General features: G+C 43.4%; 1 protein-coding gene across 1 annotated transcript; it reads left to right on the forward strand.

The window, feature by feature from the left end:
• The first annotated feature begins 6759 nt into the window (after positions 1-6759).
• Positions 6760-50373, forward strand: LOC120936351. Its single transcript, XM_040348612.1, has 3 exons — positions 6760-7543; positions 37719-37765; positions 49300-50373. Exons 1-3 carry the CDS (start codon positions 7097-7099, stop codon positions 49439-49441), a joined length of 636 nt encoding a protein of 211 aa, XP_040204546.1. The 5' UTR covers positions 6760-7096; the 3' UTR covers positions 49442-50373.
• The last annotated feature ends 13520 nt before the right edge of the window (positions 50374-63893 follow it).

The raw sequence follows: 63893 nt of genomic DNA on the forward strand, positions 1-63893 counted from the left end.
TGCCATGGGTGATCGCTTCCTAGATACTGAAAGCCCCCCAGCCCACATATGTTTCCAGGGTCTTTCTCCTCCATCATAGATTAAAACTTATTAAGAGCGATATCTTCGTCTTCGTATGCCAAGGTGCCAGCAGAAGTGATCAATAATGCAACCAGTTGGCGTTCCGCAAATACCTTTATCTTCAATAATAGGTGTGATTTCCACACTCATCATTAAAAAAATAGCGATGCAGAGTACAAAATCGCCAGACCTCCAAGAATCTGATTTGGTCATTTATTATGACCATATAATGTCACAATAATGTTTCAGGGGCTTGCAGGGTTCCTTTTTTCAGGGCCACTCGGTGGAAAATCACATGCAAACATACCCTCCAACTTTCTGGCAATGGGAAAGAGAGACACCTTTGGGCTGAGCTTTGCATAGTAGAGCATCATGATTTACAGGGCTTTTGGGGTGCTATTAGTGATGCTCTAATAGGAGAAAGGCACATAAAAACAATATACACACCATACATAAAAAGGATCAGCACAGGAAAAAACAGCAACTGGTTTGCAGAAGTATGGTCAGTAACTTCCAGATACAAAAGACACATCTAATACAGGCCAGTTGTACATTGTTAGAACAGTGCGAATACTTTAATGCCACGTACACACGACCGTTATACATGTCATGCAAAAAGACAACGTTTTTCTTAACATGATTTGTCATGATTCCTCTCAAGCCTGCCTTGCATACAGACGTTTGTGAAAAAAATGCTTGAGCAAAGCGCGGTGACGTACAACACGTACAACGGCACTATAAAGGGGAAGTTTTATTTGAATGGCGCCACCCTTTGGGCAGCTTTTGCAAATTTTGTGTTACTGCGTGTTAGTAAAAGTTTGGTGAGAGACGATTTGCGCTTTAGAGTGTTCGTGCTTTTCAGTCTGTTACAGCAAATGTGCTATTTCCATTACGAATGCTAGTTTTACCAGAACAAGCACTCCCGTCTCATATCTTGCTTCTGAGCATGTGCGTTTTTTTCCCCCTCGTAAAAGCGTACACATGACCGTTTTTCATGATGTGAAAAAATAGAGCAGGTTCTAAAAAAATTTTGCCCATTTTTCTCGTCGAGAAAAATGCTCTGGAGCATACACATGACCGTTTTTCACGACCAATTTAAAAAATTGCATTTTTCTCGTCATGAAAGACGGTCGTGTGTACACGGCATAACACTTAAAATACGAATAATGTAAAAATGTTCAAATGCATACAAATAAGTAAATTCTTTTACTAAAAATTTCTCAACTTAATAAAGCAGAGCTGTGTCCTATATTTGAATCATACCAATCTAACTTCAGTTAGGAGGCTGATGATAATACTGCTGGAATAAATATCTCAACACAAAAGACGACCACCTACACTGCGCCTGTTCTATGTGACCAGCTGAAGGAAGGAGAGTAAAGGTTATAAAAACCATAAAAGGAGAGAATTAATGGAACCCATTGTTGCACAAAGACAAAGATATTAAAAGAATCATTGTTAGGCGCTGTAGGCCAGCGTTGTGTAGTTAAAGCTCTGACGTAACTGTTTCCATTGCAAAGCACTACTCACTGGATACAGTACAGCTGGCCCCATTTATGAAAGCTATTTCAGATGAAAAAAGGTCAATGCCATGGCAGTTAGTATTATTTTAGCTATTATTTTTCTAGTCTGGGATATATTTATAAAGCAGTGGATGTGACATTCACCAAACATTCACTGGTGGTGAATCAAACACTGTCAACAACTGTCATTTAAACCACACACACCTGCAGTGAATGTCTGTCTTTAGAAGTACGCCCAAGTATTCAGTTATTATGGACAACATAATGGGCTATCGCAATGGATACACATTTAGTGTATAGGAAAATTCAAGATATATTTTTATTTTCAAGGTGTACAGATATGCTTGTGCTGTGTATTCTGAGGTAGCCTTCTGCCTCCTGTATGGAGGCTGAAAATGCTAATATGTGCTTCAAGGTTGCAACCAACTTCAGCAAGAGGGGGATGACATACCAGTTCCATGCTGGTAATACGGACAGTGAAGCCTCGTACACATGACCGGTTTTCCTGGCAGGAAAATTGCCAGGAGAGCATTTGGCCGGGAATCCCGGCCATGTGTATGCTCCCTAGCAGTTTTCCCGACAGGAAAATGGAGAACCCTGCTCTCTATTTTCTCATCAGGTTTCCCGGCAGAGTGTTTTCTGCCCAGAAAAACGGTCGTCTGTATGCTTACCTGTCCCAGGTAATCCCGCGCATTCTCAATAAGAGTTTGACGCATGCACGGTAGCATACAAGTTTAGTGTGGGGTGTAGCAAGATGGCGGCGGCATCGAATGTGACGAGTGCCGGCTCGTCATAGTCGATGACGTCACTGCGTTCTTTCAATTCAAAAGAACGGCGGTTCTTTTGAATGGCCGTCTGTATGCACGGCTTTGCAAGACAAGCTTGCCAGGAATCCCGTCAGGAAAACCAACGTTTTTTTCCTGACAGGGTTTCCGGCTGTGCGTACAGGGCATAAGTCTAAAACATTCATCATAGCCTGACATAGTTTAGAACTAGCATATATCCAACTTTTGTAGAAGTCAGCCTTGCTTTAAATCACTGGACATGATGGGGCACTGTAATGCCTCGTACACACGGCCTGACTTTCTGAAAATCCGGCCATGTGTAGCCTCCATCTGACTTTTTTTGTCGGACATCTGACAGACCATAGATAGAGAACCTGTTCTCTATCTTTCCGACGGACTCACGGCGGACTTTTGCATGGTGAAAAGTCCGACCGTGTGTACAAGGCATAAGAGTACAGAATGCACTAGTTGCTTTGCACTTTTGCAATAAATGGCTAGTTCTTTTTAGTAAAACAAAGATATAGCTCTACTGCAGTCACATAAAAAGTTATTCAAAACACTTTTGAAAGACCTATTCTTATTTTATTGCAACTTAATGCTACCCTGGTGACTGTGACTGCAATTTGGTAATTTGTGAGTTGGTGAATTTGCTAGGCATTAACATGTTGTATACCTGCAAATGTAGTATGAGTTGCAACTACAGTTTGCTAGTTTTTTTTTGGAAGCTATGCAGGAGCTCCGTTTTCAGGTCACGCGACTCTCAGCAACTGTGCAATGTGATTACCATGATCATTAGCAGAATCTTCGTTCTTTCTGTCTGAAAGCTCTAGCAGTGTTGATGCCCCAGGACATTGCCCCTGTGACTTTAAGTACGGAACCAGAAAACACAGGGACATGTTTTCGTAAGCAGAAAGGTAATTCATAATACTTGAATCATGAAGCACAGAACAAACTTTTGATATTATATAAAACCTGTATAATAACTAGAAAATGCATTTCCTGCAGAAAATGCATGGGAATGCTGAATAGCTGAATTGCTAAGCCCACACCAAAGCCATTCACCATAACCACTACACTATCTTTAGGACACACAAGCAGTGTTCCTTCAGTACTTAAAAAAGCCTCTCTTTGATCATTAAAGGTAAAAAGTGTTTCCCTAAATAGCTTCCTTTACCTTAGTGCAGTCCTCTTCACTTACCTCATCCTTCGATTTTGCTTTTAAATGTCCTCATTTCTTCTGAGAAATCCTCACTTCCTGTTCTTCTGTCTGTAACTACACACAGTAATGCAAGGCTTTCTTCCTGGTATGGAGAATGCCTCTTGAGGGGGGAGGGGGCGAGCAGGAGTGTCAGGACACCCACTAACACACAGCTCCTTTAGTAGAGAGTGTCCCGACTTGCCTGCTCGCCCCCTCCCCCCTCAAGAGGCTTTCTCCACACCAAGGAGAAAGCCTTGCATTACTGTGTGGAGTTACAGACAGAAGAACAGGAAGTGAGGGTTTCTCAGAAGAAATAAGGACATTTAAAAGCAAAATGGAAGGATGAGGTAAGTGAAGGAGGACTGCACTAAGGTAAAGGAAGCTATTTAGGAAAAACAAATACCTTTACAACCCCTTTAATCCCCACACCTAATGATTTTGAGAACCCTTCAAACAAGCCTTAATAAATCCACAACAGTACATGCTATTGAAACAGCAACTTCACCGTTAGAGACACACAGCCTTTGTGAACGTATCGGTATAAAATGTATGTTGATAAACTTAAGAATGTGGGCATGTCAGCAATTTAAATAAGTTCTCTGTGCGTTTCGCTGGGAAATCTGAAGAATTTTTTACATGACAGTCAATGGAAGAACATGCAGAACTCTTGTTGTTTGGAAGCTCAACCAGCCAAAAGTAAAAGGCGTATCACAAAACTATGCTCCCTCCCCCCAGTACTCTCCAGTCCCCCCCCCCAGTTTTCTCTGGTGCCTGCCCATGCTCCCTGCTCCCCCTGTGCTCCCCCAGCAATATCCAGTTCCCCCCAGTGCTATCCAGTTCCCCCCCTGATCTCCCCCTGTGATCTTTGCCGCAAACATGCTCCCCAACCCCCACTTACTCCAAACCCTGGTACTCTCCAGCCCCCAGTGCTCTTTATCCCCCCACCCCCCAGCCCCCCATCTCTTGTATCTTGTCTGCAATCTCTGTCATCTCCTGTAGTATGTCTGCAGTCCCTTACCATCTCCTGTATTATGTCTGCAATCTCTTACCATCTCCTGTAGTATATCTATAGTCTGTGACCGCCTCATGTATCATATCTGCAGTCTCTGACCATCTCCTGTAGTATATTTGCAATCTCTGACCAGCTCATGTATCATGTCTGCAATCTCTGATCATCTCTGGTATCATGTCTGCAGTCTTTTCCCACCTCTGAATCATGTCCTCAGTCTCTAACCATCTTCTGCATAATGTCCTCAGTCACTGACCATCTCCTGCATCATTACCTCAGTCTCTTACCATCTCCTGTATCCTGTCTGCATTGTGAAAATGGATGATGATGACTCTGTGTGGGGATGACAGTTACATTGTGGAGAGCCTCTTCAACCTCTACATTGTGGAGATCCCTCTCCTCATTGTATCCCCATCCCCACCAAGCATCATCCATCCCTCTCCACAATGTATCCTCATCCCCGTCCAGCATCATCCACCCTTATCCAGGATTCTGGGCAGGGATGGGGATACATTGAATCCCCATCCCTGCCCAGTATCATCTATTCCTCTCTACAATGTATCCCCATCACTGCCCAAAATCCTGGAGAGGGGTGGATGATGCTGGGCAGGGATGGGGATACAATGTGGATAGGGATGGATGATGCGGGCGGGGATGGAGATACAATGTGGAGAGGGATGGAGATAATGCTGGGTGGGGATGGGGATACATTTTGGAGAGGGATGGATGATGCTGGGTGGGGATACATTGTGAAGAGGGATGGATTATGCTGGGCAGGGATGGGGATACATTGTGGAGAGGGGTGGATGATGCTGGGCGGGGATGAGTATATATTGTGGAGAGGGATAGAAGATGCTGGGCGGGGATGGGGATACATTGTGAAAGGGAATGCGAATAATTCTGGGGCGTTAATGGGTATACATTTATTTTTGAGGTGGGGGGGGATCTTGGATGAGTTTTTCTCAGGACTTGACACCTGTCCGTACCTGTGCACAGGTTAAGGACCCTGGTGGTGCAAATCTGCTCCCGTTGATATGGAAGACAAATAGCTGCTGAAGGAATGCCGGCAACATCTCCCTCGCTGCAAGAGGCTATCTCACGACAGGCTGCTAGAGAGACCTTTATTACTCTAGGTAACCACTTGTATCTTCACACTGTAATAACTCCTTTACCGATATCTTCATACCCTGATGTGTTTAATGATGCTAGGTGCAACTATATGTGCCGGTTGCTTGCATTATACCCCTTGTGTAACTTTAGACACGGCGAAGTTTCAAAAGTTTTACTTGATTAAAATAACATAACAACATAGACAGACAACAGTCCTAAATAAAGTGCAGACATTTCCCTAACATCCTTAGTCCCTAACTCAGGCTTGTGGCTGCCCCAGCATACATGCAGAGACAAGAGTCCCTTCTTGGCAGAGTCCATGACGGTAGTATCCAGGATTGACATCTTCAGGATGGACTGCAAGTCCCAGCAGTCTTCCTTGACAATGAGATCTCCAACATCTGCATATTACTGGCAATTCAGACTCTGGTAACAGCAGAGAACGGTTCCAACCAAAATTAATCTGCCGGAACTGAACTAACAGAACAGCAACAAGAACACCCTAGGATCCAGACCACCATTCCCGGGAAACACAATTGTCCCAGCTGGGTTAGTGTTAATCACTACCTGCCTACAAGCATTACGCTACAGCCAATAGTTCTTGCTGTTTTTCTATGCTTGTATGCAAGAGCATTTGTAAACATACAAGAAGCAAAGATCTCTACCACCCTAGCTGAAGCTGGTCATACTTAGAAGGATAAACCCATTTGGATATCACACTTCTTCACCTAATGATCCTCACTTTAACCTTTCTCTTTGTGACTTTGGTATGAAAATTCAAGAAGTAGGAATATTGAAATTATAACACATTTGCTCAAACTGTTTTATCACATGGAAATCTTGTCTGTGTATTGACAGCTTACCATGTGGCTTCCATAACATTTAATGTGTATATTTTTAAGAGTTTATGGATATTTTACATGTTGGTTATTATTTTAACTTCTGCATTTTTTCAGGTTACACCTAATTTCCTCCTTCTTTTAAAACTGGGATTCCTAGGTTTCACATTTTCCATGCTGTATTATTTTAGGATCCTTTCCCTGCTCCGCCTATTGGGCTAACACTCTTCTTTCTAAGTTAACTTTTTACTGCAGCTTCTGGCTTCAGTGCAAAGTGCCTCTCTTTCAGACTGACTTAATATTTAACTCTGACGGGTTGTGACTAAGAAGCTTGGAAGCCTGGAGCAGCAAGAGAAAGAGGTGATGGGACTGTATAAGCAAAGTGAGAAATGCTAATTTTAGGCATTTTATCTACATAGATTCATTAAGAGATGATGAAGATGATGGAACTATTTCACTCTTCCTCTGGTTTTTACAGAGTTACAAAAAATGGAAGGGAGGTGACAGACTGCAAGAAATAAAGTCACAGATCCTGTATTGTTAAAACAGGACAAAAACGTCCATTTGTTATTATGGGCAGTGGCAGTAGTAAGAGCAAGAGGAGAGCAATCAAGATCTGTAGCAATCAGTTGCTAGAACCGCCAGTTGCACCGATAGGTAGCAAGAAAACAGTCACCTGTGATCAAAAGAAGGAGGACAATAACAAAGAAACATCCGCGGAAGGGAGCAACACTACTTTAACTGAGAAAGACAGATTCATATCAATTGACCCAGATCTGAAGCTAATAGAAGATATCTTAACAGAGTCTGAAGATTGTTTTTTTTGGCCAGCATCTTCCTTTGCAAGGCAGATGGTGACACGTTCTCAAAATGCGAACACCAGCCACGGGTCACTGTTCCAAATCCCGCAGAATCAAAGTGCGGATAATAAGAATTTACAGATAATAAAAAAAACAATGTCCGTGTGTGAAGAGTCTCAGAACAAATATCAAACAGCGAGGGACAGCTGTAACACAACAGTAAGTAAAATGTGCAATGGGCTCCCTTTTGCTGGTGGGAGATCAGTTGCAACAGGGAAACCTGTTAAAGGGTCTTGCATGCAACCCCCCCCCCCCCCCCCAAAGGACGGCGCTTTATATTATTACATTATTTAAGTGTATGCAAAAGCATTTTTTTTTTTTAAGTTTGGATAAAGTGTGGAAGGATTAGAACCTCTATCATGTTTTTTGCTGTCTGTGGCCTGGAATTCACCCTTCTACTTGTCCTGGTGACTATTGATGAGTTTGGATTTGGTCCGAATAAGGAAGTTAACTGTTATTGCTGGGCTAATGAGCCATGGCCTTGAGATTCCCCACCCTGCATCTGCATATTTACAACAGGGTAGGAATGCTCATTACATTATTGATCTAATACAGCCACGTGGTCATACTGGGTCAATGACAGCTAACCTCAAGGTTCAGATAAACTTGGGTTTGGACTGATCTTAAAGCGGATCTCCCACGCCAGATAAGTTTTTTTCTGAATGGCTATTTAAAACTTAAATTACCTAAATTTCGGCAACTGACGTGTCCTGTCTCCGACGGCCGCTCCGCTGCTTTACAGTGTGAAATAACAACTTATATTCCCCCTTCCGGTTTAGGCACCATTTAAACTGTGGGCATAAGCCCACGGCCCGGCACTTCCGTTTCCGGTGGATGCTGATGTCCCAGCATCCACCGATCGATCTCGCGCATGCGCGCGAGTAACGGGGACCAGCGGCTTTGGCGTAAAGGAGATTTTTGTAAAGCCCGCCCTCCAGCCTTTGTTTACATCGCGCGTCACTTCCTCTTCCTCGAAATCGCGCGATATCTCGTCTAACATGGGAAGAATACGGTCTGAAGGGAGCTATGACACGAGCTCCCAGAAGACACTGCACGGGACAGGAAACAAAGAGAAACCCGAGCAAAAACCCGAGGAAGGCAGACTGGAAGCCCATCAAGTTTAATGGTACTGTAAATCTTATTTTAATTGTAAATATCGGTTTCAGCATTCTTTAGGAGCAGTATTATTTATGCGATCCTGTTTAATTTTGGGTGGAGATCCGCTTTAAGCCCAAGCTCATCACTCCTGGTGACCATTGTCACCAAGACATTTGACAATGTCAAATATATAGGAGTTTTCATCAGAGCAAAAGGTGAGAGAAAATCTAATTTTATGGTGCCAACTGTCTCAGAGAATTCCCCTCACTTTGGAGAGTGATTTCTTCTCATTTGCATCTTTAAGACAGGGAGAGAAGGTAAATCTCCCAAGTGAGTCACAAAAAGCAATTTAATAGTGCGTTAAAACCCCTTTCTACACTACCCAAAACGTTAAAAATGATCAAAGTATGAGCTATGCATACACTTTACATTTGTATTGTAAACATAATTAAGGACAACCCTGTAGTTATAAAGCCTGACTCCACTCAAAACTTTTATTTCTGTTTTGGTTTGCGAATCACTGCTAGCTTTTGCTTTTATTGGCTACTGTAGTGGCAAGATTTGTCCCACTTTCTCCCATAAAGCCATAACAATGGTGTCACTTTTTTGCAGCTCCCTATTTATTTCAGTATTCTGCATAACCATTGTGACGCCATTAATTGGCTTTGTAATGGCTGCAGCCATTGGATTATTATTATTCAGGAATTATATAGCACTAAGAGTTTGCGCAGCGTTTTACAAGGTGAGGGCAAACAGTATACCTGTAGTTACAATACAATTCAATACAGGATGAATCAGTGGGCCCTGCTTGTTAGAGCTTACAATCTAGGAGAGGAAGGTCAAGTGATACAAAAATTAATAACTGTGGGGGATGAGCTGATGGAAAAAATAAAAGTACAGTAAGTGGGGGGGGGCAGGTTTGTCTTCTATGAAGAGATGAGTTTTCAGGGATCACCTAAAAGTGGACAGAGTAGGAGATAGTTTGAAAGGTTGGGGTAGGGAATTCCATAGGATGAGAGAGGCTTGGGAGAAATCATATAGGCAATCGTGGGAGGAGGTCACAGGAGAACTAGAGAGAAGGAGGTTTTGGGAGGAATATAGACAGTGGGCCGGATTCAGATACCTGAGCGTATCTGTCCGGCCGGCGTAACGTATCTCCGATACGTTACGCCGATCTAACTTTGGGCGCGAGTTCCTTATTCAGAAATAACTTGCGCCCTTAGTTATGGCGGCGTAACGTATGTGTTGCGGCGTAAGGCCGCGTAATTCAAATGGGGATGTAGGGGGCGTGTTTTATTTAAATTTGGATTGACCCCGCGTATTTGACGTTTTTTTTGAACGGCGCATGCGTAAATTACGTCCAGCCGTATTCGCGAACGACTTACGCAAACGACATAAAAATTTCAAAACTCGGCGCGGGAACGACGGCCATACTTAACATAGGATACGCCGCATATACCCCTCATATAGCAGGGGTAAATTTACGCCGGAAAAAGCCGAACGCAAACGACGTAAAAAAAAAGCGCCGGGCGGTCGTTCGTTTCTAAATCGACGTAAATACTAATTTGCATATTCCTCGCGTAAACAAACAGAAGCGCCACCTAGCGGCCAGCGTGAAATTGCAGCCTAAGATACGACGGTGTAAGACACTTACACCTGTCGGATCTTAGGGATATCTATGCGTAACTGATTCTATGAATCAGGCGCATAGATACGATCGAGCGCACTCAGAGATACGACGGCGTATCAGGAGATACGCCGTTGTATCTCTTTCTGAATCTGGCCCAATGATTTGGTTGTTTTTTTGAGACTAGGTTAGTGATGTAGCTGGGGATAGAGTTGTGGATGGCTTTGTAAAATAATAATATAGTAAAAATACCCAAGCGATGCTATGTAACAAGACCTAATTGTGATTATATGGAGCAACTATTCAATAGTGATCTGAAACCAATAGTAATCATGTAGTAAAAATAATAGTGCACTAATCCTTACAAATGGTGAATTAAAATACTCCAAAACACATATGGTATTTGTGTGAATAGATGGTACCACATATAAAAAAAAGACACCAAATGTGCAAAAAAACATTTAGGAATAATATTGAAAAAATATTTTGAAAGTTATACATAAAGGCCTGGATTCTCGTAGCACTTACGCCGACATATCTACAGATACGCCGCGTAAGTGTCAATGTGCGCCGTCGTATCTGTGTGCTGTGCCCATAGAACTAGATACGCCTGAAAATAGGCTTCCTACAACCGACGTAAGTTTCCTACGCCGTCGTATCCTGGGCGCATATTTACGCTGGCCGCAAGGGGCGCACCCATTGATTTACGATTCGAATATGCAAATGAGTGAGATACGCCGATTAACGAACGTACTTGCGCCCGGTGGATTAATATACGCGGTTTACGTAAGTCGTACGTCTGGCGTAAAGTTAAGCCTCATAAAGCAGGTGTAAGTCATGTTAAGGTATGGACCAGGGAACAGCCGTCGTATGTTACGTCGTTTACGTAGTAGTACGTGAATAGGGCTGGGTGTAGGTTACGTTCACGTCGTAGGCAGTGATTCGACGTATCTTAGGGAGTATTTCCGACGTGATTCTGAGCATGCGCACTGGGATGCGTCCACGGGACGGCGCATGCGCCGTTCGTTCAGCCCATCATTTGCATGGGGTCACGGTTCATTTAAATGGATCACGCCCACTTCCACCTACTTTGAATTAGGCCGGCTTACGCCAAAGAATTTACGTTACGCTGGCGCAATGTTGGGAGCACGTGCTTTGTGAATACTGTGCTCGCCGCTCTGTGCGACGTCGGTGTAGCGTATATTCGATACGCTACGCCGGCATAACTATGCGCCGAGTTACAAAGAGTCCACATGCAATCCAAAAGTATTATACACATTCTTCTGTGATAAAACATAAATTAGTTTACTCCAGTATCCGCGCCACGCATTAATATTATACGTGTGTGATTTGAAAAGAAGGTTATCACCGCCACCTCTAAGTGCAATGCCTGTTCACCTCATCAATAGACCCCCTTGGGTCAAATCACACTTTAGTGATGTAAGTAAGAGATCAGCCACATTGGAACAGACCATCCGCTGTGAGTTACTGTATCCTGTATAACACTCTCTGTACACCTAGGAACCCACTCCTTAGGGCTCTTTCACATGGGCGGCCCGTTCGCCTAAGTTCACCTTTTCACAAAAAATGAAAATGTGAACTAACATCATACATCTTATAGACCCCAGATGTCTCCATAAAAAAGGACATATAATAAATTGCTGGTGACACCTCGTGGTCCACTGCCACTCTGAGTTACGTTTTGGTTGTTAAAAGTTACTATGTAAGAAAGTCAAAATTAAGTCATGTTTAACCACTTACCCCCCGGACCATATTGCTGCCCAAAGACCAGAGTACTTTTTGCGATTCGGGACTGCGTCGCTTTAACAGACAATTGCGCGGTCGCGCGACGTGGCTCCCAAACAAAATTGGCGCCCTTTTTTTCCCACAAATAGAGCTTTCTTTTGGTGGTATTTGATCACCTCTGCGGTTTTTAGTTTTTGCGCTATAAACAAAAATAGAGCGACAATTTTGAAAAAAATGAATATTTTTTACATTTTGCTATAATAAATATCCCCCAAAAATATATAAAAAAAACTTTTTTTTCCTCAGTTTAGGCCGATACGTATTTTTCTTCATATTTTTCGTAAAAAAAAATCGCAATAAGCGTTTATTGATTGGTTTGCGCAAAAGTTATAGCGTTTACAAAATAGGGGGTATTTTTATGTCATTTTTATTATATTTTTTTTACTAGTAATGGCGGCGATCAGCGATTTTTTTTTTCGGTACTGCAACATTATGGCGGACACTTCGGACACTTTTGACACATTTTTGGGACCATTGGCATTTTTATAGCGATCAGTGCTATAAAAATGCATTGGATTACTATAAAAATGCCACTGGCAGTGAAGGGGTTAACACTAGGGGGCGGGGAAGGGGTTAAGTATGCCTGGGTGTGTTCTTACTGTGGGGGGGGGGTGACCTCACTAGGGGAAACACTGATCCTCGGTTCATACATTGTATTTCCCCTGCTGACAGGACCGGGAGCTGTGTGTTTACACACACAGCTCCCGGTCCCCGCTCTGTACCGAGCGATCGCGTGTGCCCGGCGGCGATCGCGCCCGCCGGGCACACGCACGGGAGTCGGGGGCGAGCGGGGGGCGCACGCGCGCGCCCCTAGTGGCGGCTGGGAGAGAGGACGTCATACTACGTGCTCTCGCCCAGCCGAGCCAACTTGCCGACGTATAACGGCGGTGGCCGGTCGGCAAGTGGTTAAAGGAGTTGTAAAGTCATTCAATGCATTAAGATACAAAGCCTTCTGTGTGTAGCAGCCTCCCCAGCACCCCCTAATACTTACCTGAGCACCATCTCTGTCCAGCGACATCCACGAGTCCCTTGGCCGTCTGAGACTCTCCCTCTTGATTGGCTGAGACACAGCAGCGACACCATTGGCTCCAGTGGCTGTTGAGGTCAGTTAGCCAATCAGGAGAGAGAGGAGGCAGGGCCAAACAGCAGCTCCATGTCTGAATAGACACACAGAGCTGCAGCTCAGCTCAGGTGCCCCATAGTAAGCTGCTTGCTGTGGTGGTACTCGACAGGAGGGAGGTACTAGGAGTATCAAAGAGGGATCCGAGAAGAGGAGGACTCGGGCTGCTTTGTGCAAATCCACTGCAATAGAACAGGTGATGTTTGTTTTTGTTTTTTTAAACAAGACTTTATAATCACTTTAATAAACAATGTCAATTTAAATGCAGCTAAAAGCCTGGAACCATCGGTTAAAAAAAAGCCAACTTGCTTTAAATTTAACCGATGGATTCCTAACCGATAGGTCAAAACCGATCGTTGGTAGGCACGACCATCGGTTAAAAATCCACGCATTCTCAGAATCAAGTCGACGCATGCTTGGAAGCATTGAACTTCATTTTTTACAGCACGTCGTTGTGTTTTACGTCACCGCGTTCTGACACAATCGGTTATTTAACCGATGGTGTGTGGGCGCGACGGACCATCAGTCAGCTTCATCGGTTAACCTATGACAACGGTTTTTCAGACCGTTCTCATCGGATGGACTGATCGTGTGTACGAGGCTTTTACACTTTAGGTGCCAAAGAATGCAGTCTACATTCCGGAGTTTGTCTCTAGAGAAGGCAGCAGACTGGTGTTAAATGTATTTGCATGTTGACTTACAGCATCACCTTGTGGTGACAAAAGACACCAATGCTTTCCAGCAAATCTGCGTTGGGCAGAAAAATGTGGTGCCTGTTATACACCATTAATAAACCAAGACTATTAGCTTTTTTATCAGTAATCTTCAAACTATTAGGTCACCCGAAGAGAGGAAATAATGCAAAGTTGTGGCTTTATTTATTTTTAGTTTGTATGTCATTCAATACAACATGACATAACAGAACACTTTAACCACTTGCTTACTGGGCACATATACCCCCTTCCTGCCCAGGCGAAATTTCAGCTTTCAGCACTGTCACGCTTTGAATGACAATTGCGTGGTCGTGCGACGTGGCTCCCAAACAAAATTGATGTCTTTTTTTTCCCCACAAATAGAGCTTTCTTTTGGTGGTATTTTATTATCTCTGTGGTTTTTATTTTTTGCGCTATAAACAAAAATAGAGCAACAATTTTGAAAAAAACACAATATTTTTTACTTTTTTCTAAAATAAATATCCCATTTAAAAAAAATATATATAACTATTTTTTTTCTCAGTTTAGGCTGATATGTATTCCTCTACATATTTTTGGTAAAAAAAAATCGCAATAAGCGTATAGTGATTGGTTTGCGCAAACGTTATAGCGCCTACAAAATAGGGGATAGAATTATGAAAAAAAATAATGTTATTATTTTTTTTTACTAGTAATGGCCGTGATCTGCGATTTTTGTCAGGACTGCGATATTACGGCGGACACATCGGACACTTTTGACACATCTTTGAGACCATTCACATTTATACAGCGAACAGTACTATAAATATGCACTGATTACTGTATACATGTGACTGTCAGGGAAGGGGTTAACACTTGGGCGATCAATGGGTTAAATGTGTTCCCTGCTAGGTGAGTCTTACTGTGGGGGGAGGGGACAGATTGGGGGAGGTGACCGATTGTTGTCCCTATGTACAAGGGACACACCATCGCTCTCATCTCCCTGACAGGATGTGGATCTCTGTGTTTACACACAGAGATCCACGTCCCTGGCTCTGTGACTGCCGATCGCGGGTTATTCGCGCACATCGCGGCCGCTAGGCATGCGCATCGGCACCTGAGTGACACGGCGGGCACGCACGCGCTGCCGGTGGTGGGTATGTGCCCCCCAGCGGCAGGAGACCAGAGGCTGTATATTGAAGGCCTCCCGCCATTGTAGAGACACCTTGTGGCCGTCAATAATCGATGGCTGGATGGGAAGTGGTAAAAGAAGGCTTAGAAAGAGCAACACAGCAATGGTGAGTATCAATAGGGGAGGGGGGTGATCTTATGAAAGTGGGCAATGCTGGATTCTCTTAGGCTGGTAATACATGATACAATTTTCTTGTACAATTTTCCTTTGCAGTTAACAAAACCATATAACATGAGGTCAAACCGAAATACTTAATAATTGGACAGCCGCTTGCACTATATAGTTGAAGGTAATTCTAAAGGCCTGCCCACGGATTTTCTTAAGTCGCTTTTTGGGGTCCCGCTCTTTCCCATCCTGGCCCTCACTTCATGAGACTTCTTCCAGTAAATGCATCTTTGCCGCCCTCAGACACAACTCTTCTTTCTCATTACAGAAAAAAGCCTTTGCGCATATCTGCCTAAACTCCCCAGGAACTTGTGGCACCATTTCTGCGGTCTATTTTTCCTTGAGCCCCGACGGCTCGTCCACTTCCTTCCCATTTGTTACTAGATGAGAGTTCTATATGGCAGCCCCCATAGATCTTGAGAACTGGAGTAAGGCATGGTCAAGAGCAGCTAAATGCTCCTCTAAAGCCCTGTACACACGATCGGTTTGTCTGATGAAAACCAACCGATGGACCATTTTCATCGGACAAACCGATCGTGTGTGGGCCCCATCGGTTTGTTTTCCATCGGTGAAAAAAAATAGAACATGTTTTAAAATGTTCCTATGGATGAAAAAACGATAGAAAAAAAACGTTCGTCTGTGTGGAACTCCATCGGAGAAAAATCCACGCATGCTCAGAATCAAGTCGACGCATGAACTTCATTTTCCTCAGCACGTCGTAGTGTTTTACGTCACTGCGTTGGACACGGTCGGATTTTTGACTGATAGTGTGTTGGCAAGACTGATGAAAGTCAGCTTAATCGGATATCCAACGAAAAAATCCATCGGATTAGATTCCATCAGATATCCGATCGTGTGTGTACAGGGCATAACACTGTTATCCGGGAGGCAGCCTACAAAGTCTTCCTCCACTGGTACTGGGTTTCGACCTGTATTGCCCACTCAAACCCGTCATAAAGTAATATATATTTCCGGAGATGTGGCCTGCGTGGGCATGAGATTCACCTATGGTGGTCCTGCCCCTGATTGGTGTGGTTCTGGTCAAGGGTCTTTGGCCTCTTGACAACACATTTCCATGTGCCCTTCCACAAGGACGCTAGACATGCGCTCCTCCACTGGCCAATACCGGTCCTCTTTTTCCATCAACAGAAATTGGCCACATACCTTTTTATTGCCATCAAATGCGCTATAGCCAGAGCCTGTAAGAAATCCTCCAGTTCGCAAAAGTGAAGGGCATTCTGACTACCCTAATGATTCATGAGAAGTTGACCAGTATCCTTCATGACTCTCACTCCAAATTCTTCAAATTGTGGTGATGATATGCTCTCCTGATCCTGTTCCTGAGTACCCCGGGACCTCTCTCCTCCTAGTCTTGCTTTGCACCTTATGTCTTCTTTCTCTCTCAACCCTTTCTCTTTTTTTGTCCCCCCCCCCTTTTTTTCTCCTCCTTCTCCCCCCACACACAATCAGACTACAGTCCCTCTACCTCCAGTGGATGGGTCTCCCATTCCCTTCCCACACACCCAGTCCTAGGCCCATGAGCACAGACCTTCATGGTCGCCTCCAACACAGTTTGCCGGAGATAGTTGGTTTACAGCTTTGTACACTTTAAAACCATCTGGAGATCACTTTGTTATATTTGTTACTTTTGCCCTCTGCATGGGACTTCTTTGTTTTGAATGCACATTCTGTCATGTTCTCCTCTTTTTCAAAAAAATATTGTAGCAGAAGGTAAATCTAAAGGTAATTGAACAAGAAAATTGTATCATGCATGGCCATCTTTAGACTGCCGATGAAACCTTCATGGTATTACAGCTCCAATATTGTCTGCAGAAAAACAGTAGTGATTGGACAAAGTTTTTTAACCCATCTGATCAGTCATGTAAGTTTTTGTCAGGATCAGGAGATAGTTATTTCAGGTCTGTGGATCCTCTAAGGCCCCGTACACACGACCGAGTTTCTCGGCAGAATTCAGCCAGAAACTCGATCGGAGCCGTATTCTGCCGAGAAACCCGGTCGTGTGTACACTTTTGGCCGGGGAAACCGACGAGGATCTCGTCGGGCCAAATGGAGAACATGTTCTCTATTTCCTCGTTAGTCAATGAGGAAACTTGGCTCGCCGAGATCCTCGGCGGCTTCACAAGGAACTCGACGAGCAAAACGATGTGTTTTGCCCGTCAAGTTTCTCGGACGTGTGTACGGGGCCTAAGACTACTTTCAAAATAGTGCCTGCAAAGAGCCTGTAAAGCGCCTCTCCTGTCACTCCAGTGTGAAAGCCTGAGGTGCACTGGCAGGATGCAAAAAAAAAGTCCTGCAAGCAGCATCATCTTCTTTGAGGAGCTTTAGGAGCGGTGTATACATCGCTCCTAAAGTGCCCCTGCCCATGTATATACATGGGCAGCGCTGGCAAAAAAGCGACGCTTTTAACCCTTTTTCGCCCGCTATCGGGGGTTAAAAGCACCTCACTAGCGGCTGAAAAGCGCTGCAAAAACAATGGTCGAGCTGCTAAAAATAGCATCGCTTTACACCCGACACCCCCAATGCCCCAGTGTGAAAGTGCCCTAACAGTGGAGCACACAAAGTGACAGATTGCTTACATTTGTTAAAAAGCTGAGGGCTTGTTTAATTTCCTTTTCCATAGAAACGACAAAACAAACAGTATAGGATATTTTAATACACATTAATCCCAGTTCTTGGCAGACAGAATTACTTTCACAAATCGTTCCAAACAGAGCAAACAAGTTTTACTTTTGCTATTCTCGTTGATCAGTGATGCAGCTGGACAAATTTCTCATTGACTTCAGAGACTTGGATCATACCATGGAAACAAAATGTATGTTAGAATCAGTGCTGAACAGACATGCAAATAACTATACTTTTTGCAAAAGGTGTACCCATGGTTGCTATTGATTTTATTGTTTGTTGCATATGGGAAGTGGGGATTGAACTGCCTATTAAAGCAGACGTTCCATTAAAGCCTTCCATTCATCAAGAATGCCCAATTATGCCCAGCCACCCTTATTGCCCACCTCCTCCTCTTATAGAAGCTGGTGCTACAGCTTCTATGAATTCAATGTGATCTATGATTGGAGGACAGGCGGTTGATTGAAAGGTCCATTCCCTCCATTCAAAGATCATGTTTCATTCATAGAAACTGTAGTACAGATACAGTATGAATACATTACCATGGGTAATGAAGGTTTCTCTAGCTGCCTGTCGTAAGTGTGTACATATGGCAGGTGGGATAGCCTCTTGCAGGAGGAGTTGTTGTCAGCTCTCTCTCTGTGAGCAGGTCCATATATCATAGCAATGGGAGCAGATCAGCACTGCAGAGGTCCTCAGCCTGTGCAAAGGCCTGTGCAAAGGCGAGGAAGAGAAAGGGTTAAGCGAGTGCACACATGGAGTCTGCACTAGGTGCAAAGTGGGTTCCCATTCCATTACAAGGAGTGAGGTAGCAGAGATATGCTGGGCTGGTGGAGGGTGCACATGCTCTGTTTGCCCCCATCTAATTTACTGTAGTGGTGTATATTAACGTCAAGAGAGAGTTCAGTCATCTACTCTAGTGTACACAGTATACGGCACAAGTAAAGTTACCCCATGTGTAAGGCCATGACCCTGTTCGAGGTGCCTAGCATAGCCCAGAAGAACCCACCACAGGGTAGGCCTCCTATATGACCCACACTTGGCACCCAACAAGGCGGGAAACATGAAGGAGGTACCAGCCACCTGCCCCCTCTACCCTATATGCTGCAGCCACTGATCTGATAGTGGGGAGTCGATGCTGTCAAAATACAATGGTCTAGTGGGAAGGATTCCTCTATCCACCTTAATTGTGTGGATGGAAGAATCTATAAGAAAAAAGAGAATCATCTGTGGCCGTCTTCAGCTTTAAGTGGAAGGCCCCTTTACTGACAGCCTCCACCCACCACATTCAAATAGATTTAAAATGCCTCTGACAAATATCATAAAAAAATGTACCTCGACCCCACTTCAGGAAGCATGAGTAATGTCACTGGGGCAGATCCACGTACCTTAGCGCATTAATCAGCCGGGCGCAGCGTATCTAAGATACACTACGCCGCCGTAACTTTTTTTTTTTTTTTCAAAATCCTCAAAGAATTTGCACCGTAAGTTACGGCGGCGTAGTGTATCTTTGGCGGCGTAATGGCGTGGCATTCAAATCTCTGTGATGGGGGGCGTGTTTTATGTATTTTACTGCGCATGCGCCGTCCGTGGGGGTATCCCAGTGCGCATGCTCGAAATGAAACCGGAACAAGCCAATGTTTAAGACGGTGACGTCATTCTACGCAAATCCCTATTCGCGAACGACTTACGCAAACAACGTAAAACATTTAAAATGCGTGGCGGGAACGACGGCCATACTTAACATTGAGTACGCCTCATAATAGCCGGTTTAACTAAACACCGGAAAAAGTTGGACGCAAACGACGTAAAAAAATGCGCCGGCCGGACGTACGTTCGTGGATCGCCGTAACTAGCTAATTTGCATACTCGACGCGGAATTCGACGGAAACGCTACCTAGCAGCCGGCGGAAAAAATGCATCTACGATCTGACGGCGTACTAAGACGTACGCCTGTCGGATCGATCCGAGATGCAGTCGTATGTTGTTTTGTAGATACAAAACAAAGATACGACGCGCAAAATTTGAAATTACGCGGCGTATCAATAGATACGCCGGCGTAATTCTTCTGTGGATCTGGCCCACTGTGTCTTACTATGAGATTGTTGCTTGATCAGGCTGGAGGGCATTCTTGAGGGATTTCAAGTGCCCAACCTTCCAAGGAGGTAGTGGTGAGGCAAGGTGACATCAACAATGCCTCCCAGACGGGTCATAAGCCAGAGACAAGGTATATTTTTTAAAACATTTTTGAGGTAGAACTCCTGCCAAAAATATGATAACGTGAATAGCCTATTAAGGCTCGTACACACGGTCGGACATCCAACAAAATTTCCCTTGGATTTTTGACTTAATTGATTTGTCCGATCACACCCATAGCATACACACACTCGGACTTTTTCCTCAACCAACACGAACGTAGTGACGTTTTAACGTACGGCCACGCGATTCAAAGAGGAAGTTCAAGTTTCGTACGTCCCGCGTTGCGTTCCATCAGCTACTATATAGTTAGTTTACGTTTCGTGTGAGTGCTTTCCCGATTTCCATTTTCGTGCCTTTTTGCTCGTTACTTTGCGTGCGTTCGCTCGATAACGAGATGTTGCGGAATCCAGCGAGAGAACGGGCTATTTATGGTCTTGGAGTTCTGGCTATTGCTCAAGCCCGGACCAGGACCAGGAAGAGGAGGACTGTTTGGACCAAAAATTGGTTGCTTCATCGGGACCAATTTTCACATATGGCATTGCTGAGGGAGCTGCAGGAAAATAATCCGAATGATTTTCGGAACTATCTTCGGATGTCCGATGCCTGCTTCCAGCGTCTTCTAAACTTGCTGTCCCCATATATTAGCAAGAAGGACACCTGTATGAGGCCTGCTATTCCTGCAGAGCAACGGCTCATAGCCACTTTGCGATATTTGGCGACAGGGAGAAATCTACAGGACATAAAGTTTACTACTGGGATCTCTCCCCAGGCTCTGGGACACATAATTCCGGACACTTGCTGTGCCATTATTCAAGTCCTGCAGAAGGACTATATTCGGGTAAGTTTTTTTCTTTGTTTTCACATTTGATACACTTCATGATTTCTCCAAAATATTTTATTAGTACTTTGTCTTATTTGTATATATTATGTTATTGTCTACCCTCTGGTGTGACAGTCACAAAACCCCAAGTCGGTTGCAACCTGATCCTTCATTGGTTCACCATATTGGTCCCATGGCAAAGGAGAGAGTTCTTACCACTTGCCAAGCTTTAAGCATTTAACATTATCTACACAAAATGTATTTAATCTGCCACCAGAGGGAGTCATGAAGCATATTATTTGCTCTGCTTCTTAATTGTTATTCCACAAATGTTTTGATATATTTTAGTGTTCTCTTGCCCCTATAATGTATGTTTTCAAAATGCTGATAATATTTTCTGCTCAAGTCTTAACTAATTTTTCTTTGCTTCACTCCACAGTTTCCTTCAAACCGTGAGGAATGGCAGGATGTTGCAGCCCAGTTTGCCAATCAGTGGAATTTTCCCAACTGTGGGGGTGCCATTGATGGCAAACATGTCCGAATTGTTCCTCCACCGGCCTCAGGCTCTTTTTTTTATAATTATAAGGGCTTTAACAGCATAGTTCTGCTTGCTATTGTTTCAGCAAATTATGAGTTTTTATATGTTGATGTCGGTATGAATGGTCGTCATTCTGATGGAGGTGTCATGGCTCATACCGAATTTTATCAGCGTCTTACGTCTGGCACCTTACATTTGCCACCTGCGCAGGACAACGTGGAGGGCCTCAACTTTGTATTTGTGGCAGATGAGGCGTTTGCTCTTGGGGAACATCTTTTGAAGCCCTTTCCAATGAGGAACCTCACTCGTGAGCAACGGATATATAACTACAGACTATCTCGTGCCAGAAGGGTGGTTGAAAACGCCTTTGGCATTTTGTCATGTCGTTTTAGGCTTTTTCTGACTGCCATTCACTTGGCGGAATACAAACTAAATCATGTTGTTTTGTGCTGCTGCATCCTCCATAATTTTCTACGGAGGAATGCTGCTAACTACATAGGTTCCGGGCATACTGATGACCCCTCAGGTGGACGTCCAGCTGAAGATGCAGTGATGCCAGCCCTGCAACAAACTCGACCTGCTGTCTCCTCCCAGAATGCCCGTCTGGTGCGGGAGCAATATATGGAGTATTTTGTGGGTAGAGGGGCAGTGCCTTGGCAGCAAGATGTCCTTTAGTTTTTTGTGAACCTTTAGGATGTTCCTTTTGAAAACATTAAATTTGTTTACAAGATGCTGTTATGTTTGTTTATTACTATTATTTTACTGATTAATGAAATGTTGCTGTGATTACCATTAAATATTTTAGAACAACCAAATGTTTAATTAGCCTTTCTAAAGTTACAAACAGCTATGTGTATTATTATTATGCCTTTTTGTTTCTGATACACACCTTTTCCATATGCAAATATACTGGTAGTAGTGATCAGATAAATAATAATCCACAAAATGTTTCAAAAAATATATTTGTTCAATCCTGCACAATCCAATGTCACTTTTTGGCAGTTTACAAAATCAAAAAACATTGTTAGTTCAGGAATAACACAATTGTGTATTATTTGGGTAAAATGCTAAACATGCATCTTTTCAAACTCAGCCCTAGACATAGCAAACTTTTTTACATCAAAATTTTTCCTTTTTCAGCTTTCTTCACGCAACAAATAAAAAATTAGCAATGTAAATGTCTGTCCAGATGCACTTTTGTTCATTCTGTGTTCCATTTTTGGGTGTGGCAAAAATGCATGCACAGTGGTCTCCATGCGCCCCGTGGGTTGTGGTTGGCTGTAGCTCACAACATGTAGTTAGCCTTATCACCGGAAACGGACTACCATGTTGTGAGCTAGAGCCAACCGGAACCATAATGGAGTGCATGTCAAACCCTGTGCCTGCATCTTTGTCGCATACAAAAATGCACACCAAAATGAATGGAACTGCGTCTGATGTGAACTGACCCTTAGCACAGTCTTTACCAACTCTCATTCTCCTGGTGCAATCCCAGGGTCAGAATGACAAGTTTTTCCACTTTTGGCCTCGATACATTGGGCATTTCTATATGTGCATTTTTGTATGATTTTAAGGTCAAGCCCTTAAAATATAACAAAATGACATTTGTAGGCACCAGGAGAAGAAGAGTGGATAAACACTCAGCTGAGACCCTGAAATCACACATAAAGATAGTCATTTTGTGGTAATGACCTACCATTAACACTTTTTTTTGGAGAAAAAACTCAGATTTTCCAAAATGTGCGTAGTGCAAATAGAATTAGTGCAAATTCTTTCATTTATCACAAACTGAGCATGTGCAAACAAGGCTAATTACAAATATTTCCATGATAAAACCTTGAACACGAGGGAACATTTGTAATTATAAAACAACGATAGAAAAAAACTAAAATTTTGCTAACAGGTCGTAATAATCCCGGATTCGTCTCTGAACACCAGTGGCAGCCTCCTTGAGATTTTCCAGCTCTGTCATTGCCTGCAGCATATCAGCACTGATCCGACCAATAGTGCATCCTGGTAGTTGGTGGCCTTGGAAAAAGACAAAAATTTAGTATGTGTTTGATGGTGAAGTGACTGAGGCAATCCCAAAATAAACCAAAATGTTACAATGGGGTCTATTTTCTTGAAATACTTACCTAAACCTAGACACTCAATTAGTCCTAACAACCTTTTTCATCTTCATAATACACCTACACTACTAGTGAATGTACACACTACAGATAATACTCTGTAAATCTTGGGCCAGGTGCATATCCATGTGTCTTCAAATGCATCTACCTAAACACCACTGCCACCTCTCCCTTCTACATGCTCAAATTTTGAATACACTCAATAATTTGCTATTGTGGTGTAGGCGTGTGTGGTGTGGACCTAGAAAAAAAAAACAGGTGTTGATTTTGCAAGGCACATGTTCCAAAAACTTACTGGGGCAAACAACAACCTCCGAAGGCTCATCTTGCATTTCTTGCACTCCTTCACCCTCAGCATATCTGGTGTCTGGGGATGTGCTGTCGACTGGTGGCTCTTTGCTGGGTCCGGCACTATCCTCCAAATCCTGCAAAGGTTGGTGTTGAGCACACTCACAATCCTCTAAAATGAAAGAATAAATCATCTATGAATCGTTGCCAAAATTACATTATATTAACATAATCACATGTGCTGCTTTTAAAGTCCACCAACCTTGCCCTGGTGAACCAGTTTGCGCCACACTAGTGTACTACACTATGCATTATTACAATAAACGCTATGCTAGGGAACAGGAGTATGATGTCATATAAAATCTATGAAGACATGTCTATATCTAGGCCACATTAAACAACTCAGGCAGATGGCACCCATCACTCTTGTTTGCTATGGCAATATGGTTTATATGATGTGAAATCTAGCAGGCGTGACTCTGTGTGACTCTGATCCCCAGGGACTCTCCTCTACCCATCTCTACCCTGTAAATGCGTCATTAATGGTCAGTGATGAGCCACGCATCTAACATAAAGTGTAATGTACCCCTTAAGTTGAGTCCTGACACCATGGCGTTTGTCCTATCTCTAAACACCCCTGTCACTGGCAAAAGCACATAAGCATTTTTATTAACTTACGTTTTGGGGCAGATTTGGGGCCTGTTGTCTCCCCTGTTCTCTCCCCTGTTGGAGCCCGGCCAAGGGAAGCCTCCCTTTGTCCCCTGTGGTGTCTTTCTCTGTGCCTTTGTCCTGTTGAAAAAATTAGAATACAGTATATTAAGGATTTGCCAAAAGTAGCCAAGACATAATAAAAACTTTACAATTTTAATGAACTGCTTTTAAACTTCCATTAACTTCTTCTGTAGGCCCCACCAGAAAACTAAATCATTAAATTTCATCCATCTATAATGTACAGACAAATAATTCTCAAATTACATTTACTTACTTCTTTTGATAATGGTGCGGTGAATGGCTTCTAAATTTTCTTGCTCTCTGTGCTTCAAATCTGACCATCGTTTGCGGATTTGGTCTTTCGTTCGTTGGATACCATAATCTCCTTCCAATACCGCGAGGACCTTCTCCAGAACCCAGTCTTTATGGCTGTTGGGCCTATCATAATTTTCAAGTTTACAATCGTAATCGTACTTCTCAAAGATGCGAACCATCTCCACCATCTCCCCCTTGCTCATGGGGGTGGCCTTGTGTTTTCTATAAACGCCTCCACTGCGGGGCCTATTCGTTTTCGTGGGTTCCGCCATCACATTCTCCCTCACACATCCCAGAATGTCGCATGAAGAAAAAGGATTGTGGTCCCGCCCCAGCGTCATGACGCACGTAGAGCGAAGCTTCACGCATGCGTAGGCTATATAAATCAAGAACGAGCGCTCGATGTCACGGACGCATGCACGAACCTAACGGAACGACTCTACGTGCAGCCGAAGGTCTACGCGGAACGAAGGTAGGTGAATACATTGGGACACTAGTGGTTACTGCATGATTTAGCTTAGAGCAAACAGAGATTGTATAAGCAGGTTAGGAAGTTACAGCAAGCACTTATTGGTCGTATTGTATCCTTTATTGCAGATATCTCATCCAAATAATGCCGAAAGCAAAGGGTGGAAAGCTTAATTCCAAAGCATTCATCACTGCTTTTATTGATCTCTATAGATCACACACATGTCTGTGGCAGGTCACCAATAAAGACTACTCCAATAAAAATAAAAGGCAGGCAGCAATTGATGAACTGGTGGCAGAAGCAAAGACTGTGTACCCCAGGGCCAACGAGACCCAAATAAAAGCAAAAATTGGGGGCCTGAGGAGCACTTTTAAGAGGGAGCTCAAGAAGATTGAGTGTTCAAAAAGATCGGGAGCGGCAGCAGATGATGTTTATGTGCCCAAGCTATGGTACTTCAGCAGCCTGATGTTTTTAAAGGACCAAACAGAGCCAAGAAAACATCTGTCCACACTTGCATCCGCATCAGCAGAGGCCACAGATACTGAGGCTGAACCAACTCAGGATGAGGAGGAGGAGGAGGAGGAGGAGGAGGAGGAGGAGGAGCTCAGCTTGACACAGGTATAGTATTCCTGAAAATATGTGCATTCAGATATACTATGATCAGTGGCGTTGCTAGGGGGGTGACATGACCAGAGGTGTAGGGTGCTGGGTAATGTAAAGGGGTCCAGACGTGCAGTTGTGGAGAGGGGTACACAGTAGTAACAAAATGATATTGAAGGATGCAGAGGTATGCAGGGGGCACAGTGGGGTGTTTGTACATTTTAACGTGTGGGGGGGGGGGGGGGGCCAGATATTGGATCTGCCCCGGGTGCAAAATGCTCTAGGTACGCCCCTGACTATGATGTTAATGTGTTGTTATGATGGCAAGAAAATAAAATGATGCTCCTTTTTCAGACACAGGACGTTGCCAGCCAAGAAGAGGCTGGGCCCAGCAGACAGTCCACACAATGTAGAATCCCTACACTGAACCCTCCTAGGAAAAGGGCCAAGAAGAGGCAACATCTGGATGATGCCACGGCTGATTTTCTAAGTAGGGCCACATCGGTCATCACCACAGCACCCGATAGTGCAGAAGGGTTTGGCTGTTTTATAGCAAACAAACTACGGGAGATTGATGCCGATCAAAGGGAGCTATGTGAGGGGATCATGGTCCAGCTCCTTAGCAAGGCCAGGAAACGGGAGCTAACCCCTATTTCACATGTCTGTGATATAGATCACACACCTCCAGCCAATGTACAACAGGCCTACCAACAACAGACAAGCTTCCAAGCACACCCAGCCTACCCACACCAGCCAACCTACCCACACCAGCCTGCCTACCCACACCAGCCAACCTACCCACCCCAGCCAACCTACCCACACCAGCCAACCTACCCACCCCAGCAAGCCGAGCCACACCAGCCAACCTACCCACCCCAGCAATCCCACCCACCCCAGCAAGCCGAGCCACACCAGCCAAACTACCCACCCCAGCCAACCTACCCACCCCAGCAAGCCCACCCACCCCAGCAAGCCGAGCCACACCAGCCAAACTACCCACCCCAGCCAACCTACCCACCCCAGCAAGCCCACCCACCCCAGCAAGCCGAGCCACACCAGCCAAACTACCCACCCCAGCCAACCTACCCACCCCAGCAAGCCCACCCACCCCAGCAAGCCAACCCACCCCAGCAAGCCAACCCACCACAGCAGCATGGGGGTCAGTGGCCAACTCAGAGCCCCGATTTTAGGGGATACTAATTTATCTTTAAATATCTATGATTTTGAACATATTTTTGCTATTATTTGTAGTTGAGTATGTTTTGTTTGGTTTGGCTTAAGAAAAAATGCTCGAATTATGGCATAAAATCTTTATTTTTTAGATATTATTGTTTTTGGTATTGTGGTGTGAGTGTTAAAAATTATAACGCTTCAGCTGATGAGGTGTGAAGTGTGGAGAGTGTTGGCCAGTTTGGTATGCTGAAATATCAGCCTGTTGAAGTACCACAGCCTGGGCACAAATATGTCTGCTGCTGCTGCTCCCCATCTTTTGGAGACCACAATCTTCTTGGGCTCCTTATATTTTAGTTAATGCTTAGGTCCCCAAGTTTGGAGATTATAACCTAATTTATGTATGCCCTGGGGTACAGAGGCTTTGCCAACTCAACCAGTTCTTCAATTGCTGCCTTCCTGTTGTTTTGTATTTGGATCTGTTATTATTTTTCCCATTTTTTGCTAAATAAAATGATGATGCTAAAAACTTGTGGATTATGTGTGGAAAGTCAAATGTAAGTTTGTGAGTAGGCAGGCCCTTTGCTAAAATTGAAGGGACATAAATAGGGTAGTTATTACTTTGCCCAGCATAAAGAATTGGGGATATTTATTGGTTTTGCATTTCAAATAAATAAGAAAAAAAAGGCTGGATTCATATCCAGAAAATACACTAATCCAAAGTAAATACATTTGTTTTTAATCCGTCCGTATCACCAGTTGAGCAGATGTACATATTAGGACATTCTAAAGAAAAATAGAATATGCGCTGCTATTTGAGATTTCGAAACTTGCCGCGTGACGAATGAGCATTTTCAAATACGAACGCTAGTTTTACTAGACAGCTGGCTTCCGGGTGCTCTTTATTTCGGGGCATGCGCATTTAGCTTTTTTTGAAAAATCCGATGGTTTTCTGTACACACGGTCGCACTTTGCACAATCGGACTTTTCAGAACAGAAAGTTGGTCCGTTCACAGACCCAACTTTTTGTCCGATTGAAGCCTAAAAAGTTGGTCCGATGGAACGTACACACGGTCGGAGAAATTAGAAAACTGCCGGATTTTGAAGTTGGTTGGCCGAAAATCCGACCGTGTGTACGGGGCTTTAAACGTCAAAATAACAAAACCAGATTTTGCTGCAATGTTTATTCTCAATCCAGAGATTTCCCCTGCAGTCTTTTTTTTCTGCCGGTAGATGTCTTAAGGTCAGCATCATTCAATCCACTTCCTGTGAGCCCAAGTCATTCTGGACCCACCCTCAGCCCATGACTGGACAGTGAAAGGAGAAGCAGCACAGTGGTGAACTCCTCTCTCTGTAACTCTGCTTTATTTTCCTATTAACATGCTTCTTGTCAACATATGAACTGTTTGGCTTCTTGTGCTGCTTCTTCCTCTCACAATCTGACCCTGCTGTACAGGAACTGAGAGAGATTGATTCCAGGTCGAATTCAAGAACTTCCACTGCTAATATATATAAAAAATTATATAAAACAATGATGTATTAATGATCAAAGAGATGCATTAAATTGTGTCTTTTACTTCTATCTAGAGCTCACCTTTAAAATGTTATTTGTGATTGGGTTTATCACGCTATTTGTGGAAAGGCAGCTGTCACTGAAGGAGATCCTTCATTTCTCGTGGAAGGTTCTCTTTAAGGGATCTTCAGAAAGGCGTTGAATTCTAAAGTCGTCTTAAAGTGTATTATCGCACTTATAGCTGTAGCGGCATCTCCGACCTCCAAAGGCCTAATGGTGATCTCCAGAGTTAGGGAGAGCTGACATCCTTTGATCACAGAATGCGTTACTAGGCATGGTGGGTGTAACGCAAGTTGAAAACATGGGCACCAGTCACTGTCACTATGGATGCGAACAAAGAGATTTATTGTCTATTAACAATAAATGAGGGAGAGAGGGTTTAGGGCCAGGATACCCTTAGGCAGATGCAATAGCAATTTGCAGGCTCCGAGACAAAAATAGGCAGACAGTTATACAGGTAGAGGGCCTTATAAGTTGGATGCAGCAACTGTTTTTGCAGAACTGCTGTCTCTTATGGCAACTGAACTTCAAATAGTCAATAGAGATCCATACACGTAACTCACAGTAACCCGTTATAGATCTTTTCTCACATCTCACCATTTCTTACTGTAGATCTTCACTCACTGAGCTCCCAGTCTCTCACTAGACTGCAATATCCCAGACATCACTGGATCCCTTGAGCTCTTCCACAACTAACCCGCTGTATTCTCCTCAAGTGTCACCCCAGCTAACCCGCTGGTTCCCTGGCTGAATCTTTCCCACTTGTTCACCATCCCCAGCTAGTGACTAAGGCTGCTCTGGTACTTCTTCAGATTTCCATACATTGGCCTCTGATAACCGGAGTGGTTTTCCCTTAATGTCAACTGTGTCTGCTTTATCTCTGACCTTGATCCTCACTTGCCTCCGGTAAGAGGAGTGGTCGTCCCATGTGGCAACTGCTTTTCCCTCACCGCTGGCAACGATGGGTTTCCCTGTCCAGTAGAACCTCTTCAAGCCCCTATTCAATGCTGCTTCTCTCAAACCTGGATAGCCCTCAGACAGCCTAGCAGCCAGTTGCTCCCAGGAAAGACCTCATGCTTCTGGCCTAGCGACCCAGAGCCTTGTGACACGCATCCACACATCCACCCACCACAGAACCCCGATCACCTGACTCTTCCCGAATAAATAGGCTCTCCCAGCAGGCCAAGGGACTAAAGAAACCCCTGCCAATTGTCTGAAACAACCCATCCACTCCTAGTCTGAATTCACTATGCCCTAGTCATAATGCCACAGGCAACAATGCCACCTAGTGACATAAGAGAGAGGTGCATCAAATCAAGAGTTAGGAAAAAGCCAGTGAATTCCTTATCAATCATCCATGCTAGTTACCACCTAGCAAGCTAAATTTGTTAGCAATCCCCGCCTACTACCAGGGTGCTACATAGCATTAATGAGCATTTTGGCTGTGTTGTAAAGGCATTCATGTTGTGTCAGGGAACACTCTTCAAGCCCCCTGTAAGATTTGTTTTTTTATTGCTTACAAGGCTAAAAAAGGAAATGATCACTTTTGATGCTTTGCAACCCAACCTTAAAGCGAAAGTAAGGTCTTGTTTTTTTTGTTTTGTTTTATTAAATAACAAACCTGTTATACTTACCTGCTCTGTGAAGTGTTTTTGCACAGAGCAGCCCGGATCCTCCTCTTTTCGGGTCCCCCGCTGGTTCTCCTGGCTCCTCCCTCCTGCCAGGTGCCACCACAGCAAGCAGCTTGCTCTGAGGGCACCCAAGCAGACATGCTCCTGACTCATGGCTCTGTGTGTCCATTCACACATGGAGCTGTAGCTCGGCCCCACCCCTTTCATCTCTTTTAATGGCTCCTGCTGCGTCCAAAAGCCAATCAGGAGTGGGAGTCCCCGGAGAGGCAAGACTTTTGTGGACAACGTTGGATCGAGAGGGGGCTCATGTAAGTAACAGGTGGGGGGGGGGGGGCTGCTGCACACAGAAAGTTTTTTTTACCTCAATGCACATGAAGGCAAAACGCCTTGTGCTTTTTCAAACACTTTAAGCACACTGTAAATGCCATAGACATGTTTACAGCGCATTTGTGGTGCGTTTCACTAGAAATTATCAAAGCAGTTGCAAATTGTCAACACATGCCAAACTCTGCAGACAGTGATATGTTTGCCTCACCACAATGCGGGACAACACTAAGGCCCCTTTCACATTAGCGGACAGTTCGTCCGTTTATTACAAGTCCGTTTACGGACTTGTAATGCATCCCTATGGGATTGCGTCCGTTAGCGGATGGAGCATCCGCTAATGTCCGCACCATCCGCGTCCGCAAAGATCCGCATTTGCGGACGGAAGAAACCCCTATTTTTCTTCCATCCGGCGGAACGGATCGGATGAAGACGGACAGACGGTCCGTCTTCATCCGATTCCCCATAGGGGAGAGCGGAGGAAAGACAGGGCGGTCTCTGCACAGTGTGCGGGGACCGCCCTGTCCGCCGACAGCTCAGCGGGGATTATGGATGATCCCCGCTGAGCCGACGGACACACACAGAGCGGACACAAAAACGGTCCGCTCCGTGTGAATGAGGCCTAACTCTGCAGTGTGAGCACCTCCATCCACTTCCTATTTTAACAATTTTGGCTGGCATGGATAGGTATTCGGGAAGCATCAAAAATATGACCTCACCACCTATTTCCAATAACTGCATGAAAGAGCCCTAACAGAAAGACACATAACATTTTATTTTAATTTAATCATTGTAATGAGGCAAGGGAGATGGTCAACATTAATCACATTTCTGGAAAAAAGGATTGTTATGGCAAATAGCACAAATTAGAGATTACAGTTTGATGTGTACCTTTAAAAATCCACATAATGCCTATTTGCAATAAAAACATTTTAGTATTCTACGAATTAGTTCTGAGACCCTCATGACTGCTTTAGTCTGGACATATAATTTATGGGAATTTGCTGAATGCAGCTTTGTGACATGTTCTGACCACACGTTTATGATACGTTTTTAAATATACTAGGATGAATCAATGTGATCAGAAAAGTGGAGGAGAGGCTTACCCTTCACACAGACTACGTGCTGTGTGCTTTTTGCCTTGTTAGCGTATATTGGAATTTACAAACCTCAATATTGTTGGAACACTGAGATCCTTTGCCACATGTGTATGAATCATACTTCCTTCAAGATGATTAACACACGCACAAAAAATCTGATCTTCCAAAGTTTTCAACCTAAATTGTTAGGACAGCTTGCCTTACTGAAAAACATAGAATTCAGTAATATGCGAATAGATATTTACTAGGTCTGCTTTTAAAGATCAGTATTTGAAAGTGGTAAAAAAAAAAGAAAAAAACACAAAATGCGGGACCTGTAGCAGAAAATTAAGCCTGATCAACAGCTGTCCTTGCTCTGGGTGGAAAAATAGACATTAAATGCTATATTGTCCACTCCTACATCCATAATTGGAAACCAGGACTTCCCTGTTAGGAGTCGATTTACAACCTCTTTTTCTATTAAAAAGCCTGTGGCGTGCATAACACAACCCAAAAACTCCACCCAGTGCAGGAAAGATGTGCACACACATAAAGAGGTGCAACAAAAAACTGTGACGGGTGCATCGTCAATTGGCCCTCCGAAAAGGGCCCAGCTCTGATTCCCCGGGGCGTTAGGCTCCTGGCAGGGACTCGAGTAATCTGTGGTCCATGCAGCCGAAGCCACATGGACCCAACATCCTTGGAGGGTCTGCCGAAACAGAACCTTCCTCGGTGAGGCTCCCCCGAAGGGAGACCCCATAAGAGCGGGCGAACTAAGCCAGAAGGCCATGTCCACCCACTCCCAAGACTTTCAGAGCAGGCCCGAGGACCAGCACCCTACGCATCACACATGAAGTGCAGTGCACCAACAAAAAGAGGACAAAAACGTGACAAACAGGGGGTAAAATAAAAAAGAAAGTGGGGGAGAAGGAAGGTGGGAGAGGTGAGTGGAAAGTGACCAATGTGCAATATGTTGGCCGGCCCTCCGGCCAGGAAACAAAAATTCCCCTGGTCCTAGCCAAAAGGCTCGGCCCTAGAGGCAGGTGTCAAAAAGGTGTATGTGGAGATCAGTGACCTAAGGTGCCACACGATGAGTGCCCCTTAAACACTTGTGCAATGTATGGCACCCCTGTTCTGCCACTCCAGGGGCACTATCTCCACAGGCTTTTCAACGGTCCCTGACCCCCGGTCCGGACCAGCAGCACCGTTCCCAGCCAGGAAGGTAGGAGAAGAGGTCGGGGAGAGCCCACCTAAGCAGGCTACTACCCACAACCCCCATCCCTCCCACCTAATCACAATCGAGAGATACTAACCGCTCCTCCCGGCGAAAAGAGGAGCAATGGTTCTCTCCCGAACAACTGACTGGGGCAGACACCACCAAATCCAGGCCAGGGGCCCAGCCCTCCAGCTTCAACCTCATGCCTCTCTGTCCAACTCAGAAGGCTTCCACCTCCACGCCATCAGGCTTAGCGTCTGCCGACCGCCATCCCTTTACCCCTCGCCGGGTACTAGAGACGGTCAGCATAGCACCACCTATTGGCAACTGATAAGAACAGATACTACAGATTTACAACCTCTACCACAAGTACTTATGTAATTTATGTGTACAGATCCTGATAATGAGCAGCAGAGAAAGGACTCTTTACATATAGCAAACAACATTTTTCAGGTCAGTGAGAGATTAGGCCAACATCCCATTATGTCCAAAAAAAAAAAAAAACACTAAGGGACTTTCTTGGGCTATAAATATCTAAGTACTCAAAAATAATGGTCACATTTTTAATCTTGATACAAATGTTATTAAACAAATGTTGTAAAAACAATTTATGGCTGATATCATAGTAAAACTGTGTACATGAACAATGTTCTGCAATATCTGTTGACGTCAAGGCATGGTTCACCAATGGCCAGTCAGACAGAAGCACCCGACGTGTTTCAGAATCATATTCTTTCTTTAGGGGTAGTACTGAACACTATGAAAGTAAAGAATAATGATAAACACTGATGATGTCAATTACGCTAGATATGCATTTGATTGCCTTGACCACATATGTGCTGTCTGACTGGCCATTGGTGAACCATGCCTTGATGCCAAAAAATATTGCAGAACATTGTTCATGTACACAGTTTTACTATGATATCAGCCATAAATTGTTTTTACAACCATTTGTTTAATAAAATGTTTTTCAATTTTACCACTATTTGTACTTGGATATTTATAGGCCTATAAAGTCCCTTTACATATAGCAGGCCCTGATTCGGCTCATTCTTTAGTTGTCCTCTGAGAAGCTGGTTTATAATAACGAAAGGTCTTATGTCTATATATTCCATCATACTTTACAGAGTAGACGGTCTGTTCACTTCTGCAATAAAGTATATGCCTAAAGCCAGTTTGTAAAAAGTCAAACCATCTGCCATAATGGTTTTAGATTATGCACATTAAACATCACTCACTCTGCAAACACAGTGAGAACAAGTGTCCTGTTGATACTTAACCACGTGTCCTCCGGAAGATTTACCCCCCTCCTCCATGACTAGGCCCTTTTTTGTGATACGGTACATTACTTTACCTGACAATTGCGTGGTGGTATGGCACTGTACTCAAATAAAATGTGTGTATTTGATCACCTCTGCGGTTTATATATATTTTTTATATTGTTTATGTTTTCTTTCTGTGGGGGAGGTGCTTGTACTATGGGAAGGCATAGATCAGTGCCTCCACTTTTCAGAAACACACGTTCCATGCCTTCTGTACTGACAAAACAGTGATCTGCCTTGTTTACATAGGCAGACCACTGTTCTCCCTCTGTACCAAAGGATCGACGTGTGCTGGCAGACATAAAGGTCCGCGTACGTGCCATGACCCAGAATTGCAGGATCATGTACTAGGTATGCGATCCCGTGCAGCAGAGTCGCCTTGCTGCCTTATGTGTAAGTTATATGGTCAGCAAGCTGTTAAACCTGGGTACCATAAGATAACTATACTATCCACTTAACCGCCATTTATTTGTATATCATTCGGAGAAGAGCAAAGGAGAATGCTATAGAGCAGGGGTCTCAAAACTTTTTAAACAAAGTGTCAGTTTACTGTCACTAAGTTTTTTTGGGGGCCGGACTATGGCCATTGGGAGTAAAAAAGAACCCTACAGTAAGTCAGTGGAAAAAAACAATGCCCCATCTTTGGTGGCAGTGGGAGGAATTGTACTCTATCGTTGGTGTCATTGGGAGGAATTTTACCCCAATATTGGTGGCATTGGGGTCAGTGGAAGGGAATTATGCCCCATTGTTGGTATTAGTGGATGAAAAGGTGCCCCAAGGGCCGGATGAAAGTGAGGAAAAAGCCACAGAGACTACTGCTATAGCGTGTCACCTGACTTGTGTGACAGCTCTGAGTTTTCTGGGAGTGTTGACATTCCATCCAAGATGGTGGCGCTCAACAGCAGTCTCAGGTCTTTAGGTTGTCTACACAAGGGTGGGTTTTATAGGTCAAACACGTGCATGAAATGCATTAATTTCTCATACAGTATAACCTTGTGGGAAGATTGTTGTTGAAATAAATGGTCTGGAGATAGGGTCTCTTTAAACGAAAATTTTCATCAGAAAAATATACCATTGCAAACCTACTCCTAAAAATGCCTGTGTGTATAATTTTGTGCCTCAGAATAGCCTTTTGGGATATCTTTCTAGTAAATTTGCACTAGATTGTACAGCTGTGTTTTAAGTACCGTATATGTAAATTGTAAACCCCCTAAAAAATATTTCCTAGTAGCTTACCCTCTGTTGGTTTTGTTGACGGAGTTGTATTCTCTGTTTTGATTTGTTGATCCTGAAAAAGCTGGCTTTTTCAGGAGCAGTATCGTCGCCCAAGGGCCCTAGGGCTTGCCAACTGCTGGTGAGCAATGCCAATATGACCAGCCTATTGTACAGACTCCAGCTTCTGTTTTGCCCAGTCCTATGATGTGCGTGCAATAATACAATAATTTCTATGAACACAAGCTTACTCTTATAATGATCTGTGTCTTATAGGTACACTGATTATAATACCCCTAGCTCTGTTCCACCATGACTTTCATGCACATTTTTGCGCTGCTACTTTGAGTGAAGAGGAATCTCTCTAGAAATTCTTTCCCCAATTTAATACAATGGAGCAGAATCTTAGGTGTTACCAGCTGTGTAAATTTACTGTAAGACTATCCATATGCATCTGAACAAGAGAAATCCATCCAGTGTGGATGGAGGAATATACCCTGCTGCCTATTGTATTGCTGCTTCCATGGCTGTCAGAATACTGGACAGTAACCACGTCTGATTGGCTGCAGCTGAGATTTTTTAGTCCAGCTCCTTAAAGGAGAAGTCCAGCCTGAGCTTTTTAGACTGGGCTCCTCATCTGGGTCACAGGAGTGCAATTCGTTTTGCACTCCTGTGACCCGTTTTCAGCAGAGAGCGGTCTGAAGTCTGCTCTCCGCTGACATCACTGCCATCAGTCGGGGCAGCGTGTCATCATGACTTCCAAGTCGGGATCCGCCAGCTGCCCTGATTGATGCCAGTCTCAGCAAGACGCTGAGACAGCCTCTCCCCGCCCCTCCACTGCTCAACGCTCCAATGAGCGCTGAGAAGTAGAGCGGAAGCCATGCTAACTGACAGTCAGAATGTCTCTGCTCGGGGAGGAGTGAGAACCGAGCCATCGGTGGTGTTCAGGGTCTCGGTTCTCGGGCCACCCACAGCTTATATTTCATCTGCTTTAGCAGAAATCAGCCAGAATGCAAGCTTTATATGGCCAACATACGCTCCAAGGCACACACATGGAGTAATCTGATTTCTTAGCTCATGTGTGTGGCCACTCCTCCTTAGCAGGTCACAGATGAACATGTCTGAATTGGAGAATGAAAGCATTTGATGCTTTGCCATATGTAATTCACATACCTCCTAACTTTCTGAGATGGGAATGAGGGACACCTATCAGCAAAAGTATGTAGGCATAGGACACACCCCTTGCCACGCCCCCTTAAAGGAGAATTGTACAAAAAATAAGATTGGTTAAACCCACAAATGCTTTTTTTACCACTACTATTTCTTTATATTGGCTTTTGGATTTTACAAATGCAGCAATTTAGAAATCAGGTGAAAGGTTTAGCACTGGGAAACACTTTTTGATAGATAAAAAGTGCATTTTATATACATCTGTATAGATCAGACCAAAATGAGGGACAAATGAGGAGAATGAGGGACAGAGGGACATTGCTCCAAATCAGGGACAGTCCCTCAAAATCAGGGACAGTTGGGAGGTATGAATTCATGCTGCTAATGATCAGGATATAGTGGAATAGAGGGGGCATCGTCACCATGTGTACAGGGCCGTCTTAATAGCATCATGGGCCCTTGGGCAAAGTAATGCTCTGGGGCCCCTACAATGATGACAGTGCAGATAAACAGACATCAAGTAGGTAGGAGGCAGACTGCCTCCCCTGTGTATCTATCACTCTCAGTGACATCATGGGGCCCCCAATTTCAGGGCAGTGTGGGCTCAAGGACCAGCTGCTTTGGGGAAAGTGCAGGGGCCCCCCATGCAGCTGGGGCCCCTTGGCAGTGCCTAGGTGTGCCCTCTCATTAAGACAGCCCTGCATGTGTATCTGGTACCGGACCTGCATATTATCTGCTCTTTCAATGCAGGGAAAGTAAGTAATGAATGCATTATTTATATTGTGTGATTGAACCATGTGTTTGATGAACTCCTGCCAAGACAGTTCTTGTTTTCCTGGATACAAAAGAGAAATGTTCAATCCTTTTTTTGGTATCTGTGCCCCTGTTAGATATATTTCCCCTCACATCCTGTTGCATCCTCAGGACATGATGTGAAGGTTTATCTTTATTATGCATTGCACGTGGTTGTGGTGTATTTGCCCGCCAAATGCAACAAGGGGGAAAATTCCTGCCACAAATCATCACCAGCCTCAGCAGGCATGCATTACCCATCACTACCTTTGCTCAGCTGCATGTTTTTACCGCCCCCAAGATGCAAATGTAATGAGCTATAACAGCAATCAAACCCTGAAAAAGGATTTAACCTTTCACTAATCTATTCAAAGCTTCATAATAGTGTTGGATTTTATTCTGCTTTCCTGCTTTTTCATTTGAGCTCTCCTTTAACACACAGTCTGTATTGTAGGCGCCAGTACAACAAGTCCTAGATATTGAAAACAACAACCTGCCAAAGTAAGTGTATACTTTCTTACTGATTAATCAAGAAACAGCTGTTTAAAATGGGGCAGTGGTAAACCATTGAAAATAAGTTTATCTTTATGGGAAGGGTGGTTTGGTGCCGTCTTCTAGCTAGGGGGATTGAGGGTTGCTTTCTCAGGCCAGAAAACAAAAATGTAAATGCATACAGTACACACATTCTCAAGATACTAACCTGTAAGGTTTTTTACTCTTCCTGGTAGCATAGAACTTTGGGATACTCCAAAACAAGGAAGGGAGTGCCCCTAACCATGGCTTCCTCTCAATGACCAAGTTCCTGTGAGGAGTGAAACGCGTTTGTGCTTCTTTTCCACCAGATGAGTTGGTTGTTGTTGCTTTGCATCTATTAGGGCCAGTTCACACCATACGCAGTTCCTTACAGTTTCGTGTGCAATTTTTCAGCACTAAAAATGCATGCACAGTGTTTTCCATGTATTCCAATGGCTCTAGTTGGCTCTAGTTCACACCATGCAGTCAGTTTCCGGTGCAGAAGCTGACCAGAAACTGACTGCATGGTGTGAACTAGAGCCAACTTGAGCCATTGAAATACATGGAAAACACTGTGCATGTATTTTGTGCAGAAAAAAAGCACACGGAACTGAACGTAACTGCGTCTGGTGTTAACCGGCCCTCAAGGTTCTTACTGTTAACCCAAGGAAGCAACTTAAACCTCTGTCGTGTATTAATGTACTTTTACTAAATGAAACTGCTGCACATACAAACTAATACAATTCTAGGAATATAGTACAAGACTGACAGATATTACAAAATATTCCAAAATATGCATACATTATACACAAGCCATCTTTCCTTCCTAACAAATAAGCATGTACAATGTATGCAATAATTATACTAAACATCTACTTAACTAGGTTCTGCCTTGTGATGGAGTTTTCTCCCATGATCCTCAAGTCCTGCAAACAACTGTTTCTTAGCACATAGTTGTTCATGTCCTTTCCCCTCCCCCACTTCCTGTACATCTATTCTGTCCTGAGCTTCACAAACCAGTCCACCGAGTTCATTAGCATATCGATAGGGGAGGCCTAGCTTCTAAAAACGACACATGTAACTAAAATGTTACTCATTATAATTCTTTTTTTTTTCATTCAAGTTTAAGTTTATTTTCAGAAAAAATAAATCAGTACAATGTAATGAACATCAATTAAAATTATTACATTGTGGCATACAGTCAAAAACAACACGGTACATTTAGTTCATTTCCTGCCCTTCCATTCCAAATTGAATTGTACCATTAAAACGTAAAAGAAATTGTGAATAACAAAAAAGAATAAATATATTGAAGAAAACAAAATCCAACCCAATTGTCCTCCCCAACCTCCAGAAATACTATAATCCATATAATCCAATCCAGACCCATGAAATTTAAAAAAATATAATAGATTGTTTGTTTAGATCTATAAGGAGGATAGATGCCTAGGGTAAACTCCACCCCCTGACACCCCTAATGGGATCACTCTGTGCCCCAAGAGGCAGAATAACCCCTATCATCCCCCCTCTCTTTTAATAGATAATAAGAATAACCCGATAACAAGAGGACAACTTCAAAACCATCCTCCATATAACATACCTAAGAGGGTTTAAGAAACCATTACAATTAGGTTCAATCAAACCATTTTAAAATAAAATGTAACATATGGGAAGAATAATAAAGAATATATATTATTCTTGTCAAAATAAAGGAAAAGAACAATATATGTATGCAAAACTTGTTCCTTATTCATATAATAAAAAAAAAAAAAAAAAAAACAACATAAACAAAATAATAAGAGAGAAAGAGAAATAATAATAAAGAAAAAAAAGACAGCATAATAAAAGAAAGAAAGATAGAGAAAGAGAAAGGAGTTGGAGAAGAGATAAAAGAAGGACAAAGAGCCTACCTGTCAAAAGTGCACATCAGTCCAAAGCGAAAGCTAATACTAAATCCGCAAGGTATATGAGATTCCCATAAATTTTAACCAAGGCTCCCATATTTCATTGAACTGGGTAAGTTTATCCATCATGGAGCCAATTCTTTTTTCTTGTTCCATTATCCATGTGACTTTTCTTTTCATACTTAGTATAGAAACCGATGGTTTCTTCCAGGCAGCTGCTATAGCAATTCTAGCACCCGTCAGGATAAATAATATCAGTTTTCTGGTAACCTTTTGAACCTGAGGTATGAATCCATTCAGCAAAGCAATCGCCGGGGACTGATGTAAATTACAACCCGTGACCCGTCTAATAATATGGAATACCTTGTTCCAGTATCCACGTATCCTTGGACATTCCCACCATGTGTGTATCATAGAGCCCACCCCATGGCATCCTCTAAAGCACAGAGGTGAGGAGGAGGGATAAATAGATGCCAATTTTAGAGGAACAAGATACCACCTGGTAAATATTTTCACATTTGCCTCCATAAGAGGCACACTCATAAAGCCTTTAATAGATCTAATAAAGTTTCCACACCAATCTTTCAAGTCCCATTCATCATGAAGTTCCCTCTCCCAAGCTAGCATATGAGGTAATTTATTATCATTTGTCGCAAGTGATTTATATATAACCGAAATAACTCCCCTTCTCTCCGAAGCTTGATCACATTTATGCTCATATGGAGATAGACGTCCAGATACACTTTTGTCTGTCCAAAGTTTCTGAGCATAATCGTATATTTGAGAAAATCTCAATTTCTCAGAGGAAGGAAGATTACAATTATCCACAAAATATTGTTCAGAAAGGGGACCTAAATGTGAAAAAAAACGCCCAATACGGTACACCCCCTTGTCACGCCACCATTTAAATGATTCAATATCAACATTAGAGGTAAAGATCGGATCTTGAAAAATATCAGCCAAAGGTTGACCCTTCGAGATTATGGAAGGATTATTCCTAAGTGAATCCCAGAGAACTAAAGCCTGTGAAAGAGCCGGGGACAGAATAGAAGGTCTACGTTTGGGGATACACCACAATAAACTTTCTAACGAATACGCTGGGGATGCCTGTTCTTCTATATTAACCCATTCAGGACGATCCTTTTTGATGTATACGTCCGATAGTTGGGCCAATCTAGCAGCTTGGTAATACCACCACAAATTTGGAACTCCCAGACCCCCCTGTTCATGGAGATTAAAAAGACAACGTGAAGAAACACGCGGACCCTTTTTGTTCCAGATAAATTTGGTAATTTTACCCTGAAAGGACTTCAAATGATTTTTTTTTATCGGTATAGGTAGTGAGCGAAAAAGATATAGAAGTCTGGGGAGAAGGGTCATCTTAACCAAATTAATCCTGCCTATCCAGCCTATGTTCTGAGTATCCCAGTCGCACAAATCCTTTTCAAGTTTCTTATACATAGGAGGGTAATTAGCTAAATATAAAGACTCGAAATTCGGAGTCAGATTAATACCCAAATATTTAATAGATGAATTGTTCCAGCTGAATTTATATTCATTTTTCAGTAAGGATACCATAGTTTCAGGCAGCGATACATTAAGGGCTCTAGATTTGGCCATATTGACTTTAAGCCCTGAAACTTCTGAGAAATTGTCCAGCAAAGAGTAGATTGCAGGTAAAGAGGAGGTTGGTGAGGTTATGAATAGTAACAGGTCATCTGCAAATAACGCACATTTATGATCTTTTTGCGTACAGTTAACCCCCCTGATATTCGAATTACTTCGAATAGCTATTGCCAAAGATTCTATCACGATCGCGAATATCAGGGGAGACAAGGGACATCCCTGCCTCGTACCCCTTTTTATTTTAATAGATTCCGAAAATATACCTTGTAATCGTATTTTAGCCTCAGGAGAAGAATAAAGTGCAGATAAAATTCCCATAATTCTGGAACCAAATCCCCATCTCCTCAGTACTGCAAACATATATGGCCAAGAAACTGAGTCAAAGGCCTTCTGAAGGTCTAATGAAAGAAGCATACCCTCTTGCTTATGTTCCCCAGTCCATCTAGATTGCATTATAGAAATTAGATCGACAGCCCTCCTTATCCGGTCTTGACCTTGCCTCCCGGGAATAAAACCGACTTGATCCTTATGAATATATTGATCTATGAAAGATGACAATCTATTGGCCATTATTTTAGTCAAAATTTTAAGGTCATTGTTTATAAGGGATATTGGTCTATAATTCTCAACTTGACTGTAGTCCTTGTCAGGTTTCAGGATTACCGAAATATATGCCATATTGAGTTGTTTACCTATAGGGTTACCATCCGTTAAGTAATTATAAAACTGTGCGAGATAGGGCGACAGGACAACTGAAAATGTTTTGTAGTAAGGAGAAGAAAAACCATCCGGACCGGGAGCCTTATCCGTTTTCAAATTATTGATCACTGTCTGAACTTCCTCGGCCGATATGGGAGCCTCCAATACCTCTCTATGTACCTCTGTCAATTTAGGAAGATCTAAGCCATCAAGAAACTTCTCCACTTTATCAGATGCATAGTCGCCATCAAAAGCTTAAAGTTTGGAATAAAAGTTTTGAAAGGCTGTCATTATCCGCCGAGGGTTCAGAGTAAATGAACCATCCGCTTGTCTAATTTTGGGTAGAATCCTTGATCTAAATCTAGGGGACAATTTATTCGCCAGCATCGGGCCTATCCTATCTTTTAACCGGTAAAATCTAGCACCAGTCCATTTCATAGCCTCATCTGCCCTTACTGTAAGCGCTAGATTCAATGCAGTTCTAGCTGAATCAAGTTTGGAAGTAGGAGATTCAGAAGGATCTAATTTATGTTTTCTACTCAAGTCCACATATGTCTCTTCAAGTTTTTCCACCTCTAACTTCCTCATTCTTTTTACTCTAGCTGCAATCTGTATAATTTTGCCCCTAACAGTCACCTTATGAGCAGCCCACAAAGTTTCTGGGGACATTTCTTCTGTATCATTAAAATCAAAATATTCTTTTATAGCTTGTTCGATTTCTGCTACTAAAACAGGATCCTTTAAAATTGACTGGTTAAGTGTCCAATGAGACACTCTTTGGGTAGAATTCTCTTTTCTTAAAGATAACAGAACCATAGAATGGTCCGACCAAGAGACATCCACAATAGTAGATTTTATAGCTGAAGGGACGTGGCGATTGGAAAGCAATATATGGTCTATTCGTGAATATGATTGGTGGGGATTAGAAAAGTGAGTGAAATCTTTAGTTTTAGGATTCAATTCCCTCCATATATCAGTCAAACTAGATTGGTGAAGCATACGCGCCACCTGTGTACTAGCTTTAGTTGGTCTAATCATTTTCGCATTATGTTGTTTAGATTTATCTAATCCCGAATCAAAGGCTAAGTTGGAATCTCCACCCATAATGATGATACCCTCCATAAAAGGTTGGAGAACATCAAACATTTGATAAAAGAATCCCTTTTGTCCCCTATTAGGTGCATAATACGAGACAAAAGTATACAGATTTCCTTCCAGGGTTCCCTTTACCAAGACAAATCTACCCTCCGGGTCCGCGTATTCCTTAATCAAGTCAAAATTGCAGAATTTAGAAAATAAGACGGCTACCCCTTTAGTCTTATTTTCTGCTTTAGACAGGTAAAACACCGGAAAATGTGCATGCAAAAAAGAGGGGGCGTACCGTTTTGGGAAGTGAGTCTCTTGTAGGAAAACCACATCGACATGAAGGGACTTGTAGGCTTGTAGGGCCTTTCGCCTTTTAATTGGAGAATTCAACCCCTGAGTGTTGTGGGAAACAACACGAAGGGGTGTAGAAGGGTTATTTGAACCAGCCATGAGTCGTGATCAGTACCATAGACGGGTTGCATAACAATGGCTGTGTACACAATCCAGTAAAACCACTAATTGGCAGGTAGGCTGACATGGTAAATAAGGTAGGAGAGAAAGAAAAGGTATAAAAGTAGAAGATGAAGAAATAAAAACAAAAACATAAACAATATAGTAAACTGTAGGATAACAGAAGGTCAAACCATGACCCAGAATGAAGGGAGAGTATATCCTCCCTCCCCTCATTCAAACACATGACCTTAGAACAGCCCATATAAAGGGCTAGGTACCTACTCCCTAGGACGACCAAATGTCAACCCAAGAAGCAAGCTGAGGCCCAATGCCTCACCGCCGGCCACCGACGACAGTTAAATAATCATACATTAAATTCTTGTGTAAGAAGAAATCGACCCAAAAAGGCATAGTAAATATAACAAATATTAAAATGAATTTTCCCAGATTGGCACAAATAAAAAATAAAAAAACACACATTCCAACCCCTCCCTTAACCCTTCAAAATATATAATCATATGCTAAAAAAAAAAAATGGAAAATTATATATTAATCAATAAATCTAAGTTTATATATATTAAAAAAAATATCAAAAAATCCATGTTCCCTGGGAAAATGCAGACAAAAAATGTTTTGGTGAAACCATTTCTACCAATCGTAAGAGAAAAAAAAAAAAAATTTGACGACCACACGAAGGAAAAAAAAAAGAATGCAAAGAAATGTATCTCAACTTCAGGTAGCAAAGTCATTTTTAACCTTCCTGTGCTTGACTCTGTTCCAGGTAGAAGAATTCGGGCTAATAGGGGTTTGTCTTTTGGCCGAATTTTGCTGGGTAGGCGTAGTATCCATGTCCCGTTCGACAAAAATAATCTTCAGATCCAATAATAGTCTTTCACCCTCCTGAAAATTGTGAACTACATAATGTCTGCCATTATATGAAAATTTCAGTGCGAACGGAAAGGCCCATTTATACCTGATGTCCTTTTTCAAGAGGGCAGACAATAAAGGTTTCATCTCTCTTCTCCTCTGTATTGTGTACGGGGAAATATCAGAAAATATTTGGATGGTTGCACCCTGGTATTGTAATTGTTCATGTTGTCGAGATTTTTTCATTATTTCTTCCTTGACAGAATAACAATGAGGTTTGACTACCACATCCCTCGGTAAGCCATCCTTTCTCAATGGTCCTAGGGACCTATGTGCACGGTCCAATTCCAATTTGTGAGTTGGAATAGATGGAATCAGAACTTTAATAATGTCCTGTATTGCCGCATGAACATCAACAATGGATTCAGGCAATCCCCTGACCCTGAAATTGTCCCTCCTTGATCTGCTCTCAAGATTTTCGATCCTAGCCTGAGCAGCTTCCAGCTGTTCTTGCAGAAATAACAAATGATCAGCATTCTGATCAATTCTGGCAATATTGATATCCAGTTTGTGTTCAATAGTTTCAATCCTGTTTCCAAGACATTGAAATTCAGCCCTAATGTCTCTAGTGATTCTCTCAGCATTCTGTGCCAGTCCCCTGTCCAGCATTTCAGATATTCTGTTAAACAAATCAGTGACATTGAAGGAAACATCACGAGCCTGTTCAGCATTAGTATGCACATTAACAGGGTTCTGTGAGGGAATCTCTGCAGGAATTATATGTCTAACATTACTAGGAATCACTCCTTCCTTCAGTGCAGTGGAATACAGAATAGGAGATGTGTCAGAACAAGATGCCTGAGGTAAAGATGCAGCCAGCAAAGGAGATAAAACTTGCCTGTCAGATGTGGAGGCCTCTGTTGTTTCCAGTGTGTGTATCTGAGGTACGGCGGCCATTTTGATGAGAGTCTTTTTCATAACAGATCCTTTATTAATATTCCTGCCTTTCCTGTGATATTTGCCTGTCATGGACCGGTTTTCTACTGTACTATCCACCCGCTGGTGACAATCCAACTCCCTCAGCACGTCTAATAGCCTGGTAATTACCGTATAATGGCCGTCTATGAGGAGAGTCACTGCTCCTATGGCCTGTCTCCTATCAGGCTCTTAAACTTGTATCCTGTCAGTATCAATTGAGATGTCTGGTACGGTTCGAATCACCAAAGATTCCACTATCCACGGATGACGTTTTCGCGGGTGTATAGGATCCAAATCTCCGGTTATCGTCGTCAAACGGCTAGCGGTGAGCAGAGCTCCGTTCCTAAGCTGCCATCTTAGGAGCTCCAGGGGGCGTGGCCTCTCTACTCATATTAATTCTATAAAATCACTATAAATAGCCATAGCAACACACCCTCAGCTGTGGGTCCTGTGACATGGCGAAGGAAGCATAATGCTTTGGACTTGGCATACATGGGAAGTTCAACTTTGTAGTGGTCCCTAGGAGAGGAATGGAGGTGTAAAGAGAAGATGTGCTTGCGTACAACCTTCTGAAAAATAAACTGTGTAATTTACAAAGAAACTCTTTTTAAAAACTCAAATGCGCTATCTTGCCAAAGTATGCCCTAAATACCACATGAAACTGTGTGGTAAGTTATTGGAAGCATGGAAATTCCCACTATCTCTCCAGCTACCATCTAGTACAGGCATGTCCAAAGTCCGGCCCGCAGGCCTGCGTTCCGGTTTCGGACAGCCCGCCTGGTCATTTTGACATGTATGTATTTTGTGGCCCCCAATGAATCCCCGAGCGCCGGGGGCCACAAAATAAATACATGCTGGCTGCCTTGGAGGAGGCGGGACAAGCGCTGTGTATGCAGAAGTACTTCCTGTTTAAACGGCAACCTGTGTAAAAGGAAGTCCCGTCTCCTGCGCTGCCATTGGACGACCACTCTGTCCATCACAGGAGGTGGGACTTTCGATTAAAGAGGCCACCCATAAAACCAGAAATTCTCCTGTATGTCTGTGGGCGATCATCCCGCCCCCTCCTTGTCTCCTCCAATGCTGCAGATGAATGAATCGGGCTGCAATGGTGAGTCTGCATTCATGGCAAGGGTGTGCTGCATTCAGGGCAAGGGGGGTGCTGCATTCATGGCAAGGGGGGTGCTGCATTCAGGGCAAGGAGGTGCTGCATTCAGGGAAAGGGGGATGCTGCATTAAGGGCAAGAGGGGCAGGGCCGTCTTAATAGCATCATGGGCCCCTGGGCAAAGTAATGCTCTGGGGCCCCTATAATGATGACAGTGCAGGTAAACAGACATTAAGTAGGTAGGAGGCAGACTGCCTCCCCTTTGCATCTATCACTCTCAGTGCCATCATGGGGCCCCCAATTTCAAGGCAGCGTGGGCTCAAGGACCAGCTGCTTTGGGGGAAGTGAAGGGGCCCCCATGCAGCTGGGGCCCCTGGGCAGTGCCCAGGTGTGCCCTCTCATTAAGACAGCCCTGAAGAGGGGTGCTGCATTCAGGGCAAGGGGGGTGCTGCATTCAGGGCAAGGGGGGTGCTGCATTCAGGGCAAGGGGGTGCTGCATTCAGGGCAAGGGGGTGCTGCATTCAGGACAATGGGGGTGTTGCATTCAGGGCAATGGTGATGTTGCATTCAGGGCAACGGGGGTGTTGCATTTATGACACTTGTGAGGCTGTATTGATGGGCAGTGACCCTTATTTTGATTCACGGTTCTTTATTTAAAATGTACATTTTTTAAAGTGAAGGTCCGTGTTATATGCTGATAAATATGGTATATCCAAATAACACGCCTGAGCTCATCTCTTCACTACACACAGCCACAAAGGCAAGGGAATTCTTGTTGGGCATTGTGTATTAGTGCTCAAACGAACACACTGAATTTTAATGGTTCACAGAATGTCAGGCAAAATGGTCGGCCCTCGCGCATGTTCACTTCATCACATCTGGCCCTCTTTAAAAAAAGTTTGGACACCCCTGATCTAGTATGATGCCTTTTCAAAAAAGTGTAAGGCAGCCAGAAACTTAAGCTGGCCATACACCATACAATTTTCTTATTCAATTTTCTTTAGATTAACCTTCAACTATGTAGTGAAAAGGACTGCCTGATTGCATATACAATTTAAAGTGTTTAAGTGTAACCTCATAGTATATGGTTTTGGTAAATCTCTAAAGAAAAATTGTACAAGAAAATTGTATAATGTATTGTCAACCTTAGTCATAGTTGATATGGCATGGCTTCTCTGTATGGAGGGCTCAATGTACCCTATGCGTTGGGTATAGAGCTCCATGATTAGTGGCTTAGATAACCTAAACTTCTGCAGCATCTGAGAATCGATCCAGTAGTGTGCGCTCTTCTATTGGTTCCTAGTAAAGCTTGTTGGAGGAGTTTTCATTCTCCGCTGATCCTCTGTCTGGACAGTGCTGATTGGCCCAGTGCTGATCACATGCACTCTTCTAAGAAAAAAAAAAAACTCTCTAGCAATACACACCAAACTGAGCATGTGCAGCCCGTACCCTGGCTCTGTAAATATTAGGTTATATTTTGGAGACATTGGAAAAAGAGGAGGATCAGAGAGACAGGATCAAACAGTCTGTATACACATTGCAAAGGATTAACCCCTTAGGTTCCACAGTGAGTATAACAAGAATGCTTTACTGCATATACAGACTGATTTTACTGTTGTGGGTTTAGTAACACTTTAATAACCATGTGCATTTATTAATTCATTTATTTTTTTGTGAATTGACTTTAATGCCTTTTTATGCTGCATTTAACCAGCGTTTTTGGGATTTGCGTTAAATACCGCATACGAGCAATAGCGAATTTACATTTTCATTATAGCATGCGTTAAGTGGTCATCTGACCATCATAAAGCACGCTATAACCGTTCATGAATTGTGCCCACTATAGCAGAGAGTTTAAAGTGGATGTAAACCCCAAAAACAATTTTTAATTAAGGCTTGCACCTTGTACAGCATAGGATTTCATGTCACATGTGCCCAGTCTTGCCACGAAGAAGTAATTCAGTTTTGAGCAATACAAATTTTCTCCAGCTCTCCCAGAATTGGCTGCTCCACACCTCAGCATGATTGGGCATGCTGAAGTCATGTGGTGACTTTTCTGGATTTTGACTGAATGTTAGTGATCATAGCAGACGTTCAGTGTATGAAATACACAGGAGAAAATGCATGTTCACAAGAGGATTGTAGAGGTGGGCGGGGACTCTACTGAGAATATGACTCCACCCACCAAGCTTCGGACAACAGACCCACCCACAGAATCTGCAGTTTTTCGGGTCTCATAACAGGCAGAGGGGAAACATTTGACAGGTAAGGATACATGCAGGAGGAATGTATATCATTATAGATCAGCATTATGGCAGGAGTTTATAAAGGATGAGAGTGGGTTTACATCCCCTTTAACTCCAGGCGTGCGGTTGTCCTATCTACTAGGAACGGAGCAGGAACTTGCACAGTTTGGCACCAACATCTGCCCAATTGTCACCCCCCTTACAATCTAACAAAGGATGTACTCCTGTGAGCTAGACAACATGGCAATGCATGTCACCCTTTGATCATAAAATATCCTTTAGATTTACCAGCAACTGTTTAGTATGAGAACCTGATTAGCTGAAAGGAATGCACTATTTAATGTAGTGCTGAATCTAAACACATTTTCTAAATTCAGGCATTTCCCTGTGTGGCCAGATTTACACTGCCAATCTTTTTCATAAAATGCCATTTGACTTATGTATGGCATATACCTAAAGCTGTAAGATTAACAAAATATTGCAAAATACTTAATACTGTACATTTCATTGTATATTTTATTTCTCTCATTTTTTATCTATGTATTCTATAAATTTTCTAGGTTTTCAAACACATTTCTGGCTCCAGCAGAGACATCAACCCCCATCACATATAATGATGTGGAGGAAGCACTGATGGACAGCATTGAGAAGGACTTTTCATACATCCATTCTACATCACCACTTCAATGTGGAGAAACATAGACAGGAAAATAAGCAACAGAACAGATATAATGAAGTTGGTTTTATAGTTTCATGGGCTTATTTTTTAGCACAAAGTGCAGTAACCCATGTAAACCTATATTGCAAGTATCAACTAAAAAGCAACATAAAAGAAAACTGAGAGCCTCATGACACTAACTGGATATAGCTGCCCAATCCCCGCTTCTGGGACATGAGTGATAATGAGTGATGACACATCTACTATAAATTGTTTGGGTCCCACGTCATGTATAAAGTGTGGTGCTCCTAAATATTTGAAGGCATATTTAGGATGTCTACCTGGGCATTGTTTTCCTGCATTTGAAATATGTTTGAAATACTTATGAACCCTAGGTCAGCAGATTCCCAGTGCATTTGGTGGAAATGTGTAGAAGACAGTTTAGAGGCTGCATTTCTCCTGCTGTGTTCAAAGAAACACAATACATACCTTTTCTTAACAAATGCTGCATTTTGCTCTCAAATACAGGCAAATTGTTTTGAGGAAAGAAGACGTGATTGTAGCCGTATTAGTGCAATTGTGAACTGCTTGGACCTTGAAGAATGGGGCATACCCCGAAAGCTTGTCCTGAAAAATTGTATGTTAGGGCAAATAAAGTATCACAGACAGTACTCAATTTTCTCTGAGGAAAGAAGAGAAATCTTGAGAAAGGATGGAGAGGGGACATAATTGAAACTTTCCAATACGTAAAGGGTACGATAAAGATTCAAGAGGGCAGTACTTTCAATATAAAGCTAAGATTGAGAACAGAAGAACATATCCTCAAACTAGGAGAAAAGTTCAAAACTAAGTTGGAATAGACTTCCAGCAGTGAGGTAGTGAGCCAGGCAACAGTACATTAATTTAAACATGCTTGGGACAAACATAGATCTATACCAGGCAGGGCTCAAGTCCTGCGGGAATGCGTGGGAACGGAGTCCCTGCACTTTTTTCACAGCAGGAACTCAGTTCCCTTTGCAGGACTAGAGCAGCCGAGAGCACCCGAGCCACCCGAGCCAATCCTTCACTAAGCGGCGATGCCCAGCTCGAGTCAATGTCAGGGGCAGGTGAACCTTAGTAATCCTTTATGTTACTGGCCGCTTCCTGTATATGGATTCATCGGGTAGTGTGCGGGTATTCCGTCACTTCCTCGATGCCGTAATGTTTCCTGGTAGCTTTTGTCATTGTTCCCAGGAGATATTGCGGAGGTCTGCCGCGACTTATCGCAGGATTTAGAAAGAAGCAAGTTCTTTCTAAATCAAGCGATAACTCGCGGCAGACCTCCGCAATGTCCCCTGGGAACAATGACAAAAGCTCCCAGGAGACATTGCGGCATCGAGGAAGTGACGGAATACCCGCACACTACCCGATGAATCCATATACAGGAAGCGGCCAGTAACATAAAGGATTACTAAGGTACAGTGGATTGAAAAACAAACAAACATGCGGTTTAGTAATTATGCATATGAGCGTATCATTTTTATTTTTTTGGTGGGGGAGTCGATCTTGGGTGGGAGTTCCCACACTTTTTTCCCCAGGACTGGACCCCTGATGCCAGGGGTCTCCAAACTGCGGCCGTTTGCTAGCCTTTATCCGGCCCTTGGGGCTTTATTCCTCCCACTGATATAAGGCACTATTCCTCCCATTGACACCAACAAGGGGGCACAATTTCTTTCACTGATACCACTGATGGGATACAATTACTCCTACTAATAGGGGCACTACTTCTTATCCTACTGACTGCAAACTCTGAGGCAATATTTATTCTCACCAATGCTGGGTCTGGGACATTTTCTACCCCCGCTGGCCACAATCCGGCCCTCCTAAAGTCTGAAGGACAATAAAGTGGCCCTTTGTTTGAAAAGTTTGGAGACCCCTGATATATACAAACAGGTTTAAAAAAGGGGGCAGACTCAATAGACCAATTGATTTTTCTGACATCATTCTTCTGTTTCCATACTGTAGAAACCTAAAACTCATTCCTTCCAGATAACTGAGACCCTCCACATAGTAATGTATGTCACCCCCTGCTGCAGAACCCCAGTTTTGAAAAAACAATGATTTGCAGTTTTAAATGTCCACCTGCTGGACAGGCTAATGTTAATATTTATTATGACACTTTGACCATACACAATGGTGCCATAGGATTCCTGCCCAAGCACATTAGTCTACAGCAGTGGTTCTCAACCTGGGGGTCGGGACCCCCTCGGGGGTCGAATTACAATTTGCCAGGGGTCACCAAATCCTGGGCTGTTCCTGAAGCCCACTGCCGCCCACTCAGCCTCTTCGAGCTTCCCATTCAGTTAACATCATGGCTGGGGGACAACGACTAGAGGTCAGCTGACTGGTGAGGAATGTGGAGTGGGAGGGGCTAGAGGAGACCCTATCTCCTAATTTCGGCATAGGTGTCACTGCTGCGAGACAGCACAAAGTCGGAGACGCAGTGAAGCCGGAGGTACAGTGAGTAACACTACTTGTGATTATAATTGCCGTTTTAAAGTCCCCACTACAGTTCTCGGATCAGCAGATGACCTTAATCAGAGTACCTAAGTTGGCTGATTAAAACTCCCCCCAGCACTGCCACTGATCCCAACTCCCCACCAGTGCTGCACCCCCCCCCCCACCAAGGAGTGAGAGAAGGAATACAAATTGAGAATACATGGAAGGGAGAGTAAAAGAGAGGGAGGAACAAATAAAAAGGGAGAGAGAGAATACGAGAAAGCACAAGAAAGACGGCTAGAGAGAGGGATGGGACAAAAACAAGAAATTGGGATAGAGAGAGATAAAGGGGAAAGAAAGGAGAACCAAGAGAAAGAGTGGTACATCCTAAAATGTACCATAAGGGGTTTTAATACTGTAGGAGTGAAAGGGACTCAGGGAGCACTAAATGTCCGTGGGTTAAGGGTGCAAATTACTTGTCTTGCCTTGGGTGCTGACAACTTACGCTACGAAAATAATTTTACTGTTAGGGGTCCCCACAACTTGGGAAATTTTATCAAGGGGTCATGGCACTGGAGAGGTTGAGAACCACTGGTCTACAGGCTCATGAAGCCAATAGAACAATAGGAAACCTGCTATTGTTTCATTGGGGTGAGGAGGTGGGAACAATCCACTGGGGTGGGAATTATCCAGAAATATCGAAGAGGTCATTTTTATGTAAATCTCTTCTACTGTTGACACTAAATTGCTCTTGACAATCACTATAACACATAGTCTATGATATTTTGAAATTCACTTTTACTGACAAAGATACCAAAGCTCTGCTTTGCCTTCTGCATGATTCGTTGTATATTATGTTTGCACATCTTACTATTTCTGTAAGTCTTTATTGAAGAAAAAAAATGACATATTTAATAAAGCTGCTTAAAAAGCATGTTATGTACACAAATGCTTCCATACCTCCTCATGATTTATTTTCAAAAGGACCCCAACATACTGTAATCACACTATAGTTTTTGGCATACTACATAATAAAATCCCTTTTTAAACAGTTAGGCCTCATACACAGAAAACACGCAGCTTTTACACGCATTTGCTGTCAGACTTTAAATGCACCTATATGTTAGCATATGTGGCATAATAATATACACTTATTGGGATTTTTTCACCAAAGACATATAAAGGAATACATTTTGCCCTAAATTTATGAAGAAATTTGATTTCCTTGGTTTTATGTTTTATAACAGAAATAAGAAAATATTGTTTTTATTTCAAAATTCATTTTTTTTTTTGTTGTTGTTTATATCCTTTAAGCAGTGAATAAATACCATAGAAAGAAAGCTCCATTTGTGTGAAAATAATAATTTACATTTCATCTGTGTACAGTGTTGAATGCCCACGCAATGGCCAGTTAAAATAATACATTGCTATGGGGACGGGGTAAAACTTTCTGTAGGTCAAGTGGTTAAAGCGGTTGTAACCCTAAAAAAAAAAAAAATATTGAGTTCCTATAAATCATGTTAAACAGCATAGTGCTTGCGCAGTGTTATTTGTCCCTTTCTATGCTGTAAAATACCTAGTTTATCCTGCTTGTGTCCCTCTATGTGAACTGACCACAGTAATCATGGGTGCTGATTCATAATACCATGGTCATTTTACATGCCCCTGTCATCCTGCAGTGTTCAGAGTCTCTCTCCTCTCCCTCCCTGCCTGTCAGTTCCTAATCTGTGAGCCATCTCCTCCCTGCCCCTCCTGCCGCTATTCTATGTGTCTCTAAAGTTAGTGATGAGCATTACTGGCAAGCCCCTCTGTAATAACAAGATATGCTGGGCAGTGTCTGTGTTTTTTTTAACCACTTCCTGACCAGCCTCTGCAGTTTTATTGTGGCAGAATGGCATGGGTGGGCAAAAAACTACATTACCTTACGTCGCTTGGCTTTTTGGCCATGAGGGGGTGCGCACCGCCGATGTGAGTGCCTGGCAGGCGCGATGACCGCGGTGCACCCCCGATCGCTTGTGACAGAGCGAGTACCGGGATCTGTGTGTGTGAACACACAGGTCCTGGTTCTCTCAGGGGAGAGGAGACTGATTGTGTGTTCATGCTAAGTATGAACACCGATCTCTCTCTCCTAGTCAGTCCCATCTCCCCCACAGTTGGAACACACACTAAGGAACACAATTAACCCCTTGATCGCCCCCTAGTGTTAACCCCTTACCTGCCAGTGACATTTATACAGTAATCGGTGCATTTTTAAAGCACTGATCGCTGTACAATTGTCATTGGTCCCAAAATTGTGTCCAAAGCGTCCGATGTGTCCGCCGCAATATTGCAGTCCCGAAAAAATCGCTGATCAGTCCAAAACATTTTATTTCTTTTTTAAATTGGGATATTTATTATAGCAAAAAGTAAAAGATAGTGTTTTTTTCAAAATTGTCACTCTTCTTTTGTTTATAGCACAAAAAAAAAAACGCAGAGATGATCAAATACCACCAAAAGAAAGCTCTATTTGTGGGGAAAAAAAGACGTCAATTTTGTTTGGGTACAGCATTGCATGACCGAGCAATTGTCAGTTAAAGCAACGCAGTGCCGTATCGCAAAAAATGGCCTGGTCATTGAGAAGCCAAATCTTCCGGGGCTGAAGTGGTTAAATCATGCAGCTAAATACCTTATTTTACATTGCCGCTGTGTGGTCATGTGACCTTCCCGGCTGACATCAGAGGGAAATCTCAGTCCCTCCCGCTGTAGTCTGTAGATCGAGGAAGGGGAGTGGTGGGATGTCACGTGACTGCACAGCAGTGGTGTGAAATAAGGTATTTAGCTGCATGATTAAAGAAAAAAACAAAGACATTGCCCAGTATAGTTAGTTATTGCAAAGGGGCTTCCAGTATTGGTCATAACTAACGGAACAACCACTTTAATGAAGACCTGTGGGTTCCCCTCTCTGCACAGCATTGGACTTGCTGAACACTGTGCTGGCATTATTTATAAAAAGCAGAAGGCATAGCTGGTGATGTCCTGTGGTTTGTTCCCAGCATGATGGTACAGAGAACATTTGTGGATAGGAGGAGAGCGTTGCCATGCGGTCTGCTGCAGGGTCATGCTGTAGGTTTCCTTCTCCTCCTTCCAGCATACCTTACTCCTTTTATAAAAATGAATGGCGATTCGCTTGCTTTAGTGTACCTAAGCAAGCAAACTACATTTATTACCTACACAGAAACACTTCATAACTCTGCCAGAGTAGGTTTCAGTATGGCCCCAGCAGCAATGATCAGAAAATTAACCAACATAAATGTTTTATGCAAACAGTTGCAGTTTTATATGGGACAATATTACAGTTCAAAATCAGAAGTTACGAAATATTTAACAACAAAATAAAAAAATACTTTATACATAAAACAGGAATGTAAAAAGCTTGCAAACACTGACTTTGAGCATACTAGAAATGAGTAGTCACAAGACTTTAGATTTCCATATGAAGTAATAGATTTACTTAAAAAAAAGCTTTTTAAGGATCAGGCATATAATCAAGAAGAAAGATTAATCGAAGGAGAGCTTCCCAAGTTAGGAGCAAAATCCCATGCATCATCTCACCATGATGGATACAATTCGGCCTTTTGAACAAAAAGTGTAAAAAAATAAAAACTACAATGTGCAACCAATCAGAAATAATATTTAGTTGATCTGACAGGATTAAAGGGGAACTACAATTAGTGTTTTTTTGATATACACATGAAACTGAACAGCTAATCCTAAAAAACAAACTGTGTAATCTGTAAGTATATATGTACACAACACCCTTCTTTGCTGTTATGTGTGGCCTCTGCTACTATATGGTTATTGTTTTCTCTCAAGGCAAGTCGGGTGTGACTGAGCAAGAACAATGGACATTCTACAAATTCTACCACTGGGTTATAAACTCTGTAATTAAATGATTTCAGCATATATAGATGTCCGTTAAAAAAAGAATGAAAATGTGTAAAGCAAGGCCCCTTTCATTCAAAGTGGAATCTGTCAAGCGGATCCGCCTGCTCAGTGGGGGATCTCTCTGCTGATGCCCACTGAGCAGGCAAATGTGGTCTGTGTTAACTCCTCTGCCCCACTCCGCTATGCAGATCAGACAGAGCCCGCTGCTCTCTATGGGGCAGTCGGATGGAAACTGACTGCCTATCCCAGTGATGGTGAACCTTGGCACCCCAGATGTTTTGGAACTACATTTCCCATGATGCTCATGCACTCTGCAGTACATCATGGGAAATATAGTTCCAAAACATCTGGCGTGCCAAGGTTCTCCATCACTGGCCTATCCATTTCTATCAAATCGGATCAGCCGGACAGATGGGAAATGGATCCCTATCTATCTGATTTTAGCAGACTGGATTGGATGATGGCAGGTGTCAACTGGCACATGTTCGCTGACATCTGCTGCTCCATAAAGAACAATGTGTGGTTCAATCAGGTTCACCTGAAAAACGGACAGGCGGACCCGATCGGTCTACTGGTGTGAAAGGGGCCTAATATTCATGAAAATACAGCAAGTCACATCATACACTAGTCTGCAGTAAACATTAAAACTAGGGTTGCACCGATAACGATACTGGTATCGGCGCTAATACCGAGTATTGATGCTTAGTCCGATACCTGGACACTCCAGGATGATCAGTGCAGAGGCAGAAGAAGTTATAATCGCCGATCTCCCTGTGTGGCTTTCAATAAAGCAGCTGACAGACGCTTCTCCTCCTCTCCCCTCCGTGGCTTTCAGCTGCTTTAATAAAAGCTACACAGGGAGATCAGTGATTATAACTTCCCCCACGATCATCCCTGAGTGTCCCCTGTATCCTCCTCCCCTCTTTGTTCTCCTATGTGCTCCTCATGGGCTCCTCCAGTCCCTCCCGTCCTCCTCTGCCCCCCCGCCTCAGATCTTTCAGGATGGAGAGTGGAGGAAGGAGGCGGTAAATATGTAATTTACAGCCTCCTTCCTTTTCTGAATGAACAGAGTCGGTAATCAGTTTATGAATGGAGAGGAGCTGCTGTCTCCTGTTTATTCATGTTCAGTGCAGCTGAGGCTGCTGAGAAAGGGACTGGAGAATCTCTATCCTCAAGCCCCGTACACATAACCGGTTTTCCCGGCAGGAAAACTGCCAGGAGAGCATTTGGCCAGGAATCCCGGCCGTGTGTATGCTCCCTAGCAGTTTTTCCATCAGGAAAACAGCCGGGTATCCCAACGGGAAAATAGAGAACCTGCTCTCCATTTTCCCGTCGGGATTCCCGGCAGTGTTTCCTGCTGAGAAAACCGGTCGTCTGTATGCTTAACGGCAGGGTAGAAAAACCGTGCATGCTCCATAACACTTCGACACATGTGCGGTAGCATACAACGTTAGTTTGGGGTGTAGCAAGATGGCGGCGACAGAATCGAATGTGACGAGACACTGGCTCGTCGTGGTCGATGACGTCACCGCGTTCTTGCCATTAAAAAGAACGGCAGGTTTTTGTGTGGCCGTGTGTATACACGGCTTTTCAGGGTAAGCCTGTCAGGAATCCCGTCGGGAAAACCGATGTTTTTTTCCCGACGGGATTCCCGGTTGTGTGTACAGGGCTTTAGTCCCTTTCCATGTCTCAAAGGGTAGATGTCAGGGGGTCTGTTTAGATCCCTGACATCTCATCAAAGCCTACCTACCCCCCCCCCCCCCAACAGGGTTGAATATATATTTTTTTAAAACCATTGTAATAAATAAATATTTTAACGTAAAATTGTAAAAAAAACACTGACTGTCCACTCCCACCCAAAAAAGAAAGCATTGTAATATATATATATATATATATATATATATATTATATATATATATATATATATATATATATATATATATATATATATATATATATATATATCTATATACGGTATATATATGTTGTAAAAAAAATTGTCCTATATCTCTTCTGTCCCATACAGTCAACTAGTGAATTATAACGTAAGGCTCATCTCCTTGTTTGCAGTGATGTTTTATTCAGGAACACCAGTTGCCACAGGGTATAGTAACCAGGGTATATAAACACTGTATAGTAGTAATATGGTCACACTTCAATACCAGATCCCACCAGCAGGTGTTGTTTGTAATGGCAGTTAGATATTCTGGTACAGTCCAGGATCTGTAAAACCTCTATGTGTTACAACACAGAGAGGTCACAAATAAATATGGGAAAATCATTATACCTAAATATCCCTTTTACTGCCTCTGTGACAAAACTGGCATTCATGTGAATATTAGTTCAGCCCATACCGCTATAATTCCCGATAGGTAAAGGGCCCGGTAGGGTTACAGAGGATAGTGGTAATGACTGCACAGCTTCCTTCTACCACTCAGCAGCAAATGAATCCCCTGGCTTTGAAAAACAAAATGAAATGTTCTTTTTCCACTGATACAGCCTTGGCAAAGTAAATGCTCTTCAGCCCTTTACTAGGGGCTTGTTCCAGAAAATGGAGTAGGGATAAATCAAAGTTAGATTTTTATTAAAAATTCCACTTACTAAATGGAAAATCTTACAAATAAGGACAGCGATTGTTAAAAAAAAAAAAAAAAAAAGAAGAAATATGGAAAGTTATATTCCATGGGACTTTGAAATGCAACAGAGTGGGGAACATCCTCAGAAAGTGGAAAGCCTTTGTACATGGCCACAACCTGTTTCATCAGTGCTGACAACGTACACAGTCTGCCATTGTGCACTTAGATACACAGGGCGGCCAAACTTTGGAACACAATTGAAAGGCCATAGGTTTTTTGAGGTTGTTTCCAAGCAAACAGCTCTAAGCAGTAATATGTGAAAGCTGCCTGGTATCAAAACAGCTGGTGCGTGCATGTTCTAAGCAGGGGAAACCCTGCCATCAGTATGGGACACATAGATCTACATGGAAGTGTACCTTTTTCTATTACAGGATTCAGTGGCGGCTGGTGCTCAACATTTTTGGGGGGGGCGCAAAGGAAAAAAAAATTGCAGTCTCACTGTGCCCAAACGCAGCCACTGTTACATGCCATCAAACGCAGCCACTGTGCCATCAATTTGCACCACTGTGCCATGCCATCAAATGCAGCCACTGTGCCATCAATTTGCACCACTGTGCCATGCCATCAAATGCAGCCACTGTGCCATCAATTCGCACCACTGTGCCATGCCATTAAACGCAGTCACTGTGCCATGCCATCAAATGCAGTCACTGTGCCATCAATTCGCACCACTGTGCCATGCCATTAAACGCAGTCACTGTGCCATGCCATCAAATGCAGTCACTGTGCCATCAATTTGCACCACTGTGCCATGCCATTAAACGCAGTCACTGTGCCATCCATTGTCACCACTGTGCCATGCCATTAAACGCAGCCACTGTGCCATACATTGTCACCACTGTGCCATGCCATTGAACGCAGTCACTGTGCCATCCATTGTCACCACTGTGCCATGCCATTAAACGCAGCCACTGTGCCATACATTGTCACCACTGTGCCATGCCATTAAACGCAGCCACTGTGCCATCCATTGTCACCACTGTGCCATACATTGTCACCACTGTGCCATGCCATTAAACGCAGCCACTGTGCCATCCATTGTCACCACTGTGCCATCCATTGTCACCACTGTGCCATGCCATTAAACACAGCCACTGTGCCATACATTGTCACCACTGTGCCATGCCATTAAACGCAGCCACTGTGCCATCCATTGTCACCATTGTGCCATCCATTGTCACCACTGTGCCATGCCATTAAACGCAGCCACTGTGCCATACATTGTCACCACTGTGCCGTACATTGTCACCACTGTGCCATGCCATTAAACGCAGCCACTGTGCCCTTAAATGGTCGCCGCTGTGCCAATTGTCCCCACTGTGCCCTGTAAATTGCTTTCTTCCCCCCCCGCCCGGCACTTACCTTTACTGGTTTTAGGCATCCACGTCCCACGATGTCTTCTCCCGCCCTCGATGACTGACAGGCGTCTCAGTCAATCAGGTTACCGGTAGCCAGAACTGGCCAACCTGATAGGCTGAGAAGCCTGTCATCTTATTCAAGGGGCGTACAGTCTGTGCGCTCCGAGAATAAGCTTCCGGGACCCGAGGGCTGTATTGGGAAAGCCTATCAGAGCTGTTGGCTTTGATAGACATTTCCGTACAGCCAACCAGCTGCCGTTATTCAGATGGGTGGACATGAGTGCCGACCATCTGAATAACAACGGCAGCGGCGAAAATAACATAGATTCGTGCAATGCATGAATCTATGTTATTTGACTCAGTGGCGGTGAGAGCCAGAGGGGGCGGCGCTCCAGCGCCCTCTATGGACGAACCGCCACTGGAGGCAGACGTTGCTAGGGATTCTTTGATCTGCTACTGATGGGCCTCCGATTTGATGGTGCATGCCTAGTTCCAAGGCCAATACCATTTGGCAGAACCAGCAGCAAGGCACCAATGATCTTTTTAAGACATCTTAAGGCCATACATGGGTCGAGTTTCGAAAGAACTTTCTTTTGGAAATCAGAAAATGTGTGCGTTTTGTGATCCGATGGTGCCACCGTTGATTTTGAAATTCGATCAACCAAACTTTCCAATTTCACTTCACGTTCCTACAGAATAGAATTTTCATGTCTGGGGACCTTCCTCTCATTCCGGGAATTTTCTTTTCTTGCACATGCACATTTCTTTTTCGATTACATTTCTCACATGATTCTCTCATCATTAATTAGAAATCGTTTGTTTTTTCAAAAAATATCCAACATGTTGGATTATTAAAATTCGATGGCTCCACGAAAATCGTCTGTTGCTGCAGCTCACCAATAGTGCAAAATACGAACGAAAATTCTTAGATAAGATTTTCGAAGGAAAGATCTTTCGAAATTCAACCCGTGTATGGCCAGCATTCCTCTCAATTATCCCCAGTGTCAGGAGCGTTCTTTACACTGGTTCCCAATTCATTTAATTAGCAGGGTCACCCTAAGGCCCCTTTCACACTGAGGAGATTTTTCAGGCGGTACAGCGCTAACTCCTGCTGAATAACTCCTGCCTCAGCATTCTCAATGTGAAAGCCCGAGGGCTTTCACACTGAGGCAATGCGCTGGCAGGAGAGAAAAAAATCTCCTGCAAGCAGCATCTTAGGAGCGGTGTGTATACCGCTTCTTCCCATTTAAAGCAATGGGAAACCGCGGTAATACCGCCCGCAATGCGCCTCTGCAGAGGTGCATTGTGGGCGGTATTAACCCTTTTTCAGCCGCTAGCTGGGGTTAATACCGCACCGCTAGCGGCCGAATCCCACGGCAATTCTGACGGTATATCGCCGCTCATTTTAGCGGCGCTATACTGTCACCGCACCTCCGCTGCCCCGTGTGAAAGGGGCCTAAGGTTTAGAAATAATGCATTAGATGCAGTCCGTAGTCTGGTAGCTAGATGACTTTCCCTCTGGCTTATGTTAGAAACAAGAGACACATACGAAAGGGTAGGGAGCCTTATTGAAACAGTTTCACTAATGCATTAGTTCTGTTATTTACAGGGATAAATGGATGAATGACTGAATGGCTGCACACTCTGGAAGGATGCCAGGATCTTTATTGTAGTAATCAACAAATAAAAGCATATACAGCACAGCGAGCCCCAGGAGATAAAAATGTTAACGTGTTTCACGCAGATAACAGCACTTAATCATAATGATTGTTACGATTAAGTGCTGTTATGTGCGTGAAACGCGTTATTATTTTTATCTCCTGGTGCTCGCTGTGCTGTATATGCTTTTATATGTTGATTATACAGTAAAGATTTTGCCATCCTTTCCGGAGTGTACAGCCATTCATTTATTTTTCCCTGTTGATCTCAGAGGTGAGCCGGCTTTGGAAGCAACACTAGACTTGCAGCACTCACACCTTATGCTGGGTTCACCCTTGTGCGCTGCAAATTCCAGTTCTGTTTTCTCTGCGAAGAGAAAAAACAACTGTTCAGCGGTTTGTCTCCATTGTAGCTGCGGTTTAGCTGACCTGGGAGGGGGGAGGTGTAGTGAGCAGGGAGAGAATTTGTGTTCAGAACGGAACACATCTGCAAATCAGATGTGCTCCCATAGAAGATAATGTGCAGACAATTCGCACTGCAATGCCTAGAAAACGCACACTTTTTTTGTGCAATGTGCAGTGAGAATGCCCCACAGATATGTAAACCAGCCTAATTAAAAATGATGTATTTTAAAATGTTATGCGAATTGGATGCGCTATAAACCACATCCAATTTGCATAGGTGTTAACCCAGCCTTAAGCAGGCTTTCCTCATCATTTGCTTTTACTGCCTGCATTAACCTCCTGGGACCCGCGCTATAGTCAAATGATGGCTACAGCGCGGATCCCAAAATCCAACAGGACGTCAATAGACGTCCGCCCCTTTGGGCGTTCCCCGCGTGCGCTCCAGAGCGCGCAGCGGGGAAACTCTGTGTTGGCCGTGTCCCTTGGACACAGCCAATTACAGATCGCCGCGAACGGCCAATCAGAGTGGCCGTTTGCGATGCGATCTGTGCGGCCAATGAGAGATGATCTCATATGTAAACATATGAGATCATCTCTCATTGCCGTTTTACACAGAGACAGCGGTGCTGTCTCTGGAGAGGAGACCGATCTGTGTCTCTTGTACATAGGGACACAGATCGGTCACCCCCCCCAGTCACCCCCCCTCCACCTACAGTTAGAACACTCCAAGGCTACACATTTAACCCCTTCCCCGCCCCCTAGTGTTAACCCCTTCAATGCCAGTCACATTTATACTGTAATTAGTGCATATTTATAGCACTGATCGAAGTATAAATGTGAATGGCGCCAAAAATGTGTCAAAAGTGTCCGCCATAATGTCGCAGTCCCAATAAAAATCGCAGATCGCCGCCATTTCTAGTAAAAAAAAAAAATAATAAAAAAAATAATTCTGTCCCCTATTTTGTAGGCGCTATAATTTTGCGCAAACCAGTCACTTATTGCAATTTTTTTTTTACCAAAAATATGTAGAATACGTATCGGCCTAAACTGAGAAAATTTTTTATTTTTTTATTTTTTTTAAATTGGGATATTTATTATAGCAACAAGTAAAAAATATTGTATTTTTTTCAAAATTGTCGCTCTTTTTTGTTTATAGCGCAAAAAATAAAAACCGCACAGGCGATCAAATACCACCAAAAGAAAGCTCTACTTGTGGGGAAAAAAGGACGTCAATTTTGTTTGGGAGCCACGTCGCACGACCGCGCGATTGTTAGTTAAAGCGACGCAGTGCCGGAAGCTGAAATTTCACCTGGGCAGGAGGGGGGTATATGTGCCCAGTAAGCAAGTGGTTAAAGGATGTGCGATCAAACATATTACAGTATCCAGCGAGGAGAAAAAAGTGTTTGACCCCCTGCTGATTTTTTACGTTTGCCCACTGACAAAGAAATCATCAGTCTATAATTTTGATGGTAATTTTTTTTGTTTTTTTTAACAGTGAGAGACAGAAAAACAACAAAATATCCAGAAAGATGCATTTTAAAAAAGTTAGAAATTGATTTGCATTTTCATGAGTAAAATAAGTATTTGACCCCTTCACAAAACATGACTTCGTATTTGGTGGCAATCAGAGGTCAGGTGTTCCTTGGAGTTGAACACCAGATTTGCACACATCTGAGGCCCCATACACACCATAGAATCTATCCGCAGATAAATCCGTGCAAACGGGTTTCAGCGGATAGATTCTATGGTGTGTACACTCCGTGGGATATTTATCCGCAGATAAATCTCCCCTGGGATGGATTTCCAGCAGATGGATATTTGCTGACATGCTCAACAAATCCATCTGCTGGAATCCATTCCAACGGATGGATCCGCTCGTCTGTACAGACTTACCGGATCCATCCGTCTAAAGGGATTCCCCGCACGCGTCGTAATGACTTGACGCATGCGTGGAATTCCTTATATGACAGCGTCGCGCCCGTCGCCGCGTCATAATAGCGGCGACGGCGCGACACGTCATCGGCAGAGGATTTCAGC

Source organism: Rana temporaria, chromosome 4 (genome assembly GCF_905171775.1).
Source record: "Rana temporaria chromosome 4, aRanTem1.1, whole genome shotgun sequence".
Taxonomy (NCBI): domain Eukaryota; kingdom Metazoa; phylum Chordata; class Amphibia; order Anura; family Ranidae; genus Rana; species Rana temporaria.

Coding starts and splice junctions, on each gene's coding strand:
- LOC120936351 (XM_040348612.1), top strand. CDS start 7,097: ATGGGCAGTGGCAGTAGTAAGAGCAAGAGGAGAGCAATCAAGATCTGT. Junction 7,544..37,718: donor GGGACAGCTGTAACACAACA/GTAAGTAAAATG, acceptor TCTGTATTGTAG/GCGCCAGTACAACAAGTCCT. Junction 37,766..49,299: donor GAAAACAACAACCTGCCAAA/GTAAGTGTATAC, acceptor TAAATTTTCTAG/GTTTTCAAACACATTTCTGG.